The following is a 72,089-nucleotide window of genomic DNA, read 5'->3' as shown; positions in this document are numbered from 1 at the left end:
TAAATGCCAATTCCCAGACTCCTTCATGGAAAAATTAAATCAGTATCTCTGGGAGTCTCTAGAGAAATGGGCTATTTTTTTAAACTCTTCAAATGTCCAAAAATATGAAAAGCTAGAGTTGATCTCCATTATGCTTTGCATCAACAATGAAATTGCTAATTTTTAATAAAGCCTAGACGGCTCTTCATGGCTTAATGCCTGCCCATCTCCAGCCTCATCTTGCACTTATTTTCCACCAATAGAGTATTAGTATTATTTAAATACAGCTTCAATATTTCAAGAAACATCCAGCTGTAATATGCATTTAGAATTCATAAAAGGACCGTTGACTCATGTTGATTCTACACTTGAACTTACCACAAACTTTATGTAACCTCAAACAAGTCCTTGAATTCCATGGACATTGCATCTTCATGGATCCAGCAGGTTTGGAGCTATTTCTCATCCAGGACCTCACAGTATTTTAAAAATGTAATATGATTCTGAAGAGATTCTACAATTTCACATACCCATCCCTCTCCCCCTCATTCCTCTGTCTCATTTTTCTCATTATATTGATGCAGATATCAGTGCACTTCTCCCTAAATACTTCAGCTGAAGCTCAACATTTGCTTAAAATTATGTAAAATTTACATATAATTTATGGGAGTTTTTAATTGGCAATAGACTAGCAGCTTACCACTGAAAGCGATCAAGTTCTTACTTTAAGAATCCGTGAATTTTCTGTATTTCACTGCCATCTATTGGATGTCAGCTGTATCAGAAACATTTTACGTTTTTCACAAACAGATCAATTCACATTAAATAGTCTTGTGGACTTTGAAGATGGAGGAATGTGCCCCTTTGAGCAAAATGAGATTTCCCTATATTTTCATCTGAAACTAAGCCTATTAGAATGACTAACAACATTCTATCCAGGAAATATATCTATGGACTTCATTCTTGCTGTCTATAACAGCTGTAAGTTCATTCACCACAATGGAGTAAGACCAAAATGACAGGATGGTGAAAATGAAAAAATGTTATCGGCTAAGGATCTTCTGGGTCAAGATCGACCTGAAATGTAATCATACATTAAAGTGACCAATAACTTAGGCATACTTCCCAATATTGGTGCATAGATAGTTATTTTGGATGAAGATGTAGATGTGGGGCTAGAAATATGAAGAATGGAAAGGACCAAAATATTGAGAAACCATTTTTGGAAAACATGAAATACAGCTTTTCATTAGTGTTAATATACTTCAACAACCACCTTTGAACAATTTGAGTAATCTGGATCTCTGTCTAAAGACTAACTAAAAATCCTTTTTTATTTTCTTGCTGAACGTTGTTTTCAAGTTATGATACACTCTGACAATAGAGAATAGAGAATTTATTCCTAATCAAAAAAATATTGTAGCTAATATTCAGCACCAATTCACCCAGCATTTTATGAAAAAAAAATCAACATTAGTTACCTTTCTAGTGAACATTTATCTATAACCTAGATTCAGTCATTAACATTTTACTTTACTTGCTTTACCACACACCTACCCCTCTCCATCTCACTATCCTCATTTTATTGATGCAGCTGTCAGTTCATTTGTCTAAAGACTTCAGTATTCATATTAGCTAGAGTTCAATATTTGTCCAAAATTATGTAAAACTTACATACATGCATATATATTATGGGCAAATTTGCTAAGTTTTGACAAAGAAATACACCTGGGTAATCCTATTCCTATAGAGATACAAAACATTATGATAACGCCACCTACGGACCAGAGACAGTATTTTTAAACCACGGGCAGGAGTCAGGATGTAGAGGGCTGCCTCCATGCTTTTTCCTAGACCACTTTATGTAAGGGACTTGAGCACACTGGGATTTCCATGAACCAAAGCACTGCAAATACCAAGGAAAGTTTTTGGAAAGTCAAAAATTATACCCAGATTTTCAACTGGAGGGAGGATTGGTGCCCCTAATCCCTGTATGTTCAAGGGTCAACTGTACTCATATGTGTTAACTATTTATCTCTTTATTAAGCTAAACATGAGTTCATACAGATGTCTTTAATATCACTCCATTACCACATGCGCCATTCTAGCCTTTCCCCTGGCTTATCTGTAATGTCCTGTTCTGACAGGGAGAAATCTGGCTCTCACAATCTGCCAATTGTTCACTTAATTTTAAAATCCCAGTATACATGTATAGCAGTGTCAGAACATTAAAGGAAGTAGTAATTAAAACAGTGATATTTGTTAAAGAGATAAGTAAACCAATGGAATAGAAAAAAAGTTAAACAGATTCATACCTATATGTCAACAGAGATGATGTAAAACAGTGGGGAAAAATATATAAATTTCTAAACATGTAACTAAGTATGAAAAATAAAAATTTACAATATTTAGAAAAATGTAGAAGAATTTATTGAAATAGAGTCTAAAAGCACAAATCATAAAGGAAAAGACTGATAAACTGATTTCTTCGAAATGCAAAAAAAAATCTGCATATAAAGACACCACTAATTCAGTTTAAAATGTGACAGATAAAGAGAAAATATTGGCTATATTTTTTAAGTAGTCAAAGTATTACTGTTTAACATACATAACAAAATCCTAAACATCATTCAGGAAAACACAAACCTTAATAGAACAATGCCAAAAGTCACATATAAATATATGCCCAACCTTACCAATAGTTACATTTTTAAAAACAAGGAGACAAAAGTTTGACAATTCCAAATGTTCGTATCCTTCTGAGGTAAGAAAATTTGTACTGCTGATGGGAGAATAAATTTCTCAAACTCTTTGGAAGATAATTTGTTCAGCTATAGAAATGATGAATGCCCTAAAACAAAGCTATTCTATATCTAAGAGCATATCCTGGAAAATTCATGCCCATGTCCAGGAGACATGAAAAAAGAACAGCCATTGTTCTATTCCTTGTAAGAATAAAAATCTGGAAACAATCTAAATGTCCATCACAGGAAGAAATTAAAGTTCATCGTTAATTCTGAAATGAGAAGCAATACAGCAGTTAAAATGAGTGAGCAAGAGAGAGGGTGCCAGCTCAGAGAGATACTAAGAATACAATGCGGGGGGAGCCGGCTGCTCAAAGATATGCACAGTGTGGTACTACTTACGGAAATTTTTATATGATGAACCCATACCATGTATTATATTTGAATGCATAAGTAAGTGTGTAAATGATAAAAGTCATAGATTTGAGGTCTTTGTGTTAGAACATCATTGTCCCTGAGGAATGAAGGAAGGGAACAGAGTTGATGAGGCTAAAAAGAGAACTCATACAAGTCTTGCTGTGATTGCTCTTTCAATAAAAGCAGCAAGCAATTCTTATTCTGACAAACGCCGTTCTAACTGCACAGGGAAGCAGTGCTCTTTCATTTTTCACTTGAACAGAGTCACAGTGAAATCAAAGGGAAAAGCACATTTTCACTGCTAATAAGAAATCTCACAGGGCAAACGAGGATTGTGACTTTCAATAATTTGAGCAATGCAAGCAGACGAACAGAGCAGCTGTGGCTGAGGTGGAGAAGTGCACTGGCAGACGTGGGAACCTAGGATTCTGAAAAGAACCCAGTGACCCCAAAGAAGGGCCGAGTGAAGTCCTAAGGAGGCATTTGTAAAAATAGGCAGAGAGCATCAGAAAATGGCCTCCTTCTTTTGAAAGAAGAAAGTTATTTAGAAATAAAGTGTATTTATCCATCCCACAACTCCATACGTATTTGTCAGAACAGGGCCTTCCACCATCTGGTTCTCGTCACTCCAGTCTGCCGAACTTTCTGGCTTCCCTTACTGAAGGCGTCGTAGGAAACGAAACAAGCTTGAAGGCCTCTCAGCGTCCTGTGTCACTGATGCCTTCGTACAGAGCCTGCTGACCACACGATTATAATAAACACTTATCTATGAAGGCAGACAGGGAACCACCGAAAGCCGAAGGATGCTGGCCGGTAGCAGGGAGAAGGAAAACCAGTATCTCTCTGCCCCTCTCTCCTCCTCTCTGTCACTGTCACCAGTAGAACAGCTCCTTCCTATAAAATTCTGCAAAATAAAAAGCTGTCTTCTTAGGACCTTAATCATCACTATAAAAAGTCGAGAGCTCCTTTTTAAGACAATGATTACTAAATAAAGGTGTAAAATAAATGTTATGAGTCGTACACATTCTCCTGCTGTTTAAAGTTGAAATAGGAGCTCATAAAATTTCTGCCAAAGAAAATAACACTGGCACGAAGGGTGATGTTCTTACACCTATGCCATTTTATGAATGTCCTTCTGTAATGTTCAGATTATGAGATCTTTGTAAGGGACGAAAGAACTCAAAGAATTCATAAAAGTTTGTGATTTGTCACATCCGTAGCAAAATCCTGTGGATTATTTGACATTATCTTCATTTGGTTAGTGTCAGCCTATCAATCAAGCTGTCCGCTTATTTTTATTCTCATCTCTCCTTTCAAAAGGCCTAGGCCAAGACCTAATGAACTTACATCACCACAGTGTGCTAAGGATTCTCCCTTTGGCATCAACAGAGATTCGAAATTAGACGGTTTACTCCTTTGCAGGCAAGCACACCCTGGAGCCACCTGCGTTTTTCAAAGTAACTATTTATTTCAGTTTCTTCCATGGCTGCTTGATATTAAATCATTCTAACTTTGGTCAGTTTTAGACATTGTATTTCTTCTAAAAATGATCAATTTTGTAATTAACAAACTTATCAATTCTATTGTATTGTCTTTGATTTTTTAATTTATGACTTGAATCTGAAACGATTCCATGGCCAGGTCTCAATGATGGGTATAAAATCATTATAAGCTAACACTGTTTAGACTTCTTTTTCTTAAATGAGCCAATCACAAATAGTGTCCATCTGGACATTCCTCATAATGAGCTGACTCCTACTCTCCTTTGCTCATCCCTCAAGGGGAGGCAATAAGAAACAGAACTGGGAAATAATCCTAATCACTGTTGTAGCAGAAACAACTGCAATTACATTTCACATGAATGTGAAAGAATTGGTGTCAACAGAACAGTATGGAATCTGAAAGTCAAATACTCATCAGCTGGGTAGGTAGATGCTCAATAAATATGCTGATTAAATAAATGGGGGAATCCATACTCTCTTGGATATTTCTGACAGCTAGTTGAAAATTGGAGAGAAAATAGTTTCAGTCGATAAATTTCAGTTATAGTAAAAAGTGACGGAGCACTGTTCTTAGAGAATATTTAAGTTCTATAGGAGAAAATCAACTCAGATGAAGAGGGTTCACTCTTTAATTTTGCTCCTAACCTAGAATTTGTTAAATAAGAGTCTATTTACTTAACTTTTTCCCAATTATCAAGCATGGTCTATGTTTATTTAGGTATAATATTTTGTTAATATAAAATATAGCTTTTTAAAATATCTCCATCCTCATAAAAATACGCTATTATAAGAAATCAGGAATTAGTCCAGTGGCCTATTGGGAAAAAATCCCCTAAAATTTGAAGCTACATATCCCTTTATATAATTTAGAAAAATAAAATTTTACTTAAACATAGTTCGGAAAATCAACTGATCAGAGATATCAACCTGAAGAATAAAGCACAAGTCTTGAAATCTTTTTAGCACTACAAACTTTTCATTCGCATCATTTCGTCATTTAACATCGGTGAGGTAAACAAATGGTGACGATTTTAAGGAAATGTAGTATTTGAAGCACAAATAAATCTGTTGCCTCAACTTTTCTTGCCAAGGGCATGCCTTTGGAATACTTCAAACATGTGTACCGATTCAGACAGAGGTCACAGTGGTGGAAAGACGGTAGTTCCATGGGTCCCCCTGATTTACCACGTGTCCCATCCAAATTCTCATTACACTGCCTCAGCCCACAAGCACCAAGTGCACCTTTTATTAACAAAACAGAGTGTACCATGCACCGAGTAAAGACTGGCTGCCTTTCTGTCATTACATAAGGGAGGTGATTCTCAATATAACAGGGGTCGATGTGTTCTTGATCCTTTCTTCACGAAGAGAAAATGAGAGAGAGAGAAAATATGCCAAACATATGTGTAAGTTAATGTTCAATTTTAATGTATGGTTCAGCAATGGCAAGACAGCACTTGGTCCCTATCTTTCTGAAAAAATATTCAACATTATGTCCTGCTATAAATTTCTTGCTTCCTCTTTCAGAAAGGTAAAGTATCACTCCAATGGCTAGCTATAAATTTCTGGGTCTAATTCTACATTTCAAAACTCTGAAGTTTTCCCTAAGTGGACATATCGTCAAAGCAATTTCCTAAAGCAATGATTCATTTAGGAAAGGACAACAAATGGGCTTTGGAAATATGTGTTCTTTGAAGAGCAAAGATGAGACAATTATGCATGAGAACATATGATTTTGGCTTGAAACTGTGGGTGTTTGCACAATACATAAAACGTGTTGCAATGCATATTTATACCGATGACAAATGAAAAGGAAATCTTCCAGATTCTTTGTTAGTACTCAATGATGGGTGAGCACATCAAAGTGCAGGATTCATTAGTTTACTTAAAAATGGAAACTATGTAACAATTTTAAGATTAATGATGTATAGAGACTTCTAAAGATCATATTTTGTTGTTTTTTAGAGGGGAATGCTTCTTTACTTTCTGGCAAAGCAAATGTTCCAAGTTCATCTGACATTTACCTTGTCCCAGGCTTTGATATGATATTTCTCCAAGAAGCCCTGGTTGTTTTCATTGGATTGTGTTATTTAGAAAACAAAATCTATGATTTAGAACATTTTTTGAAATAAACGTTTTACCTAAAAACAGTTTTAGATTTTTAAAAATTTTGTAAAAGCACCGAGAGTTCCCATATATCTCACACTGAATTTTTTGTATTTTTAACATTTTAATATGGTACATTTGTTACAAACAGTAGACAAACATTATAATACATAATTATCAATGAAAACCTATACTTAATTCCGGTGTTCTGAGTTTTGACCTAATGTCTTTTTCTGTTCTGAAATCCCATCTCAGATGCCATCTGACATTTAGCATCGCAGCTTCCCAGGCTCCTGTGTCAGCTGTGGTGGTTTCTTAGGCTTTCCTTATTTTCAGTGACCTTGCCAGCTTTGAGGAGTGCTGGTCAAGCCTTTTGCAGGGTGTCCTACTTACACATTTCTCTGATACTCTTCTGACGACTGGACGGGGGCTTCCGATATGGCGAGAAGACCACTTGAGGGAAAGTGTCACTTTCTCCACTCAGGAGCAAGGGTGCACCTCTTAGCATGGTTTGTTGTTGTGATGACTTCCATCATCTGACTGATGCAGTATTTGTTAGCTTTGTCCACTGTAAAGTTAGTCTTTCTATGCCTCTTTCCATACTGTGCACTTTGGAAGATAGTCACTGAGCACAAGTTCATGCTTACAGAGTGGGGAGCTCTGCTCTACCTCTGTGGGCAGTTTACCTACAGAAATTATTTGGAATTCTGCAAGAGAGATCTGTCTATTCTCCCTCATTTATTTATTTATTCAATCAACTACACCAGTATGGAATCAAGGAGGCAATTGGAATGTTGAGTTACATTCGGATTAACTTTATTTTCTTGCTCTAACTGTTCTAGCTTTGGACAAATTTAAAAAAATAAATTAAAAAATAAATTTCACTCAACATATACATTCACAGTTTAAAATGTCTCCTAAACCGAACTATCCTCACAATAATTAACTATTAACTGTGCCTTTCTATAAGTCAAGCACTGTAGTAAATACTTTAAACATATTTTAATTCCTAAAAACACTGCAGGGCATCTTAAAGATGAGTAAACAAGGCCCTCACTTACTTATCTCCAATATTCTATGTACACGTTTGGGTTCATCTACCTATGTGAGATATGTTTCAAAACTAGGTCTAAAAAATAATTTAATTAGCTTTTACAGATTTCTTTATATGAAACCATACTGATAGCCAGGGAATTTCACACCAATTATTTTTTTGTAATATTGTCAGTTTTTTAGTTTTGAAGGTAATAATTAAAACTTTATGTAAATTACCATGTCATGGTTCTATTATTTATGATTATCTTCATCTTATATAGGCATTCTAAATTTAAATATGATGGCATAAAAATTAGTTTTAAAAGTGGGACAGAAATTTGATATAATGCAGCCCAATTATCAGGTCCATCCATCACGTCAAAGAATTATTTTTCAGATCATATATATCTTTCAAATATCTTGCCAGATTTTTACGTAAGGAACAATTAATTTATAATTATGCAAACTAGAAACTTTTTTTCATAAAAACATAGAATACTTTTGTACAGTTTTAGTGAATTTTCCAGAGATGTCAATGAAGGAAGGTTTTGGTCAGAACTTAAAAAAGAGCTGTGTACCATTTTTTAAACCATGTTTTTGCATGAATTGAAAGTTTCTTTTTAGTGTTGGTTAGTATTTAATCATTTAATGATTAAAAAATGTTTGGTACCTTCATTATAATAGCAATGAGAAATAAAAGGAATTTATAATAATGCTATGCATCTCTATCTGTCTGTCTATATGTCTATCTACCTACCTATCTATCAATCATCTTAAGAAATAAGGCCACAAACAGTAGTTTCTTACCCTAGTCTTGAAAGATTAATTAACATGTGGATATAGTAAATGTAGCAGACTGAAGAAATCATTATTGTAACACTTGGGAGGAGAGACATTTTGTTTAGGAAAGTCCTTGGAGAACCCTACTGAATAAGGACATTTGTGGCCTAGAATCCTTGGCCACTGGCTGCACCAGGCAAGGAGCATGTCACATACACCCTCACTCCCCTCACCCCAAACAAACTGAGAAACTAAACTCCCCAAACCCCAAGCCCTAACAAATTCTAAGAATGCTCCTTTACAGGGTACCAGCAAAGTTTGCTTTAGAGCAAAATTAGAGAAGACAAAGGGGTTTTACCTCTTTATACCAGGTAGTAAAGTAATGAGTTCTCTCTTCTCCTACATCTCATGTTCATTAGACTTTTAATAGTTAGTAAAGGCTAACCACCATTTACAGCCCTGATTCTCTGGGGCATGGGGGTGGAAATTTACAAATTCTAACTCAATGACTTACAAAATAACTTTAGACAATATCCATTCATAAATAACTGACCCTGAGTAAAGGCCAAGAGTCAAACAAGACAGAGAAAGAAAAAAATAAGAAGTTCATTTTCATCGTCTGTCCCAAAGTGCCGGTTTGCTTTCCTTTGATTTCGACATGCTCTGTCATGTGACCCCCATTCCCTTATTTGCCCTGCTGAGCCAGAGTTAAGATTAAATAAATAAGATCTCGAGGGAAAGTGACTCTTGATAATATCTTCATTTGGGCCTCTTTATAAAGGAGCCAAAAGACATATTTCTGCTTCAGTGGGGTCCTTCCTCGTCTGTCCCCACCCCAAAACAGTGCTCAGGAAACACCTCAGATTTCAATCTGAATCATAATTATACGCAGGAGTAGTGGTCAGGGAATACTTAAAGCATTTTATGGGTAAAAGGTTTTCATTGCTTTCCAAAGGCAGAAAAACTTAACTTCAGCCCTCAGAAATCCTATTTTAAAGCCATCCTTGAAGGTTTCAATTTGGGGGCTCTTCTAATTAATTGCAATCTATTTTTAAAAGCTTATAGTGACATTCATTTCTTTGAATGATTAAAACTAAACCAAATGCCACACATCCAGTATTTTGTTTGAAATATATTGATTTACCAGAAGAGGGAGCAATCTATCTAGTCTCTAAATATTTAATCTATCTGCCTTTCTATAATTTGTATAAACATAAAACCTCTGAATACTAGCTACAGTTTTATGTGAATGTGCTTGGTGCTTTAAAATTTATTCTGTATTTAAATAAAAGGTAATGAAACTTAGAGTTTCTAAACCATATTAAAGGAACCGCATTAAATTTTGAGGAACAAATTACTTCTTAATTACCTCCCTTTCTTGAAGAAATTAAACGAGCTTTGATAGTTCAGATGGAACACAGAAGAGAATGTCAAAACACAGTTTAATTACCTCAAGGTAGTTATCACTACTCATTTCTTTTTCCATTTCACTAATGCCATTTTTACCACATAACCATGAACAGATTAAGCAATGTTAAATGATGTTTCTGATTTACTTCTCTTTTTTGTACGATATCTTAATATATCATGTGGAATTTGATTAATGACTGACACAAAACTATTTTGGACTAGTCATTCAAAGATTGGAAGGGATGATATCAGATATAAATTTCCTTATTTTTCTCGCTCTTCATTGCCAATTATAATACCCAACATATTGACTAAGATGCCCTTGTCGAAAAATATGTCAATGATTACTTTTCAAATTAAATAATGAGGAAAGTATTTATTTCAGCCTGATGTGTCTCATGCCTAGACTACTGTCCACGGTGGGTAAGATGCTTTTGACATTAAATTTCTCTGTATTTGTCCTAAAAATAATGAATCGCCTGACTGTATTATTAGAGTTGTGTGAAATACAGGGTCATGAATATACAGGTGTAACACAAATGCACCTGTCATATTAAATACAGAGCTGATTTTTTTCCAGAGGCTATACTGAGAGAAGGTGAATTCTGGCAATTCTGTGTCATGGATGTGCTACCATCCTGATGTCCGCGAGTCAGAAGAAACTACTCTACCTCTCCCAGCTGTTCCTCCAGGTCCTCTGCCCACAAGAACCAAGAGCTTGGCCATCTAGCTGAATCTGTTCTTCAGGGTCTCTTTTGAGCAGAAAAGCACTCCTTCGCTGCTCAGCCTCGGGAGCGAGACTTGGGAAGCGTGGATGTGGTCCGAGGCTGTTAACTGGAATGAGGGCTCCACAGGGCCAGGCTAGCGTGAGCGTCGCCTGTGGTTTGGTTTGAAGAGTATTTTTTTTTTTTTTTAGTTGCCGTGTGAGGCTGTCCCCATTTGAACCTCCAGTTCCCTTTTCCTCATGGCCTAGATGGAAAGGCACAGAGAGCTGGCTTTCACATCGAGCCCTGTTTTCCTCTATAGCAAAAACACCCTCTGGCTGTAACATGCATGTTATGGCACCTACGACAGTGACTGGGCAGGCAGCCGGGCTCTGAGCCGCCAGGGTTCCATGTAGCACACGGAAAGAAATGTTAATGGCGACCCAACAGGCAATCTGAGTCACACGTGTTACAGTCGCATCTCCCCTTCGGGGCACAGTTTAGTGACACAGAGCTTTACCGGAGCCAGTCAGACCTTTCCAGCCTCAGACTGTTGCAGCGTCTTCCCAAAACGTTAGCATGGTGTGATACGATTCTCTCCAAAGGTAATAAAAGCCATTGCCGCCAAGCTAAGGTACTTTAAACGCCAGTGAAACGGCATTTCGATTTCAATTCCTTCGGCAGTGGAAGAGCACGCGCGCTGGCAGGAAGGCGGTGCTCCTTTCTGCGGCTTCCGCTGGAGAGGAGGCGTGCAACTCTGACCGGGGCTCAGGGAGGCTTGACAGCTCGGATTCCTGCAGTGCCGACAGGACCAGCAGCCCAGGGAGCAGGCTCCTGCCCTTAGCCCTTCATTACCTGCTTCCTGACTTCGCACTTGGGAGTGTGGGGGGGGACTCCCACGCAGATCTTGGTGAGAGGGGGTGCACCCAACGGAGACAGATCAACACTGAGGCTGATGAAGAGCAAGCCTCAGGGCCATCCCCTGCACGGACCCTTCAGGAACTCAGTAAAGGCACGAGCAACCTGTTCTCATGGTCTTACACCTTTGTAAAATTGACAACGTACTGTTATTTTGATTATAACTAGTTATAAACATTTCTCCATTGTACTTTTCCTTTTGCAGAGTGGTGTTGAGGCCATCCAAGGGGTTGCTAAGTAAACAGGAGTTGACTTGGGCAGTTATCCATCTAGTTAAGAAGAGATGGGATATTTATATACTTTGCACTCTCTTCTAGGTATAGTTAAGTTACTGCTAGCTGTCTGCCTCACAAATATCTTCTTTGACCAACCACGTTGGAAGAAAGACTAACTATATTTCTATTACCCATTCAGGAAATATTACAAGATTGTAGTCTTATAAAGAGGCAATCCAAGACTATTTATTCATCCAAAGACTAAAAGATTAAGTATAACAGAAGTGTTCCATGTAGTAATTGGTAAATGTGATATTAGTGCTATTTTTAGATTCTGTGATATAGCGGTATTTGTTAGTTTTTTAAAATTTGCATTTTGTTGAGTCCTAACTTCTTTTCTCATTTTAAATTGATATTCACTATTGAATTGTTTTTGTTTCATGATTTTGCTTACTTTTCTTAAAGAGATTCCTGAGATTTGTCTAAGCTGACAGCTTTGTCACAGGGCTGACCCGGGCCCTGACTCTGAACCTGGGTGGACACCTGACCACACCTGCTGACCGGCCACGTCCTGTAGTCTTCTCCTGCCTACAACTTCGCAGATGTCCTGATGTTCCTGCATTTTCTCCAGGACTGAATAGGGAAGGAGGAGAGCAAGTATGTATGTGACACGCCTGTCCCCCCCGGCCTGTTCCTCCCTCTCCAGAGGACACCTGTAGTGTGCTCCCACTCTCTTTCCACTGGAAGGCCTTCTAACAAGCCCACAAATGTCGCCTGGGATGCTTTACTCCTTTGTAGGGTAACGTATTTACATGGGACTTTGACAGAGAGCTGCCAGTTCTGGTTGACTTCTGGGTTCCTGCGTGGACTAGGTCAACATTCCATCAACAAATATTTATTCAACGCTTACTGTGTTCAAGGACTGTGCTAGGCAATGGGAACTTGGAGATCACTCTCAATCAGGAGAAACTGTTTCTTTTTCTAAAGGAAATGTCTGTACCTTTGCATCGATAAGGTACATTACATTTAGCATAGTGTTTGACCTTCACAAATCCTTGCAGTGTTTCTGGAGTTCTTTCAGAGATGATGAGTAAACTAAGGCTTAGAGAGTCTCAGAGAACTTGCGTGACTTTTCCAAGTTCATGCTGCTCACACATGGCAGAGCTTGAACTCGATCTCCTGTCTGGACATGGGTGGCAAAAGCCTTGCCAGAAACTTTTCCTGCATACCCAATCGGGGTTCCAACTCTTCTGGTGGTCCCCTCAACTGCTATCACTGAGCAATCCAATTAACATCTCCTGGTTCCTGTTTCATTGGCAACTGCAAAGAGAATAATTATCTGAAGTTGCCATGAGCGCTTATGGAACTACTAAGAGCATGAGCTCTGGATGCGACAGTCAAAGAAGGAGGCGAGGCTACAGAAGACATACATAATCGACAATTACCAATTGATAACCTAACAGTTATCCTCTTGCCTCAGGTCTGTCTGTTTCTGTCTCTGTCTCTCTCTCTCTCAAGCTAGAAGGTGACGGACAGCTGCAAACAAAGTTTCTGATTACCTTCCTCTATCATCCTTTGTAAAGGTGGCCTCTATTCAAAGCTGGTGCATACCATTCTCATGCATGTTTTAAAATTTATTTACCCATATTTAAATTTTTATCAGTAATGCTATATACTTAGCAAAGTTTCTGGCAAATATAAGTCCCAGTAATGTTACTGTGAGAGTCCCTGTTTCTGCAAATATTTTTAGTAAAATATTAATTTTGTTCAAATACTAATATTGCCAATATGATAGGTTTAAAATGGTATTAATTTGCATTTTCCTCATTACTAATAAAGTAATACATTTTATGTTTATTAGCCATTTCATTTTCTTTTTCTGTTCTTTGATAATTTTCCTTGATTTTTCTTTTGTGTCTTCTTAATAATTTTTGAGGTTCTCTGCTTATACTATATATAAATCTATGACATGTAAGTTATAAATATTTTCTTTTAATCGATAATTTTTCTTTTAATTTTGTTATTGGTTTTTTTAATCATACCAAAGCTATTAATTTTTATCATAGTTAAACATATCGAGTTTTCTTTTGGGTATTGTGGGTTTCTTTAAATCTTGTTCAAGAAATTCTTTCCTCACCTAGCATTAAAAAGATAATTCCACCTATACTTATTCTACAAGTTTCAAGCTCCCCCTAATAAACAGCTTTAATAAAATTGATATTGTTTTTGTTTGTGATTTGAAATAGGTATACAAATTCATTTTTCCATGATGAAAGCAATTTTTCACAGCAGCATTTATTGAGTGATCCAGTCTCATTTATTTATATGTAATGCCACACCTGTTATCTACCAAATTTCCAAATGTGTGGGCTTCCTGTGTTCTAACCTACTGGTCACATAGTCAATCCCTATACTAACAAGCATTTTTAATGATGAGTGCAAAGGGCTTTGCTAATAGAACATAAATAACAAGAGGCTCTGTAGCCAGCACATGGGCGACATGACTATTCTTCCTTCAGGTCTCCCTTAGAGGTCTTTAGCAACCTTGCTTCCATTATGCGGACATCACCGTGGGATGCGATCTACAAAGATACTCTCTGCCCGCTAGGTGCTGCCTGCTGGACTTGCTGGCCACTTTAATGGGTGTTAAACCCTTTAAAAAGATACATGACGATGATCCAGCTGAGCTTCCACATAACTGATCACGATGCTCACTTACAGTTGTGATCCCTGAAAAAGAGATGAACTTGGAAGAAGAGAATCACAGAAAATCTGCTGGAAGTGTTCCTCATGCAGACACGTTCCACGAAGCTTTGCTGACCACGGTGTTCCCGTTCGCGGTGCAATACGCACTGCTCTTCCCAATACCTAAACTTTTTGCACGTGTCCTGACGAGTACAGAAGGGCGCTTTTAAGTTACCTTCTTTAGGTCATGACTAGAATTGTTTTCTACTTTTTTTCCAAAATTTTATGAATCTACAGCTAGAATTCATTTCTTCAAGGCTTGTCCTTAGGAGAGTTGGTGTCTGTGTAGATTACTTTATTCTGCTTTGGACTCAGAAGTTAAAAAAGAATATGACTTAGCTATATGAAAGGAATAGAAATCCTCAAACATTTATGGAACTTTCACCTCCATAAACCAGGTTCGATAAAACACAATTAAAATTTATCCTAAAACCTTTCACCTAGATAGAGTTATGAAGTAAAACTCATTGGTTCCAGGTTTATAATCAGACAGTTCACCCATTAATCTCATCAAAAACTGTTTTCCTCCCTGCCCTTCATGCTATGGGCACCTGTGGCAGGTGACAATAGTCAAAAGACCATCGCTTATCCAGGCATGCCTGAGGACCTCATCGGATGCACCTTCAAGGACTGATACTCCAATTTCATCCAAAGTAATGGAATAATTTTGTTAGAAACGCAACCAAGTGGAAGATGTATTGAGTAGAGTTTTAAGCATTTGACTTTTAGAGAGAGTAAATACAATGTTGATTGGTTGGGTACTATTTGTAAACTATTATTTAGCAAAGAAATACCTTGGCTACAAAAAAAAAAAAAAATAGATGTAGTAAACCTCCCTGAAAGCTGCGTCCTCCATTCAATTTTTTTCCCCCAATAATATTGATTAAACTATGATTCTATCAGACTTGAGTCCACTAGCAAAGGTTATTTCTTGTAACTTGAAATCTAGAAATAGCTATGAACTAAAAAAGAAAACAGTCTTAGTAAAGTTGGCAAAATAGGTGGAAATATTATCTCAGAACATAAAATTAGTGCTTTTAGTTGTCCTTAGCAGGCATGATGGCCTTTGAGTTTGCCATATTTAATTAAATGTATATAGTAATAAAACTGATATCTTGAACACTTCTATCTTTTGAGGTATTATCTTTAGTGGTTAAACCTAAGATGAATCTGACCTTTGGCTTTTACTATTTTCCCACAGTCCTGAAAGACATGATTCTTATATATGAGAACAGACCAAGTCAAACTGAATTATGGCATTTTCCTGGCAGAAATCTTAAGGTAGTGAAGTATTAATTTTTAAAAACTGTCAACATTTTGCCAATAATTTGGCTTAGTAAATGTATATGTGTAAACAACAGTGAATGGTTATTTTCCTTGAATTTACTTTTCAATAAATATAAAGAAAATTCTTTTCAATGTCTTTTTATATATGATTATGCCAATAATAATTTCGAGTTGCTCATTTTTATAACCACCCAAAGGTATTTACCATGTTATTATAAGACAAATGAGTAGGTGAAAACTAAACTAATGAGTAAATACATTTCCAGAGGTTTGCTGAAGCTCCCTGTTGGTTGATTGCCAGAGGAAGCAACCACACTCATGTAGACTTAAGAACCAGTAAGTCATCATTACCGGGTATTCATGAAATGCCAAGACAGAGTCGCCTCTGTCTGAGAATATTATATTCACCCTCAATGGTCACGGTAGTACAGTGACGCCAGGTTTAGCCACAAACTGAAGATCAATAGCAAAGTAGATTTTACTAAATAGCTAAAAAAAAAAAAAAAATTCCCCAAATGAATCTTAGTTAAATGCATATTTAAGATCTAAACACATCAGTAGTACAATGAAATGTCACAAAAAGTTGTCCTTTAAAAGAGGTAGTAAAAAGAGAAATAGCACATAGAATAGTAAAGAGGGAAACAGTGAAAGAGCATATTGTACAACTCTGAATTATTTTGCTTCATGTTTGCATTCCTTTAATTCTCTTCCTATCCGTAGGTTTAACAAAGCAAGCCAAGGGCAGACTTTAAACAAATTGTGAGACGCCAAAAGTGGAACAGGAAGTCTGACCTGATAAAGTAAGGGCAATTTGTTCAACATGAGTGAACAGTGCTTCGTCTTGTTAATAGATGGTCTGTGAGTTGAATTGTTACTAACAGATAAGCTATTAATTTAAAAAAGAAATTGAATCCATCCTATGGGAATTTGCAGAAATATTTTTTTTTTACATATTCCTTTCCAGATGGTCTCTTTATGACTACAGGCAATCTTAATTTTCAAATATTCCAAATGTATAATTAAAGTTACAGTTTCACCTTGAATTTAAAATATTAAATCTTGAATAAATTTGGATAGACTGCTGCCTTGGCAACACGAGAAATGTTTCTTGAATTCCTCTAATTCCTCCTTCGCCGTCCCGTCTGCCATCTGGACAACAGCCATTCTTCACCTCTCGAAAGATACACACCTACTTCTTCCTCCCTGGCACAAGTATGGCCCGACTTTCAAAACATAATTTCCTTCATATAATATTGTTGAGGGCTGAAAGCCTTTGTACTTCATTTTCCCTTTTCCAACATCAAGAAATACGTCTCACCCTGGATTTGAGCCTAGGTACTTCCTGTTGTTCATTTCTTCAGTCAAGTTAATATACATTTTTTTGCATCATCAGAACCTTGTAAACTCAAGAATCCCACTTGCATTTTCAGGCCTGCTTTTCCATCATGTAGGAAGCCATGATATTTAAAAAAATATATAACATTATTATTTCTTAAAATGTAATATCATCCTGAAATTGATTAAAAAAAATTTAGCTAACAACTTTTTAAGGCAAGAAATTCTTCAGGGAGCTGATACAATTCTTGGAAAGAAGAGCAGTCTCTAATTCTAGATAATTGTTGAGCATCATGATAGAAACTTTCATCCTGTTACTCTCATTGGTTGGATCATATAGATGCCACTACTTACACATATTTGTTATTTTCATAAGATAGATCAATCAGCATTTTGCCAAAGCTCACAAAAAATGTTCTCCTACGTTAAAAGTCACAAATGAGAGTGTTCAGCCATGAGGAAGATTTAGCAACCTCAAAACAAAATGCTTGGCATAGATGTTAGCTATGAATCTGTTACTTCTTAGCTCCAGTTCCCTACTTCTAATTTTTGCATTTTCAAAAGATTCTTTACTTACATATGAAACAGAAAGGAGGAGTGGGGTGAGGGCAGGTGTGGTGGCAGGGAGAGGGATGTCAGGTAGGCTCAACAGCCTTGAGGAAAAGATTTATCGAATTCTGTGCAGGTCGCGTAATCTTTCTGAAGCTCAATAACATATTTCATGGGGTTGCAATGTTGTCACATCAAATATAAAAGTATTTATCAGTCAGTCTTCTATTGTGATTGTTTTGTGCAGCACACTACATGAAAATCTTGGGTAAGGATATAGAAATATTAGTCGGGTGTTCCAGGATCTGACAGGTTGGCTCTGGTCTTGGTGGGACTCAGTGGGCCTAGGCTGGCTTCCAGTGTTCAGATCGGTTCAGTCCTACTGAAACTAAGAGGCAACGGCCATCGTGGAATGCTCCTCTCCAGACAGAAACAGAAGCCAGAGGGTAGGTGGAGATGGCCAAGGCTCCAAAGGCCTAAGCTTCCATCCGCATTCTATGGAGCAAAGCAAGTCACGAGGCCAAGGCCAAGTGAATGGCAAGAAAAAACTTGCAGGCACATAATTTAATCTAATACCAGTTAGAATATACTTGGTTTTCAATAAATGCTTTAAAAAAAGAAAGAAAAGCTGCTTCCTCTAAAATGTCACATTTTTATACCTAACATGACCACTTTATACCTAAATTCTAGCAAGTACCTATTCAATTTAATTTTGCTTTTTATAAGTTTACTATGAATTTAGATTGCTGAATATTTCTTTTATGTAAAAGAATTTATATTTTAAAGATTCTAATATCTAGATTGGCAGAGTAATTAATCCTTCCACTTAACGAATAGGCCCTTATCATGTCTAAAAAACACGTCTTACTCTTAACCTTGACTTTTCTTCAATGTTTCAGGGTCTACGGAGATTTTAGAGTATGGGTAGGATACCTCTGTTTGAGGACTATTAGGACAATGTCTTGGAAGAATGAGGATTTGAGATGAAACCTTGAAGGGCAGAGAGATACATGCAGCAATTGGGAGTGATGTTATAATTTGGGGAAAAACTGGGGCAAAGGGCACAAGACAGGGATATCCTGGAGGCAGCGGGAGGCCGAGGATGGGTACTTGAGTTAAGGGAACAGCATAAAAGCAGGACGGGAGAAAAGGCACCTTCTGTGGACAACACAGTTATGCAACACTGAGTTTATGAGTGCTTCAGATCTGTGTGAAAGCTGTTTATTTAAGCATATTTCCCACTTGTCCATGTGCTGTTTATTATTTACAAAGTCATTATTTACCAAAACCATTACTTTGTAGTTATTTCAATTTTTTTAGACTAAAGCATTTCTAAAATCTCTGTTAGTTCTTGGCATTATATATTTAGAATAGCTAAAGGTAACATACGACAATGAAAAGTTGCACATTTTCTTCTAAATTTAGTGTATTCCCCTACAAACTATCTAGATAAAATTAAACTTTCTTAGTCTTTTCTGATTTCTAGTGAAATGATGTGTTTAACAAATACTATACATATATACTTTTTTGTATGTATATAATTTTATAATATATATGTAATTGTTTAAATAAGGAGGATATGTGTTGGCAGGAAAACATCAGGGATTTTATTGTTTTGCTTTTGTTAAATATAATTCTTTAAAATTACTATTAAAAATGGACCAGGGTTTTTGCCAACTGTTTCTTCATGGGTTAGATGATAGCTGGGAAAGTTTTCCTCCTTACCTCTGACATTTATTCTGTGGATGAAAGGGTAACTACTTCTCCTGTTACAATGCTTGCCTTTCGACAGCCCTGCCTGGTAACCCTAAAAGGTGCCCTCTAACCCAGGCACACTGTGCAGCACTTCTGCAGATCTAGAAAGAAAAGTGATCAAAAGATGAAGTTGCAGCCAGATTTCTCAGGCCGCCCTTGGAAGTACTTTAGAGCTACAGCTTCAATTTTCAAAGTTTTTAGAATTACCTAATGCTAGTAGTCTGCCACGACCCTTGAGGTAAAGCTGACCCTGGATATTCTGATTTAAAGAAAGTGAAATATAGTGTTTCAAGCAGGATGGACAGTATGTGTCAAGGAATACCTCTTTCCAATTTTACATCTATGTTCCTGCTGTAATTTACAATGTTGCAGATGCTAACACTACAAATGTGCCAGATCTTCATATGTGCTATAAAGAGATTTATAGAAATATAAGTCGTCGATAGATAAAACATACATAGTAGGACATCACTCAAGTAGAGTATCATTCGGAAATAAAATTTTTAATACGCATTTGACTTCTCTCTCTTTACTTTAGGAAACATCATTTCTCTATGAATGTTTAGAAATGATATACTGAAAAGAATGAGCAGTTTATCAGTAGATTGCATTTTTTTTAAAGGAAAGTTTACATACATATTTTTTCAATAAATGGGTTAGGGTAGTGGTCCTCAAACTTTTACCAGTAGTGAAGAAACACTACTGGTAAGTGGGTTTGGGGATATAGAGAATAGAGCTTTTACCATTGTTGGAGAGACAAGTACATGAATAGCTACAATTTATATCATAGTAACAGATAAGATCTGGAAAAAATGAAATAGGGATAATAACTGGATGGAGCAGCAAAAATCTTCCTAAAGGAGAATGGGTAGGGTGTAGCTACTCAGAACAGACTCACGCACAGAAATTTTTTTTTTCACGTGCTTAGAATGCAGCACTGGTGGTAGAAGGCAACTTAAAAATGAACCATTATATTTAGTGATTACAGATCAGTCAATTTAAAATAAATGACAAAAGAGACACTCTGCAAATTTAAAAATAAGCTTAAAATAATTATTTTCCAAGACATCAGGAAACAGTTTAAGGAGTTTGCAGGTTATGGCATCAACACGGATCTCAGCACTTATATTTTTAAATAATCTGTAACAACTCTAGATTAAGGTACAAAGACATTCTCCTATCTCTCAATTTTGAAATTACACCTTTTACACACCAAATTCATGAAGAGTTTTATAGTGATGAATGACTACAAGAACTGCAGGGTTTTGATAGAATCATTGCAATCTTTCTTTAACAATTCATTTATTTACTCCCTTATGACACAAACATCCCTTCCAGAGGGATCAAAGACTTGATTGTAAAATGTAAAATAGAAAGAGCTAGAAGATAACTTAAGAGTTTTCTTCATGTCTTTGGGATAGCAGATATTTCCCCAACAGGTCACACACATCACTAACCATAAAGGAAAAGACTGAAAAGTTGGACTTCATTAAAATTAGGACCTTCAGTTCATCAAGAGAAATGATTAAGAGAGTGAAAAGGCAAGAAAGAGAAATAAAAAATTCATAATATACTTTCTATCTAATAAAGGCATGTTCCCAATGCTTACAAAAGATTCCTATGAATGAATAAGTATATATATTTGGACGCGGGGTTCTACTTGTGGCTATGCAGCCACACACACACACACACAAAAGTGTAAATATGTGTACAGAATATGTTACAGGAATGTTCTTGGCAGCATTATTTTTTTTAATTTTTTTTTTAAATTAAGTGTATTGAGGTACCATCGGTTAATACAATTATATAATTTTCAAGTGTACATTATCATTTGACATCTGTATATTCTATTGGGTGTTTACCAAAGTCCAGTTTCCTTTAGCTACCATATATTTGATCCCCTTTACCCATCTTACCTTCACCCTCCTCCCCTATATTTGACCCCCTTTACCCCATCTACCTCCCACTCCTTCCCACCCACTAGTGACCACTATGCTGTAGTCTTCTGGTAACCACTCTTCTATAATCCATGGCCAGGACATGGAAGCAACCGAAGTGCGCTACGATAGATGACTGGCTAAAGAAGCTGTGGTACATGTATAAAACGGAATATGACTCAGCCGTAAGAGATAAAATGCTGCCATTTGCGACAACATGGGTGGACCTCGAGAAAATCATGCTAAGCGAAATAAGCCAGACAGAAAAAGTAGAAAATCACACGATATCACTTATATGTGGGGTATAAACCTAAAAGCAACAAATGAGCAGGACAAACAAACAGCATTAGTTTTAAGTCCTAAACTGAAAACAACTCCAATATTCAACGACAGAATGGATAAATTGCGGTATGTTCATCAAAGAAAAAGAATGAATCTCCGCTGTATACAACGTGGATGAATCTTGCAAGCATATTTGATAAATGAGACACGAAAGCAGCCAATGAAACTATCTACTGTATGCTTCCACTTCTGTAAAGATTAAAAACAGGCAAAACTAATTTTAGATAAGTTGAAACATTACTTACCTTTGGCGAGGAGGCACCAGGAAGGCGACCCAGGGGAGACTTCCAGGGCACGGACGGCGACGTCTCTGGAGCCGAGTGGTTTCCACACAGGTGCGTCCACTTCGCAAAACTTCACTGAGCTCCACACTCAAGAGAAACGCGACGCGCGAAATTCCCACGTGCGTGTTACGTAAACACAGCTGACCCTTGAACAACTCGCGTTTGACCTGTACAGGACCCCTATGCGCAGACTTCCTTTTCAGTAAAGACTGGGCCTGTGGTAGCCTGTATCCGCGCCATCTACATCCGGGGATTCTGCATCCGGGGATTCTGCATCCGGGGATTCTGCATCCGGGGATTCCGCAGCGTCTGCATCCGGGGATTCCGCATCTGAGGATTCCACATCCGGGGATTCCGCATCCGCGGTGTCCGCATCTGGGGATTCCGCAGCGTCTGCATCCGGGGATTCCGCAGCGTCTGCATCCGGGGATTCCGCATCTGGGGATTCCGCATCCGCGGCATCTGCGTCTGGGGATTCTGCATCCTGGGACTCAACCAACTGCAGGTGAAAAAGCGCGTCTTCGCTTTCCCGTCGCAGATTCCCAGCCCCGGGTTCTGAACCCCGGGTGGATTATGCTGAGGGTTCTGAACCCCGGGTGGAATATGCTGATTTTGATCCGCAGTTGGTTAAACCCGCGGGTGCAGAGGGCAGACTATGTAGTTAAGTTTTGAGAGAGTCAAAAGTTATACTGGGTTATTGACTGCGTGGGGGCGGCGCCTCAACCCCTGCATTGTTCAAGAATCAACTCTATTTTCAGGTCCTGAGGCAGAGACAAAGGGCTGCTTGGGAAAAGAATGGAAACTGTGCCACATGGTATCGGAATCGAATACTATATCACCGGCGAGAGGAAAATCCACTACACGTTGCCAGAAATATCACAGATTGTTTTTTATCACACAGACAGCCAGTTTCTTCTATCTACTATTTAAAAATTAAACTTTTAAACGTCACAGTACTTTGATTAAAAACCATTAAATTTATAAATAGCAAGTACAGAGGCTCTACTTCAGTTCTTGTATTTCCCTCTTATCGAATACTCTCCGTGTTTTAAGTGCTTTTATGTATTAACTCATCTTAATACAAAAAGTGACAGCGGGATAGCTACTATTATTATTTCCCTGTAAAGAGGAAGGATCCAGGGCTCAAAGAGGCCAAGGAGTGTAATCCAGGTCCCATGACTGGTGACACATGATGGAACTAATTTGGTCACCTTAATTTAAAATTACACGTTTTAAAACATTGCACGATGCTGACCCCACCTCCCCAAACACAACAAACCTATTTTAACATTCCCCAATGGAGGGCGGGCTTACTGACAACTTGGTGATGGACCAGCAAGTGCCTTGACTTGACATTGAGGTCTGGGGTCATGAGACTACATAGTGGACAAAATGCCTAGAGGTAAATATACACCCACTTTGGCAAGCATATGGATAGAACACACACACACACACACACACACACACACACATTTAAAGATAGCTGTCAAGTATGCACATGAGCAGAAATAACAGCATCAGCAGCATGGAAAAAATACGACATTGCTAGAGGATGGTATCTTCTTGGTAGGAATGCATCTGTTAAACAGCAGCCCCCAACATTTTTGGCCCCAGGAACTGGTGCTCCTATAAGAATCTAACACGTGATGATTTGAGATGGAGCTGAGGTGATGATGCTCCTGCTGGGAAGTAGCTGCAAACACAGGTACTGGTGCCAGTCTGTCGGGGTGGGGAGTTGGGGCCCCTTGTGTTAGAATGTTTCGAATTTTTAACTAAATACTCAAGCCACTGTGGCTTAAACGATACATTTATTGTGTCTTAAATGATACATTTATTATCTCTTACAGCCAGAAACGTGGAGGTTAGGTGTTCGGTAGTTGGTCAGTGGCGAGTAGACTTGGGCACCATCTGTCTTTCTGCTCAGCCATGATGATAGGTCTCCGTCCCTAGCTTTGTCCCTTTTCTTGCACAAGAGCGGCATCTTTAAATTTTACAAACTTACACATCAACACCTGAAGGGACATTGTTCTCTTTTTGCATTTCTTTTTTATCACAAATGAAAATCCGTGCTAAGCCTCCGCCTGATCCCCAAGTTCCTTTCTTCCTTCCTTTCAGTAGCCGGGGTCGCAAGGCAAGTCCTCGCTAAGTCAGTCACTGGTAGAGAAGACGAATTGTGATAACCAGCTTTGACTAATCAGCGTTCACCTCCCAAGGATGCCCGTTTGATGCCCGTGCGAGCGGGAACACCCCCAGTAAATTGGAGGTTGTGGGCTTGGAAAAAAGGGGTGGATGGCTGGCTTTGGTTAGGCGACCAACCAGTGTCTGCCACAAGAAAGTAGTAATGCTAAAAACAACCACAGCTTTACAAGTAACAGCCTTAGCCACAAACCAAAGTGCCACTTTTACATGAATTCTGTGTGGAAATGTTTTCTTCTGTCTACAAACGGAGTTCTCAACGACAAATAAAAATGTGAACAGTATCATCTTTGAGCATTAAAAAATATTGTGTTTGATTACTTGATTACTCTTCAAAATAGCATTTCCAGCAGATATAGTGAATCAGGTATGACAAGATGTGTTACCAAAGTGTTAATGTTTAATATATTGAATGTTTAAATCATCCTTTTATATAAAAATATGACCTGCAGTACCAGATCAGAAGCCAATAGAAACACTGAGACAGGAATATAATTTTTTTCTTGCCTGGAGAAAGTTTTAGAATTAAACCTTAAAAGCAGATCTTATTTTAATGTAAGCCCATAGGTGTCTGATGTATATAATGTGCATACAATATACACAAAGTTTTCAATGGAAACATTGAAGAGTCAGCGTGTTTAATTTCATTTCTTTACCATCTTAATTGCCTTCTTCCCAAACTAAATTCTCTTTGAAAGTATTTCAAGTAACGTTATAACTTTTAATGTATTTTGATACTCAATATACTTTATAATACCTCGTTAAAATTGCAGTATAGAAATAAGTTCTTCATCTGCTGTGGTAGATGACAGTTCTTTTACCATGAACCTTGGGGTCTCCCATTAGTTCGGGAAGGAAAGCCAATTTTCTGAACCATGTGCATGACAAGTTATTAATAATTATTTGTTAAGTGGAGTCTTTTTGTGCTTAAGCTAAGAAACTGCAAAATTACACCTTCTATGAAAGTCATGTCACCAAAACCTTTCACCTCCCTGTCTATCTAATAGGTGATGTTGCCTTTTGAGAAGAGGCAAGTTCTTGTGTTCATCAGAGTCTTAAATCTGAATTTTTTAGGTTTGAAAAAGTGTACTTAGATTGTAGAAAGATATGGGCAAAAGTTTGGGGGGATTTGGGAGTTATTATTAGAATGTATTACTTTATTTGAGCATATGTTGTATATTCTAGCATTTAGAGATAAAGAAAATTGAAATTGTAGCTCACTACAGAAGGGAAGCAAAGGTAAATGAATCAGTGTTTAATTAAAAAAAAAAAAAAAGCACCTGTAGAAGCAACACCACACTCGGTAGGGTGAGTCTTTGAGAATTTAAAATAAGTAATTTTCCTACTCCGGATTATAGCAAGAACAACAAGGAAACTCACTAGCTCATTTTCCTATCAAGTGCAGGTTTGGGGTTTGAATCCCTGACCGCATGGCTCTGATAAATTAATTGAGGTACGCTTTGTGTCAAGTCGATCAATGTTGGCAGCATCGGGAAAAGAAAGGGGCCGTGGTCACCTTGGGAAGCGAATGTCACATACTTTATTGAGGAAGTCGGGCTCTCTCTTAATTGTCAGGCAATCCTGAGTCACAGATCACCCACCGTTCTATGAAATCCCTTCCCCTTCCGATCCGTCAAGGTTGAAAGAAGCCAAAAATAACTTCTCAATTCTGGACCACGGGCCTTGGAAACAGAAGCGACCCCCACCCCCACCCCCACCCCGCGCCCTACACACGTCCCGTCCGCGGGAAGAATGAAAGGAGCAGCCCTTCCCGCCCCATCCCACCCTCGGCTCTCCCCGAGCCAAGGTGTTCACGGGGCAGCCCCGCTCTGCGGAGGTGGTTGAAGCCGTCGCGGCATCTCGCCGAGAGGGGCCCCGGAGGAGGGGCGCAGTGGCGGGAGGGCGGAGTCGGGGCCCTCGCCGCAGACGCCTCCCCCCGGGGCCCCCGCCCGGGTCTCCCAGCCCGAGCACCCCCCGCGGAGGCCGAGCGCCCCGGCGTCGCGGGGCCGCGGGGCGGGCGGGGCGCCGGCCCAGGGCGGGGAGAGGCGGGGTGGGCGAGGAGGGGCGCTCGCGTCACGTGCGCGCGCGGGGACCGCAATAAATGCCCGCGCGCTGCAGCGGGCGGCGGAAGCGCCGCGCGCCGGGCTCCGCACCGAGGTCGCCGCCAGCCTGCGCCGCCGGGCTCCGCGCCCGCCCCCGGCCCTCGCCCCGCGCGCGGGGCCCACCCCGGCCGGCCCACGCCGCCGCTCCTTTCGGCCCCAGCGCAGGCTCTCGCTGCGGGGCGCTTCGCCCGCTCCCCGGTGCCGGGCCGCGTCCCGCCGCGGTCGGCGCCCGGTGCTCCCGACGCGGGCTTCGCTGCGCGCCGCGGCGTGCGGTGGCGGCGCGCACACCCGCCGCCTCGTTGGGCTGCGCTCGCGCGGGGACCTTCACGCTGGAGAGGTAAGGGCGCTTCTAAAAGTCCCCGCCGGGCCTCGGCGGCTCCTCCGGGCTCCCTGCTGCTTCCGACCCGCCGCTTCCAGGGAGAGGAGGGCCGGACGCGAGGGTGGGTGGGCAGCCGCGGGTCGCCCGGAGCGGGCTCCCGGGAGCGGGTGAGTTTCTGCGCGTCCTTCCGGCGCGCGCTTCGCTTGGGGTTAAGGGAACAGTGCGCGCCCGGGGCGCATGGCCGGCAAAGCCCCGAAGTCGCTGGTCAGCTGTCGCCACACTTTCCAGGAAACAATGCTTGGGTTCTTCTTGGCTCGCGTGCGCCGGGAGGCTTCCCCCAGCGCCCGAACCCTTCATTCGCATCCCTTCGCTGGGCCCTCTGGTTGTATCCATGGATAAAGGCATGAATAACATTTTGGACTTCTTTAAAATAGTCATCTCAATTTCAGAATGTCGCAGACATTCTGGATGTCTGTGAACTCGAGCTAGGACGCTGGGGTAAAGTGATACCCTAAAACACAGGGAGAAACGTGGATCTCTAGGTATCTAGAAATGGTCTAGGTAGGTAAATGCCCTTTGCAGGCTGTACGTAATTAAAACCTTTTAAATCCTCGTAATTCAGAAATTATTTTCAAGCTTTGACTCTGTGGGGCTGCTTTTTGCCATTTAGTTTTGGCCTCATGCGTACTATCTTGGAAAATGTAATTGTCCAGTTTGTGGAAGCAATGCATTGGGGAAAGTCTGGAGGAAAAATGGGTTGGGATAAGTGATTTCAAAAAGCGTGAATGCATTTGCTTGGCATTGCGTAGACAGATCAAACTGGCACACTCCCTTGGTAACTGTTTAACTTTTGCTGTTACAAAATTAACAGCTGCCTAGATTTTCACTTTACTGTCACCGCATGTCGTTCTAGCCAACAGGAGAGGAAAAGCCTGTCTTGGAGGTTTTCCCGCGGAAGCCCTGAGATCGTTCATTATGAAGTGCACGGCGCGGGAGTGGCTCAGAGTGACCACAGTGCTATTCATGGCTAGAGCCATGCCAGCCATGGTGGTTCCTAATGCCACTTTATTAGAGAAACTTTTGGAAAAGTACACGGATGAGGATGGTGAGTGGTGGACGGCCAAGCAAAGAGGGAAAAGGGCCATCACAGACAATGACATGCAGAGTATCTTGGACCTCCATAATAAATTACGCAGTCAGGTGTACCCAACGGCATCTAATATGGAATATATGGTAAGAAAAATTTTCTAATGGTATTTTCAAAGAAATGCCTTCTGATGCTTTCACCTTGCCTGGTTCAATCCCCTCTATTATTTAATCTTTTACCATTTGTCCTGTGTGACATTAAAAGGAAAAGATTTTCTTCGAGAGTATCTTCCTCTGCACATTCTTTTATTAGTGTTCCTTTCGTTCTAAGAGCTCTTTAAATTTGAGAGTAGAATTAGATTCCTTTAGAAGCAACATTCCTAAGTGCTCTAAATTCTGCTCTTACCAGGAAGATGCCAATCCTGAAAATGCTGAACAGCCTGTGTACTTGCTTTTAACTCACTTAGTAAAACAATTCTTTACTAATAGAATATTCTTTTGAATGGTGACTCTGAAAAATCAAGGACCAATAATTTGAAGAAGCTTTCTGAATTGCCGATGATACGTAAATGTATTTTTTTGTTAAATGGGCCCTGTTGCTTACAAATCTATAAATGACATACTGTGAAAAGTATATTTCTGTGGTTGCTTTGTTGAGTGCTTGGTGATGGGTTGTTTTTGCTTTTTTTTTTTTTCCCCTCCTCTTCTAGATTTGTGAACTTTGAAGTGTGACAATAACCCTGGGCAAAGGATTAATAAAAATATGTGACATTTCCTTAATAACCTTGTATTTACTCTTAGAGTAAATTAGCAAGTTTAAGAAACAATTACTTTTTAAGAATATTAGTGTGTAACTCATTATTATACTACATCATATCCTAAATTTTTAGAGAAATTTTCAAAAATCTGTTGTACTACTTGCATGAATTGGGAATGCACTGGCAAAGACTGATAAATAATTATTGGCGACAGCAAACATTTAGTGAATATTGGGAATAACATTTCTCCCTGTATACACTGCAGGGTACAGTATATTTCATGCATTCTAGTTTTTTGTTTTTGTTTTTTGTATTTATATTAGTTTCAATGAGTGTTTTCTGTTTAGGTAACTTTCATGGAAGTTTAAAGTCCACATTATCCATTATAAAATATGGTGTTATATTACTTTAACATTTACTGGAAAAATAATTTCACCCTGAAGAAAGTCGGTATCACTCAAGAGAACTGATTCTCATTGGAGATTAAGAATTGGGATCTGGCACCCAGGCAGTCTGGGTCTACGTCCTGGCACTGACAGCCACTAACTGTGTGACTTTGGGCAACTTAGTAATTTCTCTTCACTTCAGTTTCCTCGTGTCGAGCATGCGTGGGCACCTCTGGGGGGCGAATGAGGTATCCTATGCAACATCCACCTCATTGTCAGGCATATTGCGAGGTCGCAGTAAATGTTAATAAGACATATAACTAATTTAACATCGCCACATACTGTATAAATAGAATATCTAAGAAAATAGCTCTTTTCAAAATTCTTTGCTGGAAATGACATCTGTAATGTCCCACATTTTTGAAAGCATTCGTCCAAAGTAGAAGATTCTATGAATTCTTCTTCTCTGAGCTTTCAAATAGAGCCAATTATGGAGCCTTTCCAAGTAGGCCACTGTTTGCTTGTTCCACGTGGAAAGGCATTCAGTTGCTTTTTACTTAAAATAAGGAAGAACCTGGGAGCTCCAACCCACAAAAAGAAATCGGAGAACATTCATGTGTGTTTTAAGTAATATGGACATCATGAAAGAACAGTCCTGTGACCTGTTTTCATGTCTGATTTCCAAAGAAAATAACTATCTATTGTATGATGTCTGATCTGGGGTGTTTATGTGACATTCTTTTTAGTTTCACTGGTTTCATTCTATCCTGGAAATGTAGATTCAGAAACCAGCCAGGGTTTATGTTGCGTTGCCCTTAGATACCATTAGTGCTGGAACTGTGTCTTGGCCTTAACGGGGCCGCAGAGGAGTTCAGTGCCCAGCTGCATGCTGGAACACATTTTCTAGAATACACGTTCAAGGGGAAGTCTAAAAGAGCAATACTATCTTCCACATACTGTTGTTTTCTGAATTGTATACTAATATAAGTACAGATGTTGACCAACCTTGCGGAAGCACAATTTATTCATAGTTTATTGAAAGTGAATTTGAATTAAACACTGGCTAAAGAGCTGTTGCCTGTAAAATCCACAATGCTGTTTGGTAAGTGCCACCACTTTTGGCCACTTCTACTCTCGTGTGTCATGTTACATTAGAAGTTTGAATAGCCAGTTACCTTATTTACATGTGGTGCTCATTTTGGCCTATTCTTTGTCCTCGAACCTACAGCAGCCACGCCGCATTCACCTTTATAAACATCATATTCCTACCCCTACTCTTATACTCAGTTAGGTTAAAAATTGACTCTGGAAACCTACATCTTCCTTCGAAGAGCTTATCGGCTGATTGAGAAGAAAGAATAGACACATCGGAAAAGAAAACACAATTCTGTGTGTGTGTGTGTGTGTGTGAGAGAGAGAGAGAGAGAGAGAGAGAGAGAGAGAGAGAGAGAGAGAGAGAGAATGAATAAAGCCAAGGGAGCACAGAATGACAGACTGTCCCTAACAGTGAGGGGTGTTCGTGGGAAGATGAGGTAAATGCTGTTCCTGGAGAGTGGTCAGGACTATGAACTGTGGCCAAGGGTGGAGGGCGCATCTCAATTAGCGGGAGAGGAATGGGCAGAGGCAGGGTGGGGGGCTGTGGGGAAGGATTTTCTGAGGAGAAGGAAAAGCTGGCAGGAGGAGATGAGGGTGAAATCAGGAGTTCCTTTTTGGCTGCGCTAATTTGTGATGCCATGTCATCCTCAACTGAGTTTAGTAGTCATCAGGGAGGTGAGCTTCGAGATAAAGGTGAGAATTGCGTAGGTAGTATTAGGAACTATCTTAACTTTCCTGACTGAACAAAATCATCCAAGAAGATTTTAATGGATATGGGTTGAATGCCTTGGGTTGAGCCCTGGGCCTCAGAAATACATAGAGGTTGAACAGAAAGAAGATGCTAGCAAAGGAGTCTGGGAACAAGTGGCTGGCAAGTTTAGAGGAAATGACAGGGTAACTGGTACCCCTGGAGCCAGAAGAGAGTTCAAGGCCACAGCCAATGCTTCTGTGTTGCTGAGCAGCTGAATACGATGAAGAAGAAAAGCTAACAGTGGTTTCATCAAAATGGTGGTGGTTGTGACTTTGATAAGCGTGATTCGGTGATGGGGGATGATTGGAAATCTTACTGAAGTAAGAAGAAGAGAATGAGAGGTGAGGAAGTGGAGAAGTTACTTTAGCTCTTCAAGATGGTATTGCTGTGAAGGAGTCAGAGAAATGGAACTACGTATTGGGGATTTCTGGTTTCGTTTTTAAAGAGCATGTTTATAGGTCGATGGGGATGAACAAGTTGAGAATGCACTTGGTATCGGAAGGAGAAAATATAGCTGCAAATTCAGTTCGTTTGTTGTAACAGGAAAGACTGAGGCCGTAGGTACAGATGCGGGTGTATTGAACAAGCAGGAGAGAAGAGAGTTTTCGTGTGGGCGCTTCTGTTCTGTCCAGTGAAGTGTTGAGCAAGATCATCAGTTGGGATTGAGGGGGCAGGAATGAAGGGGCCTGAGGATAGGACATTGTGAAATGGTGACTTTGGGGATACCGCATAAAGGTCTTTGTGGAGTCAAACGTGCAGGACATCTTTGAGGTTCTTCGAGTTCAGATGGTTCACAATGCTTTCGGTTAAAAAGCCTGTGAGATAGGGAGAAGGTTTTCTCTGGTATGTCAAGGTATTTCCACAGCACAGGTGGACTTAGAGTAATGATTTCCCGCCCCCCCCCCTCTGGATGGCTGTGGGCCACACCACATTTTCCAGCCACTGGAGATAAGAAAGATGACCAAACCATGTTAGTGGGGGTTTGACTTTTAAAATATTGAAATACTATGTAATAGACATCGAGAACCAGATATGGACCAAACAGAGTGTTTGGGGTTCGGACTGTAAACTGAACACAGATGTTTTTCATGGAAGAGTGCCGGGTATGATTTTGGGACTAGAAACAAGGGTGCTTTAGTCAATCAACACTCAAAACTTTGATGGGCACATGAATCCCCTGGAAACCTTGTTAAAATACATCTGATTCATTAGGTCTTTCTTGGTGGGCCCTGACACTCCGCATTCTGGATGATGTGAACCCTACTTCGAGCAGAGGGCTTCAGGCTTCCCGGAAGAAGCCAGGTCTAGATCGAAACGTGAAAAGTTGACTCCAGAACTCAGATTCTTCCTTTTTTCTTCCTCCTCAACTACCACATTCGCCTTCCTCTTGTTAAGGTGGCAGCCATTACTCTTGGTGCGGGAAAACAAACTCCTTCTCACTCCCTTCCAAGAAGTGCTTCGAAACCAAACCGATGAAGATGCTTGAATAGCAAGATTCCCGAAGGCCTAACGCTTATGTCTGTGTCCTTGGAGGAGCAGTGCAGAATGAAATCTGAAAGCCAGCTCGTGGCACAGTGCTGCTGGATGGCGAAAAGGAATTGGAGCCGATGACAGGGTACACTCTGAAGGCCATGGCAGTGACAAGGGACGAGGGAGAGTGTCGCAGTGGGCAAGCATGGGGGCAACTAGATAACAGGATAACAAGCTACTCGGTGAGCCCCAGCAATGAGCACGCGAGTTCCCGTTTATACACCGTGCCCCTACGTCGTTGCACCTGAAACAAAACAAGGTGGCCATGTAGACGGGACATTCCATCAAAGTGGCAGGGAGAAAGCCATAACACTGCCTCTGATACTCGGCTTCAGACGTGTCACATCCACCTCCGAAGTACTGCATGACTGACTGATGCGCTCCAGGAAGCAGATCGGAGGTCCCGAGAAGGAGGCTTTGGAATGAACATGGGACGAGAGCGTCTGATCTCCTTTCTGGAAAGACAAGGCCAAGCGGTCAGTTAGCCGAGATTTCTGTGAACGCAGTGGGTACAACCTAAACAGATAGCAGAGCTATGTCACAGGAACATCCGCGCCATTATTCTGGACCCTTTGGGTTTGTTTTTATTTGTTTTTTGATGTTCTTTTTCGATGCTGGAGGCATATTGCCAAGCCCGCCTGCCTTTGCAGACGTTAGAATTCTGTGTGCCCTGTGCCCTGCTAGTTTCTCTCTGATTTCTCCTCTTCATTGAAGATTCACCTAAAGAATAGCCCACTTTTGTTTAAACCCTCCCAGAGACCGGTGTGAACAAAGGCCTTAAATTAGAGAGGGTTTTTTTTTTTTTTTTTTTTTTTTTTTGGTCAATTGCAAAGCAAAGCTAAGGATAATTAACTCTAAGCTTTGTTTGATAATGAATACTGTGCTAAATTTAAATTCTAAGAAAATCATTTACCTTTTCATCGGAACTTCAGATGGCAGTGATTATTGTATTTATTAATCATTCAGAACTTTGGACTTGCACTTCTTCCTTAGTCATATGAGTATCAGCCATGTTCCATCAGAAGGTGTGTGGGTCACAGCAAGTTAAGCAGATTCTTACAGGAATGGGGAATGAGGAACCATCTATTACAATCTAACAAGTATCAGGTAATACATTAGGCAGTTTCCTAATACAGATCCTCTTTGATATTTTTATTCTCAAATATTATTTCTCAGCAGGAGACAAATGCCATAGTAACAAGGGTTCTGCAGAAAAAATAATGAGGGGTCTATCTGCATAGTGCGGATGGGGCTAGGGTGAGCCACCGGGATGGGGGCGCCCAGGCTTGAATCATTGGGTTGCAGCCTGGTGAGGACGAGAGCCTGGCGGTAGGGCCATGTGAAAGGTCACAGCCACCATCATGGTGAGACAGAGTGTAGACGGTCCTCGACTTAGGATAGTTTGATTTTTCGACTCTATGATGCTGCAAAAGTGATACCCATTCAGGAGAAGCTGTACTTCGAAGTTTGAATTTCGATCCTTCCTTGGACTGGTGGTACGTGCTGTGGTTCCCTCCCGAAGTGCTGGACAGCGACAGAGAGCCGCAGCTCGGAGTCAGCTGTGTGATCGCGGTGGTACACGGCCATCCTCCGCAGGGTACCGTGTGGCCCGCGTTATCAGGTACCCTGTTTTGTGTTCCGCATCCCATCATGTCTACAAAACACCCAGCTGCATCTCCTGCTGCTGGTGATTAGAACTAGAGAAAGGCCAGTACTCTTGAGATGAAACTCAAGATAACTGCCCAACCATGGGCTGATGTCATGTTCTGAGCACGTTTAAGGTGGGCCAGGCTGAGCTGAGATGTTCCGTGAGTTAGGTGCATTAAATGCATTTCAACAATGATATTTTCGACTTGCAATGGGTTTATTAGGACATAGCCCCTCCCTAAGTCAAGGAGCATCTGCACTTGGGATGAGCGGCGTCAAAAATGGAGGAATTTCATACTAAATTCACCTCCCGCCCTCTGACTTCCTGTCTTCCACTGGCCAAATCCAACTGGAATCCACGGGCTACGAGAACCTGAAGTAACAGTATGTAGAGTCGAGCCTTTAGGGACACAGGGACTGTCACTTAGGGTCTGAGAATGGCAATGTGTGAACAAATGAAGACTATGTAACAGTATTCTTTCTCAGATCTTTCAAATAAGGACTTTTGAAAACCATATGTTTTAAACTATCACCTTAGTCATCGTTTAATTGTTAAAGAAGACAAAGCTAATAGGCTCAGCATATTTTTCCTAAGGGATGCCTAAAAATCTGATTGAGAATGCCATGGTTATTAAACTAGCTTCGAGCTTCCTAGCAGCCAAAGAAAACAGGAAGCCATATGGTTTACAGAGCTTCCAATGACTGCTCAGAAACATAACAATTTCTCATTCTTGACGCAGTAATTATAAGTGAAAGTTTAACACAGATTTCTCAATATAGGAACAATGAGAACAACTTAATATAGCAGTTTTATTAAAAGTATGTAAACATAAGCATTTTAATGTTTTCTGTATCCGTCTTTGGTTTAAATGGAAGTTACAATGTTATACTGTAGGTTTTGGTTTCTATGTGCCCATGAACTTTGTCTTTTACTAATTTGTCCAAGAAGAAGTTCTTCATTTACTAACCCATCTCTCTTTCTTTTTGAAAATTAGAAAAATATCTCTAAGTAGAATAATTTACTTTTCAAATCCAAATTTTTATTACTTTGATATTCAAATATAAAACATAAACTAATGCATAAGTAGATACTAGAATGATTTATTATGAGAGTTTATCTTTCCTGTATTTTTCTGGGCTTGGCTTTCAGATCAGCCCTACATCTATCTAAAATTAATGGGCTATAAATAAATACAGGTGTTCATTCTTATAAATTGACCTAATATCATACATCAAGACATAAGAATCAATAAATGTACTTTCTCAGCAACTTCCTCAGTTGCTAAAGGATTTCCTTAAATACTGTTGTCTCCTGAAACAGCCAGGTCATAGTTTTGAAGATTATTAATTACTCTTCTTTTAAATGACAAGAAAAATAATGAAGGCATTGTAGACCTGAATTTATCACAAAGTCCATACAAAGATATGACATTTACAAAAGTAATCCAAGTTCAGCTTTTTAAAGGTTTTCCTAGTTTGGGAATTAAGACCCAAAATGGTAGATGCAGATCTATCTAGTAATTGGTAAATTATCGGCTTAAGAAGGCTCACAGAAAGTTGAGATAAATGGGATATTGTCGTTGAATGACTTGCAAGAGAAAGAATGTGAACAGGACTTTGGCGAAATGATAAAGTTAAAGTCACTAAAGGGGAGAAGAGAGAAAGAACAATTCCTTTTGGGGAAAATCCCTGATGGAGTCAATGGCCAAGAAACATGAAGGGACAAATGCCGGACCCTTGCTCCTCAGAGTGTGGCTATGCCGTGGGCCGTCCTGGTGCCGGATCTTAAAAATGTAGCTCGGATTTCTCTCCTGACCTACCAAATAAGAATCCGCATTTTGAAAAGATCTCCTAGTGATTTATAGGCAAGGTAGGTAAGTTATGACCAGACTGGGGGGCGGGGGGCCTTGGCAGTGAGATGAGATGGAATGAAAGAGTAGACATTCTGTAAAAATGTAAGGATTGTGTTGAATTAATGGCTCTGCTGCCTTGTGAAGACAATCTAGTCTCCATCATGCATTCAGCCTATCTGCATAATATTAAAATAATGGGTTTACTTGAACTCATTGTGTGAGTTTATCCACACATTAAATTTCTATGTTAAAATTTTCAATGTTAATAAAATTATTTTAAATTTAGGCAGTTCCTTAAATTATTAGGTTGTCGCATCTTCAAGGTTTTCAGGCCTTGTTTTCAAGTGGATTTTAAGTAAAATACTGTCACATCTGCCTCGCATCTCTATTGTCCAGGAGGCCCTAAGAAGTGCATCGCCCCAGGTAATGCTGCTTTCTCTGAACCTGGCAAGCCCGCTCCGCCCCGCCCCGTAACACAGGTGTTCCCTTTGAAATCTGAGCCTCCTGCGTTTTCTCTGCAACTACAAAGTCTTTTCAAAACAGGTGAAACAGAGCCTGAGGTAATTTCCTAGTTTTCAGGAATGTATTACTGCTGTTTTCCATAGCGCTTTTTATACCAGATGACTTTGTCACAAAAACATCCTGCACTTTTTCAGCACAGATTGACTTATTTATTTATTTCATCGATGTTAGTTTCTTTATAATTCTAATAACGCCTCCAACAGGGAGAAAAGGCGACTTTTAAAGATTTTTGTAATGAGGCATTATATCTGGAATTTAAATCTGAAATCTTGTTAACTGTCAGATGTGTTACTTCCGTAGAATAAATTCATTCTTGAAGTTCTTGCTGTTGAGAGAATCACATTGACAGCTTATTCCATCAGATTTGTAGTTCCTACTTTCTGATTTAAATAGGAAAATACGACAGGATTTTGTTTTGACATACAATGGATAATTTGCAAATCTCTCTTTCCAGAAGTGGTGGCCCAGCAAGAATAATCTTTTAAAGGTGGTATTTGGAAAGAGATAACTCTATGTCCGATTTTCTGCAACCACTTCATTCATGAGCTGGCTGAAAAATGCTGCTCTTCCTTTTAGCTGTGGGGAAAAATTACATGTGGAAGACTGTGCCTTATTTCAAAGATTTTACCATTGGTTTCTTAGGACTGAGCTGAAGAGAGGCCTGGTTTTAACTTTATACTGAGAATTTTTTTCTTCTCTTATTCAATTAAGTTTCAGTTGTATTTATCAGTTTTGGATAACATTAAAACTTTCTCAAACAGAGATGATTCGGAAACAATTGCATTCTGCTCTAGACTTACAATTGGAAGATCGGCACGGTTGTTGGTTTTGCAGTCTTGAAAGCTACAAAAAGGCTTTTGCTTCTTAGTTAAGAAATATCCTTAATTGTCACCAGAAAGATCATTTTACAGTTTGTATGTTCTTATGGGGTTCTACAAGAGATGCAGGGCATTCTGTAGGAGATTGTAAGTGTGAAATAATAGAATTTTAAAGCTAAAGAAATTGAAGAGACTCATTCCAGCTTTCTGATGTTAACAAACTCGACATAATCAGAGATAAACTTGAAAATACACAATTTCAGGGGTAAAGAAAACTCTTCTAGGGCATATCATGTGCTTTCATTACCCGTAATTTGAGCAATTTGAAGACGTGCAAGCTTACTTTTATTTCTGTCTGCATAAGAAAATGAGAGGCAAATTGATCACTAACGACCTCATTTGCCTATGTCCAGAGGACATAGCACTAGGGAAGGGGGATTTTCAGTATCATTGGAAGTTAGATGCTGTTGCTGCTTCTGCCAGCTCAGAACTGAAGTAGGCGTGGATCTAAGAGGAGGGCGGTATTCCAAGTATGCAGATGTATAAAGGGATGCTTGTGGAATTCAGTTTTCAAAATTTATTTCAAATGTTTAGATAGTTTTTAAAAATATTTTCATTCTGCTACTTATTGTTTTCAGTGGTAGGAAGGCAAGGCCAGAGCTTCTAGCTTAGAGCCAGACTGGCTTCCGGTGTAACAGCCTTTTCAACACCACGGTGTCTTTCTTTGTCAGAGAGCAGTGCATGTTTTAAAAGCCCATATGAATTTACACATTGGATCATGTACTGGTATAACTGTCATTAATTAGGCGACCTTATAGTATGATAGTCAAAGACCAGCCATTTTCTCGTATTTATCTTGGAAATCCACTAAAGCCGTATCAATTTTGCAAAAAGGTATAATGAATTAAAACATTATTTCTATATTATTTAGATATACTTTCAAATTGTTAGATAATAAATTACACAAATTCTTATTTTCATTTTTTGGGGGGGAAAAAACTTAACTATTTTAAGACATTTTTCTCAGCATGTCTTCATCTACGTAGGCGGGTTTTCTAGAATGGCGGAAAATCTACAAACCTATATTTATTTCCCTAGTTAGATAGCTTTGACAATTATGAAATTATGTTTCTGTGTGCATTTATAAATGTCAGGCCATGGCAGTCAATTTCCTATGAAAATTTATTTATTCATTTATATGTTTTCTTCATTGGTGAATCTAATTCTATAAAATTAACTGCTTACCAACCTCAGTGTGACTTAGGGTATTCTCTTTGGTGAACTAATTATCATGATACCTTCACTATTAAGTGCTTATCGGTAACTTTGTAGACTAATAAATGTTCATTATTGCTTCCCCTGCCATTGATCTTTGGGATAATTTATGTATGAAGAGCCTTAACTACACAGATTTGCATCGCACACGTAATTGTACAAAATTACTCTTTATGAATACAACCTAAAATGATACTGGTTAATTAAAAAGCTCTTTAAGATTAGATAATCTGTGTGAAATTAATGTTTGTTTTTTATTTGAAAAATATTCCATCGTTCACTTTAGCTTTTTAACTAACATTTTCAAAGCATAAACTATAAGAAAATGCATCTTCAGACAAATTCTTAGTGACTTGACTAACATTGGCCTTCAACTCTTGTTTCACAAAGTCTAATAATTTTGAAGCTGTATAGAATAAAATATAAAGAATAGAATATGAAATTTCAAACCATGTGAATCTGGAAAGAGCTGTAAATTTACTATGATCAAGAAGATATATTTAAAAATACTTAACCACTTTTAAGAGAGAAAACAATTCCCAGTGTCAAAGAAAGAAAAACGAATGTGATTAGGGCTGTTTTTGCCTAGTGTACAGTTCTGGTTTAGCTAAGGTACTGGTGAGCTGGCAATATTAACTTTATTTCAAACTACATTCTTGAATGATTTCCAGCCTTCATTGATTGTTTTTAGAGCAGGACAGCAGGAATTCTGGCAGGACTTGAATTGTATATGCTCATTCATACTTCCCGAAGGATAGCAGTCAATGGGATTTTCTGTACATGTCCAGATAGCTACAAAATTTCCAGTTTCTACAAGTACAGCACTTTAGTACTAAGATTGCTATATATTTCTAGGTTTACTTTTGAAAATCATTTGTTGATAGTTAAGGTTTCTCATTCTCACGCTTGCGCTTGCTCTCTCTCTCTCTCTCTCTCTCTCACACACACACACACACACACACACACGCACACGCACACAATGATAGAGCCTCTCTGTTGAACTGGCTTAAAAATATCATTGGGGGCCAAGAATGTCAATCATATTCTGTTTCTCTTCGTAGTAAAATTTCATTGAGTACTTTACTGTGCTCTGAGAAAGAACAGCTCGCGAATGTAGTTGAAAAATAGAGTGGTTTTCATTTTACACACCTCAAGTACCCGTCTTATAAAGAAATGGTAATTTTAAATGTGGTTTGGCTTTAAATTAGTGCTGGGTGAATAGTTCAGGGAGAGAAAAAAGAAGCCCTTCAGGCCATCTTGATTTAATTTACAGACCTGAATTGAAATAGAAATGTGTAGAGACTAACCTACATTTAAATGGGATTGGTATGCAGTACTAGTGGTCTTAAAACCTGAAATATAATGTTGTAGCATAAAAATATACATTCCATGCTGTTATCATGTTATGGTAATATTTCTTTCAGGACAGCTATACTTTCTTTTTTGAAGAATCTTCTTGACTTGTATTAGTGAACTTGATTTAGACACCGATATGCTTGATTAGGTTCTTTAAGGAATAGTTATTAAATGTTGATAGTAAATTTTAGTTGCGGGCCCCTCTGCCTTAGTTTTCATATTAAAATGATGTGTGTCCCTATTTTAGCCTTATTATAGTCCATTTGCTGTATTCCCTTATTTTTAATGGATTTGATAGAAAACTTATGCCATAAAGAACAGTTTATCCATAGTATATAGTTAACAATCGAATTTTAGTTCTCAAAGGGACCTGAGTTATCTTCTTTTTTAACAGACACATTTTACAAATAAGAATACTTAGCCTAAAGCATTTGAATGGTATGTTTTAATTTTATTTCAACTTCTATACAACAGATATTTAAACACGTTTTTGAAATATAACAGTTGTGAATTTGGACTTGGTTGCATATCCTCTCTGAAAAAGATCCATCTTCAATTTAATAGGAAAAACTGGCATCTAAGATTGTAGCATCATGTATAGAAGCAAGGAAACTAGCCTTGAAGAAGGGCGCTCCAGTCTCTTCCTGGGGTTCAGCTGGGTGGGTCTCACTGGGTCTCTCATATGTTCCCAGTGACCTGGACTTGCAGACGGACAGGTCTCGTGCCTGGGCTGGGAAATCTCAAGGGGGGATTCCTGCATCTCTCGGTGTGGTCTCAGCACGTGGTCTTTTGAGCTACCCTTGCAAGGAGTCACTATCCAGCTCAGCCTGAAAGGAAGAGGAGGGAATGCAGTGCCGCCTTTTCTGTTTTAAAAGCATCACAATGGTTTCGAGTTATTTTTATTAAAAAAGCCATCTAAGAACTGTTCCTTTTTCTTCTGCTTTCTGGCTACTCTTGGAATATGAGGTTGCTAGATTAGGAACCTACAGATAAGTGTAATTTCACTGTGCTAATGACTAAAGTACTAGGCAAGAACTAACTTCCAAGATCGAAGACAAGAATTTGTCTCTTGAAAACAAACTACTTTCCAGAGAACTGTACCTGGAAACCTGCTAGTGTTTGAGAGAGGATCCCCTCCAGCCTCCCGGATACCAAAGGAAATCAGCATCTTGTTCATTTTCTGGGACTTTAGCCAGATTCTTTGTCACCTAATTTGTCTGGGTGAATAATGACAGCTACTTGAATTATATCTTTGCATAATTATATAAAATATTTAATTATATAATTAGGTCTAATTTAAGTAATAAATTTAAGAAATAGTATGCCCGTGTTCGGCAAATAAAGCGCTTGCCTGATAAATATTTATAGCACACGTTTCTGATGTCTATACCAAAAACCAGTCATCGTGAATATTTGACATTAATTCAAAGTAAAATTAAAGCTTTTATGAAAATCAGCTACTTTTGCTGCTCCTAATTTTTTAGTTACATGTAAATATGCATTTTTTGTGTGTTTTTGGTACATAATAACGATGCACTGTAAGAAGAATATACTTATTCTAATTTGGTACAAATTTTACCTTTTGGATTCGAAAACATGAACGTGTGTATTTCCGATTCACAATTGAGTGAGGGGGAATATCCATTTAGGGATATTCATGAGGGAAGAAACGACTCCCTACACATCCCCCTTCCCTTTCTTTCTGTTTTGTTTTCTTTCCTCCCTAGTGTCTTTTGCATTCGGCCTACAGTCATGACTAGGTTTCTCGCATCCTTTACAAGCGAAAGCAAGCAAACTTTTTGCCGACACCCTGGCCTCGTCTTTTTTTTTTTTTTTTTTTTCAGGCAAGGCAACCCTTGGTTGACCTCACAGGTTGCAAGGACCTCGAAGCTTATGGACCCTTAGGCGGTCTCCCATCCAAGTACTAACCAGGCCAGTCCCTGCTTAGCTTCCGAGATCAGACGGGATTGGGCCTGCTCAGGGTGGCATGGCCGTAGACTGGCCTCATCTTTTTAAGCTTCTGCCCTATCTCTTTGCTTCCTCGCTAACCAAGAACCTAGACTTGCTCTCTCAGCTTTGTCTCTGTCCTGATTTCTCTCCCTAGCATTGGTCTGAAATGGCTCTCAGTCATGAACTGGCACTCAGCAGACCTCATCTCTCTTGGCTGCTGGCATTTGACCTTGGTGCCCACTCTCTCCTCCCGGAATCTCTTGTTCCTTTGCTTCTATAATTTAATCCTCCTTCAGTTTTCCTTTAACCTTTCTGGTCCCGTTTTTCCTCGTTGATTTTACTAACTCATTGTTTTTTCTCCTCTTCGATTTTGATAACTTCAGAATTTTCTTTCCCTTCTCGTACTTTATCATCTTTCTGAAGAAATTCATCTCTGGGTGAATAACTTCAAAACTGATACGTTAGAGCCCGTTTGTGTTCCCAGAACCCCACGCGTGCATTTCCGCTCTCTGTGTGCCACATGTAGTGCGTGTGTTACAGACACGTCACGTGTCACCCTGGAAATATGCACACAACCACACAGACACACATGTCCGTCACACGGTCTGTTTCTCTGTTTGGTGATGTCATCGGTCCACTCCCCTCCCCCTCCCCACCCCACCTTTACTCATCCATGAACTTCTAGGAATTTAAGTTCCTAAGCATCAGTTCAGTCTGTCTGCGCGTTTCATCTCCTTGCTGTCGCCTTAGCTTGTGCCCTCACGCGCTCGGGCCAGGACTGCTTCGTCACCCTCGGAAGGTGCCCAGAGTCCTGTGATTGGCAGTGCCCAGACTGAACGCAGTGCCCAGACTGAACCGAGTGCCGTCTCGCCCTGCTTTCCCCAGCACGCTCACTACACTGTCTTATTTCCACACTAACACATTGAAGATTAAAGCCAAGGTGCGCAAACGTTTCAGTAATAATTTTGAAATTTTAAATATTTCTTTACGAATTATTTTGAAAGTACAAACCAATCACCCTAATTGAATTTTGTATACAGAATGCATTTATATATTTGTAGGACTCAGATTCATTGATCACGGATTCAACAAACGTTTATTATCCACGTCGTCCATATGACAGACACAAAAAATAGGCCCAAGGTACCGGCATGACCTAAATAACTGCCCCGAAGCAACTCTCAGCCCCATGAAGAAGACAGACATGTGGACAAATACTAACTCTGCAGTGTCATGGCTGCTAAACAAAGGAGCAGAACAGAATTTTAGGAGCCCCAAAGAGGGACTAGTTTACATCGGAGAGAATTGAAAAGGTGTCGCAAATGTATCACACAAACCTGAACTGCGAAGAAAGAGTAGCCGTCTGACAAATAACTGGCAGAGGAAACCGTGCCGACAAGAGCAAGGAGTAGCAGGTCCCATGAAACGGTGGGACCAGGGGTCTCGCACGTCACGTGTATGGGGATTTTGGGGTCCTTGTAGACAGGAATCACTGAAGTGTATTCGTGCTCACTTAGAGCCTTCTCAACACTTGCAGGGCAAATTGGAGGGATGGGAAATGAGGCAAAGGGATTAATTAGGCTACCGCAAAAATCTAGGTGAGAAGTGGTGAGAACGCAAACCAAGATGTTGACTTTGCAAATAAGTAAGAAGGGAGGAAACGTCAGAACTGAGCAACGCTATACATGTACGTTAAATGTTTGAGTCTGTTTTGTTTTTGTTTTAAACTGTAGACATGGGATGTAGAGCTGGAAAGATCTGCAGAATCCTGGGCCGAGACGTGTTTGTGGGAGCACGGACCTGCGAGCTTGCTTCCGTCAATCGGACAGAATTTGGGGGCACACTGGGGAAGGTAGCTTGAAATGTAACTTTTTGTTTCTGAAAATGTGTGTTTGAAGCGAAATGTTTATTAAGTCATGTCGCCCATTTTCGAAGGCTCAGTGCCCGAAAGGAAAACAAGTAATCATACCCACACGATAATAAAAAATAAACAGCGTACAAGAATGATCAATATTTGAGACTTACTTTTGTTTTAGATCATTGACATAATAGTAACATCATGGGGATACGTACTTAAGATTAATAACATACAAAAATCTCCACCAAACTTTACCAATCTGTTCGAAATATTTGGTTTTACATTTTTTCCCCCCAGCTTTCATCACTCTTTATGGTTCTTTCATTTCAAATAGATATAGGCCCCCAACATTTCATGTACAAGCATGGTACGATGAGGTGAGAGACTTCAGCTACCCGTACGAACACGAATGCAACCCGTACTGCCCGTTCCGATGTTCTGGTCCTGTATGTACTCATTATACACAGGTATGTTTGGGGTGCCTTGTACTTCGTTTCTCTAAGTTAACTTCATGTGACTATGGGACAGCTTAGGCTTCTGAACTTATGTCCGTTGATATGGTTATTAAAAATTATATAGTTATTGATTTATGTAGAATAAGCTTAGACATTTCTGATCAATAAAAGTATTGATCAGAAAAAATGTCCAAACATCTACTTAGAACGGTATTATTGCCATGATTTTCAATGTGAAACCTTTTTAATATGGCTCCAATAAGTGCAAATGAGAAATTTACCGTCTTCAAAAGCAGGTGTCATTATTTTTATTTTCCAAAGAATAAAAATATAGTTTTAATTACCAGTGACATTCAGTATTTGTAGGTGTGCAACATTTAATTTCTTTTTTGATATTCATTGTTCCCATTTGGTATTGGGTATGTTCTAAACTGGGAAATCACACAACTATAAGCAGATTCGACCAGATAACTCACCATAGTTCTGAGTTTCTAGAAGGTCTGTGGCTGATTATTGGCAAATGGAAAGCAGACAAACTTTCTGTACGCCCCTGCCTGTGACATGATTGAGATCAGCGCTGAACTCCCTAATAATCAGTGGCACAATGAAAATATCACATTGTAAGATAAATCTGAACACCTCAGTTTTGTACTTTCTGTTTAAGACAAGAAATTCTGTCCCTTCCTCAGGTTAGTTTCTTTATAGAAAAACACAGAATTTAGGTTTGTGAGGATGTAAATTTTGAGTTACTTAGTAAATGTGCATTTTGACGGTTCTTACATTTTATAGCTAGATACAGTTATTGAGTGTAGATCTCTTTTTCTAATCGACTTAAGCACTTCCCAAAGTCTCAGGAAAAATATCCTTTTGGACGTTGCCTCATTTCATTCCAAATGAGAATTTTACACCTTTTTCTCTCGGCTATGTCGTGTCTTCACCTCAACTTGCTTTTTTCTGAGCCTTTCGTTCCTCTCGTGTAGGTTGTGTGGGCAACAAGTAGCAGGATAGGCTGTGCCATCAATTTGTGTCACAACATGAACATCTGGGGACAGATATGGCCCAAAGCCGTCTACTTGGTGTGCAATTATTCCCCGAAGTAAGTAGACAAAACACTGCTTTCAAATGTAAATTTTTCTTAATGACATGAAAATAACTTTATATTCCTGATTTTTTTTTTTCATTTTCGATGTGTATTGCTGAGTAAAGTCATAATTGCTTGAACTCAGTTTACTTAACATAGATGTTATGGTTGCCTGATGCATAGAAATCAGTGCTTAAAAGGAAAGGGAATTTGAAAATATCTTTGTGAGGATAGGAATCATATTTTTATGCCTTTGGTTTTACTCATTGCACTATTATATTGCATAAATATTTAATGATTTTGATTTGTTAGAGATGAATAACTATAGATTAACTGAAAAATGCTTTTTTGCCTGTATACAGACCATTCAAACGATTACCTTGAAAACATTACATAACCATTCTCAGGGTCAAATCTAAGTCTAAAATCTGTTTTTATTAAATCAAATGGAGTATAGATGAATATCCCTTAGCAGACTTTGGTGTTCTGCAGAAGTTTGATTTTGTATTTTTTAGCATTATGCATAGCATGTTATTTAGTATACTTCAAAAGAATGAGGCAACAATTTGTATTTAAACCTAGTAACCAAAAGGACTCAGCGATAAAGGAGGCAAGTGTCTTAAATCTACACTTCTAAATCATTACTTGGAAGATTCTTTCAGTCATATTTCGCAGCGTCTTAAAAATCATACCGTTAAACTGCCTCTTTAAAGAGTGCGCATCCTCTCTTTCAGGGGTAACTGGTGGGGCCACGCCCCCTACAAGCACGGGCGGCCCTGTTCCGCTTGCCCACCCAGTTTTGGAGGAGGCTGTAGAGAAAACCTGTGCTATAAAGGTAAGCGCTATATGTACTCATATGCAGTTGATGGGTATGTTAACACTTACGCATGAATTTCTGTTATTAAAGACAAAAGTGTATTTATTACTCAAAAAGCTTCTAGAACTCTATTTCAAATATTTTGAAGAAGCCATTTAGAATATTTATAAAAATATTTGTAATATTAATGCCTTTTATGCCAATGTGTATTTAAAGGAGTTTCATGCTTCCTCCAGATAACTTCTAATTCTACTTGTAATTTATCCTGGAGTGACCAGGATGTTTACATTTTTAAAAACCAGCTTGACACATTGTCGACTAGAGTTATTTCCATAAGTCATCATTTTGGAAGGATTTGGTAGTGTAGCGTAATTTATTTCTAGCACTTCAAAAGTTTTCGCCCAAACATCTATCCATAATTCTTACTTGAACCATGCTCAATGACTTGTACTGATTTTCTGCTTCTCACTGTAGAGTATATGTACAGCTTTTCATGCCAAAATAACCAAAAACTGTAAGAGTTTTATAAAACTACTGTAAAAGTAGTACTCTCAAATGCATTCGATGTCCTAAAAAGTAAATATAAATATGATGTCCCATTTATAACACACGAAGATAAAATACACGTGACAAAGCTTTGTGGAAATCATCATGCTTATGTTGGGCAGCCAGGCGAACATTTTTTACTTCCTTGTACTTCTTTTCTTATTGATGACTAAATGAAGATTAGTGCAGACTAAGAGTTAATGTAGGCCTTTTGCAGTAGTCATAAGGAGATGTGCCTTTTTCCCCTTAATAACTCAATGCTTATCAGCTAGAATGAGCAGACAAGAAGTGACATATATTTTACTCAGCTACATGAGCCATTTTGAATTCCTGGAAGCGTTTTTCATTTTGTGTGAGTCTGTTTTCCATCCTCTTTACCTCCAAACCAGCTACCTACTTGCCCCTTCACCAATGGCCACTATATTTTACTGAAACTGATTTTCCTCTGACTTTATACTTCCTTTCTCTATGTTTCTTAGACACACATGAAAGTAACACAACTCTCTAAAACGCGCCAGTGTCAAGCCCTTGACACAATCCAACCTGGAAGAAATATTAAATTCAGAGTTTGAAATTATTCTCCATTGTCAAGTTTAAATTTCTACACATTGAATTTCCTTCTGAGAGAGAAAAACCATTCCACTGAAACCGATAATACTGTAATAAATAATAACGGAATATCAATTCTTCTGTAGACCAAATTTCCTTATAAGATAATTTTAAATGTGATCCTCCTGAAAATATTAAGAATATGAGTTCTTTTCAGAAAAAAATTCAAATTTACCAAGCCCTGACTTTATTCTTTTACTGTATAGACTTCACAGGGTCCTCATGAAAACCAATCACTGATATCATGTTAACATATAAGCAAAGTTTAGAAATGAGTCCATTTAATATTAGGCCAACTGGTAGCCCAAATTAAAGGCTCAAAGGTGACGTGTATGTTTCATTTACTCCACTGTAGTACCTAAGATCACCTTCAACCAAAACCTGTGCCGGAAACAGTACTGATTTTTCTGGTTTTAAATGTTAGATGGGCAAGTACGGGTATATCATGAACTGTTAAAGTTGCGTGCACGTTTAGAGTAGGATTCACGTGTCTTTCCTCCGTTCTCTTCACAGAAGGGTCAGACAGGTACTACACTCCACGGGAAGAAGAAACCAATGAAATCGAACGGCAGCAGTCACGAGTGCGGGACGCCCACGTTCGAACGCGGGCGGACGACAGCAGCACGAACGAAGTCATAAGCATGCAGCAGATGTGTAAGACTTCCGCACCGCCCACCGGCGTTTAACAGTGTACACGAGGTGGCAGAGCCATCCGCATGTTACTAGCTTTGATACTGTTAGAGCGGTAAATACTTGGCATTAGACTAAATGTGAAGAATTAGAGCAGATTTTACGTTATCTAAATTTTGTTTTTTTCCCTTTAGCCCAAATTGTTTCCTGCGAAGTGAGATTAAGAGATCAGTGTAAAGGAACAACCTGCAATCGGTAATATTCACTATTATTCTTAAAATTAACCGACAGATACAAGAAATAGTTTCAATTTATACTGACATTCAGAGGAACTAAATTTTGTTACCAATGTCTTTCATTTAGATATGAATGTCCTGCTGGCTGTTTGGATAGTAAAGCTAAAGTTATTGGCAGTGTCCATTATGAAATGGTAAGTATTATAATTATTTGGGGGAGAGTCCTTTCATGGAATATTTGATTTTTTTAATATAAAAATAATTTATATATGTGTAGATAGTTTGCTTAGAAATGTTTAATTTAAAGTCATTTAAATGGCAACCAGTTGTGTTGTATGCAGCACTCTAATATTTTAATATCTTAATATCTTTTTCTTTCCTCCTTTGCTCCAAGCAATCCAGCATCTGTAGAGCTGCAATTCATTATGGTATAATAGACAACGATGGTGGTTGGGTTGATATCACTAGACAAGGAAGAAAACATTATTTCATCAAATCCAATAGAAATGGTGTTCAGACAATCGGGTAAGTACCTGGGAGATCTTTTGGATCGGATGATTTTAAATTATAATAATGAAGTAATAGATTGTTGCTGAGCAAAGCATAGAAGAATTTAATTGATAAAAATATTGATAATTTTGAAGTCCCCAGGTCACATACTATGTCACCTTTTTTTTTTTTTTTGTCCTTTTAAATGTAATTGAATCCATCGTAAAATCATTGATTACTTTTTGAAATGTTTCTCAGGTTAAAAATACCGAAGATATTATTCTAAAACATTGTATATTTTCATGTATACTCACTAAAAAGTAGAAGAGTGTGGGTTTTGGAAATGTCTTTGTTACATCTCTTGCTTCTTTGTAAAAAAAGTAATGATTGAAGCTCATATAAAATGACTTTTCATAGAAATGTGACATGGTTTCTTTAAGTATACAATTGCATGAAATTCCACAGTAAAGATGAAATTTATAATGATAAGAAAGAAATTATTAAAAACGCTTGAAAATTGGTAGAACGATCTCCTACGTATATAGTTTTGTTCAAAGGCTTGATGTATGTTTTTTAGCCATTACTCTCAAATTAAAACTTTTACAGGATTCAACTGATTCATTCAGCAAATATTTATTAACTATCTTGAATAAATAATAAATATTAGTAGTTTTAGTAAAGCAAACACTGAGTGTTGGATTAAAAAACATTTATTATTTACTTTTTTCTCTTAACTTAGTTTTTAACTATGTTTATTATGGCAACTCTTGAAATTTGAAAGGTGTGTCATATTAATGTACCATCACAAATAAGCCCTGCCTTTTGCAATAGATGTTTTTCTGAAAATCTGGATATCAATGTTAAAATTTTGACATATAATGGTATACCTATTCTTATATTCCTGTTTTTAACGATGAAAAGGAATTAATTCATTATTATGGACCTGTTATTAAATATTAGAGAGAATGATCAATGCACACGCCTTGAAGGTACTTATTATTTAGTGGTCTTTTTGTAACTACCTCATGTTTACTACTGTGAAAGATTAGTTTGGTTCTGTGGTGACAGGGAATTAGTATATTGATAATTTTAATGTTACTTGCTAACAAGTGTGTAGATATAAATGTGTATTGTTTTATGGTATTATCTATAAGTTTTTGAGATTGATAATGAAAAGAGATCATCTTCTAATATGAAGAATGGTATTGATTTGGTTCATACTTGAAGGTAATATGGATTTAGCATTAAATAGATGATGTATTTGTATATTGCTACTTATTTAGATATTTAAATGAGAATGTTCAAGAAAAAATATTCATAGACCTAAAAATTACCAGAAGTTACGTTGATGCTGTTGCATATAAGAAAATGATTGACATATTTGTTTTTTTTTTCCCCAGGAAATACCAGTCTGCTAATTCCTTCACAGTCTCGAAAGTAACAGGTTAGCACTTTTTTCATCTTGTCTTCTTACTAGTATGTTGTACGTTATTGTTTCCAAAGAGTTTGCTTATCATTTTGTGTTTTAATTCTCCAGTTCAGGCGGTCACTTGTGAAACGACTGTGGAACAGCTCTGTCCGTTTCATAAGCCTGCTTCCCATTGCCCGAGGTAATGTATTCTAAAGTTTCTTCTTTACCAGTGAACATATAAGGTGCTCTTACCCTGTGACAACGGTTTTTGCCTCGTATCGTGGTGTCTGTAGGATTCAAAGAGGGTTGTGATCTTGAACACAGCGGAGAGCAGTGGAACATCACAAACTGCATGCACTCCCTGCCCTCCTGTGTGCTTTCTCCAAATGCCGAAGTACCGTCTGGTCCTCCATGATAGCTGAGCTGGTGCATATGCTCAGTGTGTTTACATGGGCTGTGAAGAGTTCTGTCTTAGTCTGCTCGGGCTGCTTATAAACCCCGATGAATTGTATATCAAACATTTTTGTTACAAAAGTGTAATCTCTTACTAGAGCTTCACTAATTATGCTCTTATAAGGCTCACAGATTTAATTAACATCATGCTACTATGTTTTATAATCTTAGAAAATTTTACAGATTTTCTTTCCAGATATTTCAAACCTCTATCTATACTTATAGATTGTATTTTTATAAATAGAAGAGACATGTTGCTAGGTGAAGCTGGTAAATTTGAGCATTGTGATCTGGTGAAAAAAGCAAAGCTTTTAGAATGTTTCATTTATATATGTTTATTAAACACCTACTCTAAACCAGTGTTATGCTCGGCCCTGTCTCAGCCACGTGACTAGGTTCATGCAGACTAAATGTAAGGGTCGTGGTGGAGCATTTCAGCACTGAGCCTCCTTCAGGAGATGCTCAATAAATGATAAATTTGATATCTGTGGTACAATCCATAGAAATATTATTACAAAAGAAAAAGATCATGCAAGTAAAATGTTAGTAAATAATTTTCTATTTCTTGGCTCGTTCCAAGAAGGGAACTTGCTGCCTCCACCTCCCCCAAAAGGGAAATGATATAAATTTATAAAACTTAATTTTTGCTGTCACCAATATAACAAATCAGTGGGGGAAAAAAATGATTTAGGTATAATTTTAACCTTAATTACTCTTTTATATACAAGTGAAATGAAGTTTTTCTTTTTTTTGTCCTCATATAAAATTTTTAATAGTTTCATAAATTAGGTAATAATGGTATTGTTTATATGATAGCATAACTTTTAGGGAATTATATGGTTGGCAAATTCATTTTAGAATTTTATTTCACTTAAATAAGGTATAAATCTTTTCTGGGGAAAAATGCCAAGAGTGAATAAATTAAATGAAATAAGCTCAAAATGGCAGAACTCAAAATAAACCATCTCTAATATTTAGTACCATAACCTTATAGAAAGGGCGTGTGTGTGTGTACCTCTGTGTGTGTGACTGGAAATCTTATCCCATCTTACATATATCTATAAATGTTGAGATACTCAAAATCTTATGTGCTCACTACCTAAAATTAGGTATCATTAAAAATGTGTCAACATTTTTATTGAAAGCTTACCAGCAAATTGTAGACAAAGGAACGTTTAGTAGATCACTATGTACATTCTCAGTCTTATGTAATAAGGTGTTAAAACCAGAGATTAGAACACAAAGCAAAAACTTCCTCTAGTCCTTCTTTAATTTACTTTACTGAGTAGGTAGAAACTCACTCAGTTCGGAGCTACTGACCTTGGCCTCTCACAAAGCCAGTGTTTAAAATAAGGTCAAGGTAGGGCCCACACAGCACTGTAGGGTGGACACCGAGTGCCCAGTAGTTCTCAAATACAGGGAGACAGTGTTACAGTCGATGGGGACACCCTTCCTCCTACAGAAAGCCCCAACAGTGTCTTTACAAAAATCAGCTCTTTAATTTAAAGTTGTAAAGACTCAGATTCATTTATTGCTTACATGTAAATGTAAGTTCTGGTTTAGATGTTATAGGAAGTATATATACTCCCAAGTGTACAGTATTGTGCAAATCTTAGAAGTAAGAAATTTAAATAAGAAATGTAGTTACTTCCTGAAAGCTGTCTTAAGGAAGAGCTGCTTCAATTAATAAAGGTAGTTGACACTGAAGTTTTTTTTAGGACATTTGTAGGAAAAACATTAATGCCTTCACCAAACAATGGTTTTCCTGTCGTCATTTTGTTGATACTGATTTACTTTGTAAAGGAAATTGTTTTTCCAGTTTTGCGCTTTGAGGTGGGGGAGGGGAGAGAGGGAGAGGTTAGAGGAGTGAGAGAGAGAGAGGAGAGAGGGAGGGAGGATGGGGGAGAGAGAGGAGGGAGGGGAGAGAGGGAGGCAGGGAACACACTCAGAAGAGGCAATCGATTTTTAAAAAGTGCTACTTGACAGTATCTTAAACTCTAGGAGTGGATTTTTTTTTTTTTTAATTGCTTGAACAATGATAATTTTGGGGACTTTAAAAAAAATAAGCTAAGCCAATTAGATGTCAGTCAGGCAGGCTGCAGGGCATCTGGAGAAAGAACATTCCATACAGAGAGAATGGTAAGCGTGAAGGGGCTAAGGAATAACCAGCCGACCAGCACGGCTGGATCTGGGTGAGAAAGTGGAAGAGTGGGGTACGCGGTCAGAGAGGAGATGGGGGGACAGAATGTGCAGGGCTTGCGGACCACAGTGAAGCCCTTACCATTCTCTCCGAAGGGGACGGAGAGGCGCTGGAGTCTTTGGGGCAGAGGATCGGACTTGTGCGCCTGTGTCAGTGTGTGGAATGATCTGATGTCGGGTGTATTTTAATTTATAGTCAGTAGAAATTGCTGGTGGTTGAGCGTAAGGTGTGAGATAAGGAGAGGAATTGAGGATAGAAAAAAGGTTTCTGGCTTGAGCACCTGGAATAATGGGTCACCATTTATTGTAGGAAGCCTGCAGAAAACGTATTTAGGGGCTAAGAGATTAGGAATTTGGGTTCAAACATGATGAGTTTGAGCTAGTTATTAAATCTAAGTGGAGACACGGAAAAACAGTAGGACATGCAAGTCTATTAAGAGAAGTCTCAATTATAGGCGTAAATTTGGAGTTCAGCATTTTATAGATGAGAATTAAAACCATGACATTGGATGAGATACCAATGACACGAATGCAGAGAAAAGAAACCACGAGATGTATGAGTCAGACAGTGATTCAGAATTTCCAAGTTACCTGTTTGCTAAATTCTGCAGACACGTGGGGGTACCAAATTCCCAGATACTTTGAGATGCTTCCTGATGCTTCTTTCTGTTTTGAATCGCTGCATGAGAAAGCTTCCTGGTTAATTTTTTTCAAAAAGAAAAACACATTTGTGCCAAAAGCTGGAGGTGGATTGACAGTGGGAGCAGAAGCAATTATGACTGCCTGGCTTTTACGATTGACCTATTTCGGAAGAAAAGCAAAAATGAGTAGGGTTTAGAATGCTGAGTTTACTATTGTGTATGAACGTCTGTAGTCTTACTAATGAGAAAGGCCGAAGTCACCAGCTAATTAACATTTATAAATATCTGTTTTACAGAGTATACTGCCCTCGTAACTGTATGCAGGCGAATCCACACTATGCTCGTGTGATTGGAACTCGAGTTTATTCCGATGTAAGTATCCTAATTCACGCGGCTCTCAGCATTCGTGTGCATATTTCTGTATAGGGTCCATAGGTTCTGCACACACACACACACACACACACACACACTTTTAAATGCGTGTGTGTACATTTATATACAGTAGACCCCCGGTGGTTTTTTTCATGATTTCATTTACCTGTAGCCAACCGTGGTCCAAAAATATTAAATGGAAAGTTCTAAAAATAAACAATTCATAAATTTGAAATTGCACGCTGTTTGGAGTAGTGTGATACCAACTCGAGCCGTCCTGCTCTGTCCCGCCGGGATGTGAATCATCCCTCTGTCCTGCATCCCCGCCTGTCAGTCACTCGGTAGCTGTCTCTGTGATCACAGCAACTGCCATGTTATCGAAGTGCTGGTGTTCAGGTCACTCTCATTTACTTCGTAATGGCCCCAAAGCTCGAGAGTAGTGATTCTGGCAATTTGGACCTGCCAAAGAGGAGCCATAAAGTGTTTACTTTAAGTGAAAAGATGAGAATGGTACAATGAGCTCTTCTAAGAGAGGTCTCTCCCCCATTAGGCATTCTGATGGTTTCCTCACCTCTTTTGTTATTTTTTAAGTCTCTTGAGGAAAGCAGCTGGGCGGTTCACGCATCGTTTTTTCATTGGCGACTTCTGGGTGCTGAGACCCGCCTGGCAGAGCTTAGCATAGAGTCGCCTCAGAAACTAAGCAAATACCTTGCGCACAAATATTTGTTGAAAAGATACATGAATAAATGTATATGAATGAGCATATCTCGAATCATCACAAATTTCCAAAGAAATTGTTCTTTCCAGATTATCCCTTTAAGAACCAAACCTTTTCATTTTAGTTATACTTTGTGAAAATCTTTCAAAATATCCCACAGACTTTGATACCACTCTTTGCTAGAGTGAAGGATTTGGGAGAATTGATCTCCTGAGATAACTTTATCTTCCTACTTCAGTGAAATGGGTAGGTAATTATATGTGACTATGTAAATCCTTTTGAGAGTAAATTGGAAACACAAAGATCACTATCACCAGGAAGCGTAGTTAGAGGCGCAGACATTACCCGCCAGTCTTCCAATCCCTGCGAAATGCATTACGTCTTTCTGTACAATATGCAGAAGAGAAGCAGTCTGCATCCCTCCTTTTCTCTCCTTCTCCACATCCCCATCTTACTGTCTCCTTCTCTCCCCCTCTCTATACCTGTAGTTTGTAACTTGTACATTTTACTGCTTTTAACTTATTTCCCACTCGTGACAAATGAAGTTAATTTCTACAGTCCTTAAAAATGTTTTCACAGACACATTCATTCTCTTTTTCATGACATATTAATTCTTATAAAGTGTGGACATGAAAAGACAATCTCTTCTGACCTTGGAACTCAAATAGGAATGCCCGCTGACTACATAGTTATGGGCAAAACGATAGTTTGAAAACATATTGAGTGCATGGATTTAGTGAATGTTATATCTAAGCACTTTTACTGCCTTGGGAAGAATGCTGATAATAATACCCTTTTGACAGAGAAAGATAAATACTAAAATGTGTATAGAATTATTTTTAATTCTATCCGTTCTGAACCATATTGGATACAAATATTAATTCAGCAGTCGACTTTAAATGGTGAACAAAATGCCTCCCGAGAGTAAGGATGTGAGGTCTTACGTACATGGCACTTGGTGATGGAACAGAAAGAATGGAAAGGATTAAACAGCTTGGCATCAGGCTCGCTGGTCTAATAAATACTGACCGATGCCACAAGGGTCAGAGCACAGCAATAGAGCAAGGTCACGTCCGATGCACATGCTCACACGAACTTTGACAAGCACATTAAAGTGTGCTCGCAGAAAAGAACAGAACACACCAGTGGGGTCAGAAAAGACCCACGGGGAAACGAGATGGGTCGTTTTGCACGAAACAGCGCGAGTGTTTCCTGCCGTGGGATTCCCTCAGGCTGCACTCAGCTACGGACGAACTTCGGTAGAATATTTGTCTTAAAGCGAATGTTACAATCTAGAGGACTTTGGTGGGAAATCAAGAGAAGAGCTGACTTCTAGGAGTCGACAGTTTTAAGAACTGGAAAGTGTTGAACCTGAAACAATAATTTCCTCCTCCACAGAAATCCCATTCAATTCAGATTATGTAACTGGCAATGTAATCGTAGAACTTTCCTGTTACCTCATGTTGGACCATTGAAACCAGGATGACAGACCTTGCAAATCTAGGTAGAAGCCATGATTGGTCTGTCTTCCTATAAATATGCACATATTATATTATTTTTTTTTTTTGTGGGGTTACTCTTTTGGGCAAATTTTCTCTGAGTAGATTAATAGGAAATTTCTATTAATTAATAGGAAACAATTCCCCATTTTAATATATGCCTATATCTTGGAAGGGAACTGTAAAGATATACAGAACTACGTTTGAGTTGTTTATAAGTCAAAAACCAAAGATAAATAAAATGAGGTACAGATAATCCAGCCGGCGAAGGTTTAGTCTGAGTGACTGAGGCAGAGACTGGCAAAGGCGGAAATTTAAGAATGAGTAATGGGCCCTTGATGAGATAAAAGCAGCCAATTTGCATTCTGTTGCTTCAACAACAGAACAAGCCTGCTGTTTGGACAAGTGTTTGCGAGATCGGATGGTTCTTATCGCTGCAGCCACCCTTGAGGTCTGTTCAGAATTAGCTTTAACTTTGTGAGTTTTGAAATGCTCATTTATGCACAAAACGCCGCCGAACCGCGGCTGCTCGCCGAGTACCCGCACAGCGCTCCCACACAGGGCACCCACACAGGGCACCCACACAGGGCACCCACACGGGACAGGTGTCAGTGCCGTCGGTCCAATAGAAGAGTCAGCCGGGCAGGGTCAGCAGAGTCTCCTAACGGCAGCTTCTTCGCGTCCCTCCAGCTGTCCAGCATCTGCAGAGCAGCGGTCCACGCCGGGGTGGTTCGAAGTCACGGTGGTTATGTCGACGTCATGCCTGTGGACAAAAGAAAGACTTACACCGCTTCTTTTCAGAACGGCATATTCTCAGAAAGGTAAATGAACAAAACACATATTCTGCCCTTTTATGCTTGCTTTCCAACCAGCTCACTTTAGCATGGGGTTGAAGGCACGAGGCTGAGCCAGGGCGTTTCTTCTGCACGCTGTGTGACTGTACACACACCGTGTACCCATACTCTGGACCAGAGGTGCCTGTCTCCTGCAGGCTCGTCAACATCAAAATGAAAAAGGAAATCGGATTACAAGCCAGAACTTCTCCTTTGCTAACTGGTCTTTAAACAAGGGAATGTCTTTCATCCTCTTTTGGATAGTCCAGATTAAGTTTTTATATTTTATTCTTTCTAGGTGAGCAAGGCACTGTTTCTCTAACCCGGTTATCTGACAAAGTAATTGACAACAACCATGGGTCTGATTTTCCCCAGAACCAAATTTTCTTTTTGATTGGATGTTAGATGCCTAACGTGATATAGATGAATTCTTTCAGGTCCTCTCATAGTATCTTGCTCATTAGTTTATATAGTTTGTTGTTTGAGGGGATTCTTGTGGCTTTATGAAGTATTAATATAAAAGAGAAAATAACCTATCATGACTTTTTCAACTCACCAGTACTTGTGGAGGTAATGTTGGATAGGTACAAAAAAAAATGACTACCTTTCAAATAGTTACTGAGTTCTTCAAATTCTTTGTGGAAGGTTCACATGTAAAGTTTCTCTAAGGGACACCAGAGGATATTGCCTGCCATATAACCATCTGGGTGCCATCTTCATAGAGAGATAGACTTGTGTTTAGCACCTGTTTTCAGATGCGACGGTATCAGGAGGCCATTAATGAGAAGGTGACTTCACTATGACCTGGCTTATGGTCTCCTTAAACAAATATGACACATAAAACAGATTTTTGAGTCAGAGTCTGAGATGCAGTTTAATAAGCTAAATCGAGCAATGTAGTTTCATTTACCTGTTATAGTTCTCAAATTTTTCAAAAAGACAGTAAGATGATAGGTAATAGCTTAAGAAAACTGAGAATAATTGTTTTTGAGAACCTGCTGTGAATTTTCTGGATGCTGTTGGACACTTTCTATCAGCTTACTTCCACCAACAGCCTTATAAAGTTGATTCTCTAAACCCTAATTTATAGACATGTCAACTGAGGCTCAGAGAGGTCAAGTGATAGGCCCAAGGTTGTATGACTCAGAGCTCGGGTTTGATGCTAGGCCTGTACATTCAGAAATACGCATTTTCCCAGCGTATCACTCTGTATAAAGAAGAAGCACACAGTCACTTTCTGGAGCACCTAGTCAGTCGGTGTCCTGTAAACAAAGATGGCTTTCGAGTGGCCATCTGCTGGTATGAAAAACCGGGCACATGTGTTTGTGGTGTGCACGCACTTAGGATAGTCTCACTCTTTCTCACACGAAAATTCTCCCCTTTTCTTTACATGAATAAATATATAAAAGGAATGGTACTTTGTCTCCCTTACCTTAGTATTTATTGTGTTGGTCTTTAAAGACTTGTCATTAAGAAAACAAAACTTTATGCAAAAATGTAAAGACTGCAAAATTTTAAATTTGATTAGAATAAATGATTAACTGCATTATTAATCTGTTTTAAATATTAGGCCTTTAAGCAAAACATACCTTGTTGATATCACTAAATAAAATGTGAATAATTTGAGAAAGAGTAAAATACTTGATTTCGCATTGCTTTTAAATTGTTTTAAAATACCTTCAAAATGAGACTGAGCAGTGTTTATGCGTTTTCATTTTAGTAAAAAAAAATCTTAGGATCTTTCAGGTTTGACCATTAAATTTTCACACTAAGATTTTTCTTGAAACCATAGATGTGAAAAATATGAACAGGTGTGATAGCAATAAAATTTAAATTTTGTTAGGCTTAGGAAATGATGGTAGCAATAGAGAGTATTGCTTAAGTATCGCCATCTTTTCGACTTGCAGTTAAATTTTAACTGTGCCAGTAGTAAACCTGGATCTCAGTCTTCTCCCAGAGAAACTGAATAGCAGCGGCTTAACTCTATTAAAATCACAGGTGGTAATGTATGAAAACGTGATCTGTCATCTGTGAAGTTCTATATAAAATACTATTATTGCCACCGTGCACCTTAAATTCCTTTAGTAAACTGGCAGCCCAGCATACAGCCAAGATTTAAAGAATTTATTTCATCCTCACTCAAGCTTTCCAATGAACATAAACTACAGTAGCCTAAGAAAGTTGACCACCTGGATTCACAGAGCTGCCTTCCCAACTGTCATAGGGAAGCCTGATTTATTTGAGGGAGATTATATGTGGGGATGACATCAATATGCTTTTTGTATTTTTGCAGTTTACAGAATCCTCCAGGAGGAAAGGCATTCAGAGTATTCGCTGTTGTGTGAAATGGAACACTTGGAAGAGGATCGTAATGACCGTTCCAAATGCCATATTTCTAAAGTTTGTATAAAACTGTAACATTACTGTACAGAAGATACCAACTGTTTTCAGCCCCCAAACAGTGCCAAAAGCATACAAATCCTGATAAAAAAAGTCTGTAATATAAAACATGGGACATTATTAGCTTTGGGAAAAGTAATGAATATGTAATGGTTTTAGAAATCCTGTGTTAAATATTGCTATATTTTCTTAGCAGTTATTTCTACAGTTAATGACATAATCATGATTGTTCTACATTTTATATATTATATGGTGCTTTGTATATGCCACTAATACAATGAAAATATTGAATGTGAATGGCCCTCAAATAACCATCTGGTGCATTTAAAAATATTAATAACAGAAATACTGACTCTGAAAATTAACCATTTATTACATTTTCCTCCATTTAATGCTGTGCGGTTACCTATTCCAGAAAATCTCAAATTATTTTCCACTTAATACCTATATAGTTTTTCTCTTCTGTTAAGTTTAGACTTATAGGATATTAAGTCCGGATACTGTACTCTTATTTTGTATAAAACAATTCCTTATTATCCAGATGTACCTGTTACAACATATGATTCCTTGGGAATGGCCTTCATGGCACATGGAATGAAACACTCCTAGTGATCGTACAGGAAACAAAGGGGTATGCACAGGCAGCTGGAACTTTCTAGGTATTGTTCAAACTAGGGTCACACATTTTCTTCTGTATCCTGGCAAATACTCCTGCAGGCCAGGAAGTATAATAGCAAAAAATTTAACGAAGATGAGCTAAGGCATTTGCATCACCATTGCCACTGATTTTCTTAATGGTAAATGGCTCTGTGTATAATTGTTGCCATATTATGGTGCCTATAATGGTGATATATTTGTTTCTATGAAAAATGTATTGTGCTTCGAGACAAATTTTGGTAATTTTTTTTTTCCGCTGGTGAGTTTCTTCTTTCCCTGTAAACATATTAAAATTAATCGTGTTTCAAAGTATTGTTTTCAGTCTCCTTTGCATCCTTATTTTGATTTAGAAATCACTTTAAATTTACAAAAGTATTGTAAATCTTTTAGATTTGGATTACTGACATTAACACATATAGCATCTTTAATACCAGAAGTCGGCAAAGTCAACCTGATTATTTAGGTATTTGTGAAAGAGAGAAGACAATCATAAGTTGAGAAGCATTATATTAAGGGGAAATGTGAATAAGATGAGAGAGATGAATATCTAAACTAGAAATAATCTGAAAGGTATAAAGTAATTATAAAAGCATTGGCAAGACAATAGATAATTTAGATATTTTTAGAAAGCGAATAGGTGTTTAAGAGCAGATACAGGAGAGAGAAACCACACGTAGAGATCACGGAAAGCGAGAAATGGCTAATACAAAAAAAAAAAAGAGGGGAATCACATAAATAACTGTTGGAGAGCAAATTAAGAAACTAACATCGTGATCAGTTGTCAAGAACTGGCCGGGAATTATATTGTTTAAAATATAGGTAATCAAAGCTTAAGTATTTATACATTAAAAATTTCAAACTTAAAGCACATTTTGTGGAAACATGTTTTTCCAAAAGACATATTACACCTTCTTAAGTAGTGTTCTTTAGAAGTTCTAATAGTTTTTTAAAAAATGTAAACTCTTTTGAAGTACACAGTGAGCTAAGCAAAGAAACAGAGCTATCTTTTGCAAACATAACAAACTTCAGATCTGGGGTTTAAGCTAATTTATTGCACAATGAATTACATTGTTCAAGTTAATTTAAAACACTTATCTGAGGTCTATTTCAACCCTGGCACCATAACATTCAGGAGCTGAAGAAATAGTTTAGCCAAATAATCTTATCTTCTTTCACTAATTTGTTGGAATTAAAAGCCAAATTATATCTGAGATTTTTAAAAGGCAGGCAAACTGCTTAGAATTCTGTTATTACACTTAGCAAATAGATACCCTTTTCCTCTTATCATCCAATTACTGTCATGTTCCGCAAAATCAAGTATAAAACAATGCTGATAAGCAAACATCTTTGCACTAGACTATTAAATTATGAAGATATTTTTCAATTCTTACTAAAAAATTCCTAATTAAGACCATAATTGTCAATAACATTTAACTACGTTAATGAAAATGAAAAGCAGAGAGCCTACCAAAGCTTGACAAGCTCAGTTTAAAAAATGAACATCTATAGACAATGAAGTGGAAGTCAAGGATAAATATTTAAAAACCGCATTAAGAGATTTAAAATGTTAAATCCCAACTGACTGAGCTCTTATGCTAAAGCAGATCTTCTTACTATTATTGTTTATGCCTATAGCACCTGGTCTTCCTAGGTGGTTTCCCATCCAAGTACAACCAGGCCTGAACCTACTTAGCTTCCAAAATTGGGCTTGTTCAGGGTGGCATGGTCATAGACCATGGACAATGTCTCCACTGGGGCATGTAAAGCAGATGTGCTAACCGCTATACTATGGAACCACATCCTAAAACAGATTTTTAAAAAGCCATTAAAGAACAACTTGGTTAGGAACAATATAATGAAAAACACAAATAAATAAACAGTCCCTCCTGAAGCTTTCTGCTTCATTCATTCCAAAAATATCGAGTTCCTACAATTTCCTTATGGACCATCTTGATCACTGTAGATATGCTCATAAGCAAACATGTCCTCAGGAAATTAGAATCAAGTGAACAAAAAAATATTAATCACGAACAATATGATTACCAAACCATGAAGGCTTTAGAACTGCATAGTTACAAAGAAAATGTTTATAGTATAGTGGGAGTATTTAAAAGTGAGACTTGATCCAATTGAGGAGAGGAAAGATGACTTTACTAAGGAATTGACACTAAAACTTAGATCTTAAGGATGAGTAGGAATGAATAGGGAAGGGTTGAAACTCAAAGAGATACCCAAAATGAATAATCCTAACACATGATACATGTTAATATGCTCAAAAGAAACTCAGTGTGAGCAGAGAAGCAAAATATTTTAATACATCTCACAATAATACCAACCAGAGTTTTATTACATTTTAAAACAAAGTGTTTAATGTTCTTGTGATCTACAGAGCCTGATTCTTATACGATTAACACGTGTAAAGCATGGATGCAGACGATCGTAGGAGAGAGGGCAGAGGGAATGACATGTATTGACTGACCGCCAATTATGTGTTACCATTGCTTGACGTTTAAATGTATCATTTGATTCTCACAACAAACCTGAGAGACAAGGTTATTTTCCCAAACTTACGTATCAGGCGCAGATTCTAAAAGGTTAAGCAACATTGTCTAGGGGCTTGTGTTTGAGAAATGTAATTCAAAGCTCCATTTATCTAATTCCGAAGCCCACGCTTTTGCAACTAGATCTCTTCTGCTAGGCGTTTCCATGGAGATGGTGAATAACTTCACTGATTCCTCTCACACTAGGTTGAAGAGTGCTATTGCAGAAAATGTTATAATTCTTGAATATGCTAACAATTTGTTAGATGTGGGAAGATGTAGAAGAGAAATTAGGGATTTAGTTTTCTTTAGAAGTGGCCCAGGAGATTAAAAAAACCACTGGTTCAGGGAACATCAAAGAAAAATCAGGTTTGTGTTCTATAAATTTTGAAATTTTGGACTACTTTTCCAAGACAATAGATTAAGTAGTTCCCCAGTTCATTAAAAGGAAAATAAAGAGGAAGAAAAAATACTCGTAAAAGCATGAATATCCTGAAAATGGATGGCAGTTGGAATCATGGTGATGATTCAAAGTACATAGGCCCTCAGTCCAGAGCCTGCACGAGAAGGCCGCAGGTTATGGTGGAGCCATCAACCTAAATGACTGAAGAATGGGCTTTCTTACTTCCATTCAGGTGGCTCCCCTGACTTCATTATCTACTCTCCAATCCTCACCTGCCCACATACCCTTAAACGAATCCAAGTAATTAACATTCTACCACACACAAAGAACTTTAAGTCAAACCCTTCTCATTCAGGAAACAAGTCGACAATATTAGAAACCAGTTCTTCAAACTTATATATCAACAAACAAAAGGATCATCAGACATATGCACAGATAAGCACATATCATATCAACTGACATGAGAAGAAGCAGACATTTCAGAGAAGAGTATCTAAAAATATCATCTTCAAGGGGAGTTAGGAAGACACTATACTTATGAAACAAGAAAAGGCTAGTATAGAAAAGGAATAGAGAACAAGAAAAGTCTTGGAAGAGACTAGAGTAACTGAGTTAGCTATTGAACTACAGAAAGTGAGGGGAAAAAAAAAAACTTCAAAGCTGTGATGTGGTCTAAAAGTAAAGATTTTAAGAGATCAATAGAAACAGAAAACATAACAGAAAATTTAAGCTTCAATGTATGTGTAGTGTTATCTCATTGTGGTTTTTCTCTGTACTTACCTGATGATTAATACTGTTGAGCATCTTTTCATGTCATTTGTATGTCTGCTATGAAGTGTCTATTCAAATATTTTGCCCATTTTAAAATTAGATTTATAATAGTATAAGTTTTTTTATATATCCTGGATACAAGGCCTTTGTCCTATACATACATAGTAATATGTATATATGTATACATATATACATATATTTATATGCATATATATATTTCAAGATGAAGTCTATGATCCATCGGGTTAATTTTTGTGCACTCTATGAGGTTAAAATGGAAATTTTTTTTCCCATATGGATATCCAATTTTCCAAGCACCACTGTTGAAAAAACTATCCTTTCTTATCCAGTTACCATGATACTGTTAAAAATCAACTGATAACACACATACACACACACACACACATACACACACACACAGATTTCTAGACACTGTTTCAGTAATGTCCAATAGAAATTTAATTTATAATTACTTATAGATGTTCATATAATTATCATAATTTCATATAATTTATATAATTAAATTTCATAGTTAATAATTTATAATTATTAAATGTATTTATGTAATTAAATGTCAAATTTAATTTATATACTTAGGTCACTGCTATGATCTTAAATTTTCCAATAATCACATTAATAAAAGAATGATTAAGTTTAATAATACTTTTAACTCGGTGAATACAAAAATTTTTATCTCAACGTATAACCTATATAAAAATATATGTTCATAATTTTGTTCAGGAAACCACTTTATTTTATATTAATATGACCACTCTAGGGGGCTTACGATAGTACTTGATTATAGATTTCCAACCATCTATTTTTATTCGCTCAAAATTAATTATTACAGGTGTTCTTCGAAAGTGCTTTCCTTTTTGAGACGTTTTTTCACTGGATATAGAATTGTACGTTGACAGTTTGTTTTTAGCATTTAAAAAATGTCATTTCATTGCCTTCCGACTTCGCAAGTTTCTTAAGAGACCTCTGCAATCGTATTTGTATTCATCACTACCCGATGGTTCTTTCTTTAGCAGCTTTTAAAATTTTCTTTTTATCGCTGTGTAGAAATGGTATAGTCTCATTCCGGGTCTGCTCTATCGCGGGTCTAGTAAGCATTCCCAGTGATACAAGAAATCTCCATTCTGAATCAGAGCTTGTTTCCTGAACTCTGAAACGGTTCAATTTATTTTTCCCATATTGTTCTTTTTCAGTCTCTCGGGACTTTAGGTGAATAGGTTGGTATTAAGCAAATACTCAAGGTAACCCCATGGGAATTTCTGAACCTGGGCGAGCCCAGCAGGCCAACTTCCTGGGGCCAGCATTTTCCCCTCACTGCACTGATGCAGAGTGGGGAAGGTCCTTCAGGCCGGGAAGACACCCAGGGCCTCTGTGCGCATTAGGTCTCTGTCTGTAACCAGCGGATTTGCCAACACTGCCCTGGGGTTCCAGGCTAAGGAGTTCCCCTGAGATCTGGTTTCGGGGAACAGGAATTTGTTTTGCACAGGGCTGGAAAGTGGCAGCACGATGGGTCCCCCAGAAGGACCTATCCATCCCTACAAGGCCCGACCTGGCCCAGGCCGCAGCGAGCCTGGACGCGGAGCCTCCCTGCACACCGGAGTGCAGGTGGCTCCCGCGCTCCTGCCCTCAGACATCGGGCCCCCTTGGCCTCTTGGAAGGGGCTGCCCTCTTCCTCCAGGAAGTCCTCCTGGGGCCAGCAGTTCCCCTCACTCCCCTACTGACTCGGAGTCAGTCGAGGTGATTACCGTCACCCCCCATCCGGTCCTGCAGACCTTATCCCACCTGGGCTTCTCTGGCAAACGACCTGCTGGTGTGTCCCATCCCACGTGGCTCTCTGGGCGCGCCCGGAATGGCTCTCAGGTTCTCACGAGCTCGGCTCAGGGATCTCGCGAGATCTGGCTTCAGGGGGCAGTAGGCTCTCTGTTCTGGAGAAGGATGGACCACGCGGTGTGTGGGGTATCCCCGAGAAGTCCCCGCCTGTGACCTGGCCTATTCCTTTACAGTTCAGACTCTGACAGATTCCAGGGAGCCTGGATGCCACGTCGGCGCACACGCAGTTCAACAAGTCGGGCCCAGTGCACCTGCGCTCCGGCACCTGGGAGGTCCGGGCCTGTATGGCGACCCAGCCTGGCCGGCCATCCTCCCGGGACCGGCTGCACCCACCACTGAACTTCTGATGTGGAGTGAGTAAGGTCGCTGGAGCCATTCCTTTATGGTCCTGCGCCAGGAAGACACACAGGCCTCTCCGGGGCTCAGGTGGCCAAGGTGTTTTTAATCAGCCGACTTCCGGACACTGCCCTTGGTGGCAAGGCTAAGGAGTTCCTCTGGCTTCTGACCCAGGGGCAGGCGCTGCGCTTGTGCGGCAAGGTGGACCTTGGCAGCGTGGCGTGTGCCGCAGAACCCCCAGCCTGTGGCCCGCGCTGTGCCTCCACTGCCCACACCTGGCTGGACAGCATGCCGAACCTTGGCCCAGCCCAGGAGGCCTTGCAGTAAGAAAAATGAGCCAAATCCTGTATTTGCACTTAGCTGAGAAGTGAGTATTCATTTATAGCTGCTAAATACAAGTAACCTGTATTTTAACTTAAAGAATTCCACCAGAAGTCTTTAATTGACTTTAATTATTATACATCAGAGGAAGAAAAGAATTGAATACTGTCGTTACTGCTTAATAAGATTTTTGCTCCTACTTGGCCTATTGCTTTGGCAATGCTGAGGTATTCAATAGAAGGAAATAATTATGATACTATCCAGAACAGATGTGCTGGAAATTGTCCCATAACTTCGACAAAACAAAATCAGGCTTCTTTGAGAGCTATGGTTGGATAACTCTGCCTGTTTTCTGTGTGAGTTGATGTATATGTGTAAATTTACATTTTTCACAGGTTGATGGTCTGTTAGGTAAATGCCTTAGTGTTCATTGAATTTCCATTCATTCTGTCAGTATGGAAAAAAATGAAGAGGCACTGATTTGGCCAAAGTGACAAAGAGCTGTAACTAATTTTAAATAAGTTCTTCAAATTTCCAATAATATTTTCTATGTTTCCCTGAGGTAAAGCCAGAATAAGAGCACAAAACAAATGTTAAGAGTCCAGACGCCTAAGTACTTTGAATAAATCCTCACACACTTCAGAAAGGATCAAAAGCCAATGATTATACAGACACTCTACACCTAAGTGTGAGCACCATGCTAATAGAAATAAATCTAATTAAGTAGTTTATATTAATTTAGAAGCATATTTGTTTGTTGCATCAGAACTTATTTTTTTTAAGTAAAAAACATCCTTTATAACATATACAATCTAAGACATTAAAAGCTGCGAGACAACTGGTGTTTGTGTGTGGAACACTCAGAAGCCTATCAAATACTTTTATTTAATAATGGCCATATTTATAGAGTGCTTATTTTGTACCAGGCACCGTCTTTAAGTAGTTTATAGCTAAACTCACACAGTCCACACTACAATCCAGTGAGTACTGTTATTATCCTGTTTATTTTGTAGATGATAAAAGGAGTTAAGGAACTTCCTCACAATCACTCAGAAAATAAATATTGGAACAAGGATTTGAACTTTTAAAATATGTCTCTAGCTTCTGTGCTCTTCCTATTTTCCCTCCCACAGCCAGCATCTTTCCTATTTGGTCTATAGACAGCCTAATCTCTGTGTGAAAATATGCTTTTCAGAATCGGTACAAAGTGTGAATATATTTTTTTTTCAAAAGCAAATGCCTGGGAGACGTCATCCACGCAGAGCTGGCTTCCGATGACCAAGCAGACAAGCTCCACACCTGGCCGCTAAGGGACATCACCAATAACCTGTAAGTCCTCTGTGCAGTGTCCTGGCATCTTGGTCATATTTTCTCGTGTTTCTTCCTCACATTTTAGCCTCCGATCGGTGTCATGTTGTGAGGGACATTGCCTTCACGCACACCTGTCAAAAGTGTTGCCCAATGAAGACTGTGTGTGCTCCTGACAGCTTAAGGTTATATATTTTTCCTTGATCAGTTCTGAAATTCCTTGAGCCCCCTGCATTTGGTATACGTTTTCTGTTTGCCCATCTGCTTTTTATTTCTTTATTCCTCTTTCTCTATACTATTTGGACGAATCAGTTATATTTAATTATTCCATTTTTTACCTTCTCCATTAACTTTTTAGCTTTTTATTTATTTATTTTTTTTACAGTGGCAATTTCTAGAAACTCGAACACGCATTTTTAATGTACCTTAAATTACACATTTGCCATCTGTCAGTGCAAGCACCTTCAAACAGTTCAGCTCCGTTTACTGCACTCCTTTTTGTGCTCATGTCGTCATAAATTTTACTTCTATATTTGTGATTTGCCTTTCAAGACAGTATTGCCTTTTCCAGTATTTGTCTTTATTTCTGAAGTTCTGTGTTTCCATATAGTGTCATTTATTTAATATGAGGAATTATCTTATATCTGGCAGTGCAGGCCTACTTGTACTTGGTCAGCTTTTACTTCTCTGGTACAGCTTGACTTCACCTTAATTTTTGAAGGATATTTTTGCTAGAGAAAGAATTCTAAGTAAATTAATTGTCTTTTCTTTTTGATTACTTTAAAGCTATCCCATTGTCTTCTGCCTTCTGTAGTAATGATAACCATTAAACTGTTTTGTTTTTGTTTTTTGCTCCTTTAAAAGCGAAATTTGATTTTTCATGGCTGTTCATAACATTTTCTTTATTTTTTGTCAGCCCGACTGATAACTAACTGGTATATAAAATATATAAGTTACCTGTAGATTGCTTTTTTCCCCCTTACTTTTCTTTAAGTTTTGGTTGTTAGTTTTTTGTTTTTTGTTTTTTTCCTTCCTTTTCTTTTTGCATGCCTCAGATGTTTTGGATTGGATGAAAATTGTAGAAATTCTAAATGACGTTGTCTTCCTCCAGGTGGGCTAAATTTTCTTCAGGAAAACAGCCAGAGCACTAGTGGTCCTATTAAGGCTTGTTTTTAGTCTTTCTTAGGGCTCTTTTTGTCTTTATTTCGCAGGTGTGGCCTTTCCTATTAGAGCATAGCCCTTCCGGCATCTCAGATTACAGCCCTGGGCGCTCACCTGGGCCACCCCACCTTGGCAGGGTTGAACTCCCGTCTTTCTACCAACACCACGTGGCTCTTGTCATCTCTGCTTTAGCATTCTAACCTCCCAGCTATTTCTACTGAGTTTCTAAAAGAATTTTTGAGTCTTACCCTGGAAGTGCACAGTTTAGAATGGAGATCAGCTGACTTAGGGGAGAATTGTGTACTAATTTTCAAACTTCATCTCTGAGTTCTCCTCTTTCACTGGTGTTGGCCCTTTAAATCCCAGCCAGCCCCACAGTCCGGCCTCAGTCCTCTCCACGCAGTGCACTTCCTGCTTATGCTCTGCTTCCCTCGTCTGATACTTGGAAAATGACTTCAGTGAAAAGGCCAGAAAGAATGTGAATCTCAAATTATATACTTCCCTTCTCTCTCAAGGATTTTAGCCCTTCAAGCTCTGCCATTATTGGATACTTTCCCTAGACTTTTAGTCCGTGTTTCATAAAATTTTCCAGCTTTTAAATTGTTTTGTGCTGGAGCATTAGTCCATAACAAGTCATTCTACTATGACTGGAACCAGAAGGCTATAAATGTTTATTTTTATAAACTGCATTTTATTTTGAAAATGTAATGCAACCCATGATAAAAAATTTTTAAAATTTCAGAAATTCAAAAGCTGTATGATGAAAAGTATATATTACCTGACCCTCAGTTATTGTTTTTAGATTCATCTAAGCTTCATATGCATCTGTAATCACAGATATGCATGCCTTTGTATGTATTTATGAATTTGTAAATGTGTGCATGCCAGCTCGAAATACAGGGCTACTGAAGTAGCCCTGTGGAACGGACACAGAGCCAACTCAATGAGTCATCAAGTTTTGCCGACAATAAGCTAAGAGTTGAGAGCTTTCATAGTTTCAGGCCATTGGGGGACTCCAGGATCTGGAAATAAAAAAAAAAAAAAATAGTGGGAATAAGTTCTTATTTGGGAAATTATGCTGGAGTCTGGAATACCTAAAGTTAATAAAGCAAGGTAAAACATAATAGAAAAATAATGATGAGAATGCAGAAGAGATCGAGTCCAGATAGTTTTGTTTGTGGTGTCACAGAGAAACGTATGGTGTAGCAGCCCTGGCTTGTGTAGAAGATGCCACAAGGGTGAGCGTATTAGTGAGCCATCTTGTACATGGATCCTGGAGAGTATAACACTATACTTCTCTGGCTGGAACGGTGTAATCAGTTGAGCTATCTGACCTTCTGACTGCTTTTTATAAAAAATAGTAATGCGTGCGATCTGGTACAGACCTACCTAAGATTGTCTAAGATGTTAGTCCATTGCAATGTAAGATCTATTTTGAATGTATTACAGCCTTTAAGAGTCTTGTTGGATTACAAATCAGAGTTTAATTGACCGCTGCCATATTTTAATCATTTAAAATTTGTTTATTCATAGGAAATGTTCATAAATAGTTGATCATTTTTGATTTATGTCAAGAATACACACACACATAGTATATGCATGTTAGGAACCGATTAGATATGACAGAAGACAAGTGATCTATTCTTACATGTGCATTATTTCTTATCTTCACATACTCTATTCCCTTACAATACCACAAACGATAAAATTAAAATTACAGCATTTGGCATTTATCACACTAAATGAGGATTTTACAAACATTTGAAAACTGGAATATGAATTAGGAAATCCTTTTGTGCTCTTTACTAATAGATATTACTAAATATAACCTTTAGTGCATATACTGAATTGTCATTCTTTACACAAGACATCTGGTTTAAACCATTTCAATGTTTTTCTTTTGTCAGTTGAAGAAGTATAACAATGTGAAAGGAAAAGAGAGACTTTCTTCACAGTGAAAAAAAAAATAGAGCAACCCACAGATAGTTTCTGCTGATTCTAATGTCTCTTGTCCACTTCTTTTGGTCAATGTGATGTTATGTTTGACAGTAGCCTTCAGTGTAGCACTGCCAGAGAAAGCTAGCCTGGGCACACAGCAGCCAAGTATTCTTCCACGTCTGCACATGCTGAGTAAATCTTTACTCACTGGCAGCCTTGCCCACTGGTTGGAGCGCTTGACTGGAAAGGAGGAACAGATACAAATGTGAAAACTTGGGCTAGGTGAAAGAGGAGAAATGGAAAAGTTCAGGAAAAAACAAGGAGGAAGGATTGGAGAATTTATTCCATAAAAATAAAAAAAGTTTAAAATGTTTAGAATGATGAATCAGAATGAGAAATATTCATGTATACTTCATAGCTACCCAACCATTGCTCTCATGGATTTTTCAAATAATACAATATAATGAAAAAAGTGTTTATATACAAGAATTGTTAAAGAACACAGTTCAAGCAAGTGAAAAATTAGGTCCACACAAAAACCTTCACAAGGATGTTTATAGCAGATTTATTTATAATTGTCCTAATTTGGAAGAACCAAGATGTCCTTCAGTAGACATATGGATAAATAAACTGTGATACATCCAGACAATGGAATATTATTCAGCACTAACAAGCCAATGAGAAAAGAATGAATCATTTAGAAGGTGTTGGGGGAACTAATTTATGATATGAAGAAAATTAAAAATTGTATTCCAACCTAGTCTAACATTCACAGGTGAATGTGGATTAATCCTAGATATACTAAATATGAAAGGTAAAATATTAAAGCTAATAAAACTAATGGAAAGAGCATATCTTTGTGACCCAGAAGGAAAGAGTTCTTAAAACTTTAAAATGACAAACCAAATTATTTTAATCATACCCAAATTAAAGTTTTTTATTTAACAAGGAATGACATAGGAAAAAAATAACAATTTACAATAGAAAAGGTAAAAGATTGTAAATGTGGGGCGGCTAATGATCTGAAATGCCTTACATTATTCGCTGTGAGGTTGGGTATAAAAGCAAGTTACAACCATCTACACAAAACCCATCTTAAATCTGAATACACAAATATGTGAAAGGTAAAAGAATAGAAAATGATGTTTCATACAAACACTAATCAAATGATAACCAGAACGGCTGCATTAAAATCAGATAAAGTAGACCTTAGAGCAAGGACTCTTAGTATTCAGATAGTATGAAAGAGATATTTCATACTGGTAAAGGGGCCAATTCATGAAGAGAATATAGAAATCCTAGATGTATAGTCAATGAATAACAGCTTCAAAGTGCATGAAATAAAAGCTGATTGAATTGTAAGGAAAAATCAGAAATCCAAATTATATTTGGTTAAAAAAATGCGTTCTTTTCCCCTCTGGTCAGGAGCCAACCAATGACATCTTCTCTCATCACTTCCATTGCGCTTTCTTCTGTTTACTACTTTTGGGGCCGTATCCAGGCAATGGTGGCTCAGACCAGTGTCGAGAAAGCTATGTTTTCTTCTAGTGGTTTTACAGTTTCAGGCCTTAGGTTTAAGTCTTTAATCCAGTTCGAGTTGCTTTTTGTATATGGCGTGATGGGTAGGTCCAGTTTCACTCTTCTGCATGTTGTCCAAGAATGACAGCAGGGCAGGGAAGGACTATGGAAGGCATCGTGTTTGGAAAGGAATGTTCTTTGTTCACAGGAGCCATGATCAGTGCTAAAAAAAGTATCATAAGGACCATACAAAAAACTTAATATAACGATAAGCTTATTATTGCCATACACACTGAAATCTCCACAAAATATTGCAGAGGTGTTTTAAAGACCTAAGTAAAGAGAGAGATGCG

The 72,089-nt window shown here is 38.5% G+C and overlaps 2 protein-coding genes across 2 annotated transcripts; both read left to right on the top strand.

The window, feature by feature from the left end:
* The first annotated feature begins 26,594 nt into the window (after positions 1 to 26,594).
* CRISPLD1 (cysteine rich secretory protein LCCL domain containing 1) lies at positions 26,595 to 59,869 on the top strand. Its single transcript, XM_016153684.2, has 15 exons — positions 26,595 to 26,679; positions 27,575 to 27,894; positions 43,422 to 43,540; positions 43,881 to 44,013; positions 44,982 to 45,097; positions 45,817 to 45,917; positions 47,568 to 47,708; positions 47,879 to 47,939; positions 48,048 to 48,114; positions 48,315 to 48,445; positions 49,810 to 49,853; positions 49,947 to 50,019; positions 53,410 to 53,485; positions 56,393 to 56,523; positions 58,829 to 59,869. The coding sequence occupies exons 2-15, from the start codon at positions 27,637 to 27,639 to the stop codon at positions 58,878 to 58,880; spliced, it is 1,503 nt and encodes a 500-aa protein (XP_016009170.1). The 5' UTR covers positions 26,595 to 26,679; positions 27,575 to 27,636; the 3' UTR covers positions 58,881 to 59,869.
* A 4,961-nt stretch (positions 59,870 to 64,830) lies between these two features.
* On the top strand, positions 64,831 to 67,343 carry LOC118612040. Its single transcript, XM_036233297.1, has 3 exons — positions 64,831 to 65,134; positions 65,259 to 65,507; positions 67,045 to 67,343. The coding sequence occupies exons 1-3, from the start codon at positions 64,831 to 64,833 to the stop codon at positions 67,119 to 67,121; spliced, it is 630 nt and encodes a 209-aa protein (XP_036089190.1). The 3' UTR covers positions 67,122 to 67,343.
* Positions 67,344 to 72,089: the final 4,746 nt, after the last annotated feature.

This window comes from Rousettus aegyptiacus, unplaced genomic scaffold (genome assembly GCF_014176215.1).
Source record: "Rousettus aegyptiacus isolate mRouAeg1 unplaced genomic scaffold, mRouAeg1.p scaffold_m13_p_15, whole genome shotgun sequence".
NCBI classification, from domain to species: domain Eukaryota; kingdom Metazoa; phylum Chordata; class Mammalia; order Chiroptera; family Pteropodidae; genus Rousettus; species Rousettus aegyptiacus.
The sequence above is the reverse complement of the archived record's forward strand: the minus strand, read 5'-3'. Positions and strand labels throughout refer to the sequence as shown.

Coding starts and splice junctions, on each gene's coding strand:
- LOC118612040 (XM_036233297.1), top strand. CDS start 64,831: ATGGGTCCCCCAGAAGGACCTATCCATCCCTACAAGGCCCGACCTGGC. Junction 65,135..65,258: donor CTCTGGCAAACGACCTGCTG/GTGTGTCCCATC, acceptor GTTCTGGAGAAG/GATGGACCACGCGGTGTGTG. Junction 65,508..67,044: donor CACTGAACTTCTGATGTGGA/GTGAGTAAGGTC, acceptor TTTTTTCAAAAG/CAAATGCCTGGGAGACGTCA.
- CRISPLD1 (XM_016153684.2), top strand. CDS start 27,637: ATGAAGTGCACGGCGCGGGAGTGGCTCAGAGTGACCACAGTGCTATTC. Junction 47,709..47,878: donor CATAAGCATGCAGCAGATGT/GTAAGACTTCCG, acceptor TTTTCCCTTTAG/CCCAAATTGTTTCCTGCGAA. Junction 47,940..48,047: donor AAAGGAACAACCTGCAATCG/GTAATATTCACT, acceptor TCTTTCATTTAG/ATATGAATGTCCTGCTGGCT.